Source organism: Triturus cristatus, chromosome 10 (assembly GCF_964204655.1).
Source record: "Triturus cristatus chromosome 10, aTriCri1.1, whole genome shotgun sequence".
NCBI classification, from domain to species: domain Eukaryota; kingdom Metazoa; phylum Chordata; class Amphibia; order Caudata; family Salamandridae; genus Triturus; species Triturus cristatus.
The window spans coordinates 220312268-220384356 of record NC_140593.1 but is presented as its reverse complement, the minus strand read 5'-3'; the positions used below and the strand labels follow the sequence as shown (position 1 = coordinate 220384356).

Here is a 72089-nt window from a genome sequence, read left to right as displayed (position 1 = left end):
AAAGGGCGGATGATAGACGTAGTAAGGTTAAAGGCGGAAGTGGATGAGATAATAGGTGGAAACTTACCCGTTGAGAGAATATTAATATATGGACCAGATAAACTACTCTTCGTAGCGAAAGATGTGACTCGGAAAGCACGAGCTGCACATGAGAAATTGTCAGAACTGGCTAGGCGATATGAGGTGGATCTGTCCAAGACTAAAACATTGCAAGGAAGTCATAGGTTGCAGTACAGTGACCAGGAACTGGAGGAGAAAAGGGTTGCTGGATTGAGGGCTCACAGCAGAGATCTAATCACAGCCATGCGTACATGGATGATGCTTGATAAATGGGAAGAAAAATGGTCCAAGAAGAAAAGCTCTAGGAGAACGATGGCAGGGACCCCACCTCCGGGTGGAGGGGTGAAGGGAATAGGAAACTTCCCTTTAAGGGAAGTGCAGAATGGAGGATACGTGCATATACCCTGGAGCAGGGGTGATTTGGCGGCGTTTACCAATGATTTTCCCCGGCTTAGGGAGAAGCCCGCAGAGTGGTATAAGCAGGTTGACCGCTTTGTAAAGATCTCAAAGGTATTGTGGATTGATCTGAATACCTTATTCGATATTGTAGTTCCGGGAGATTTGTGGGCAGCATGCAAGATTGCCGTTGATTGGCCGACTTACGAGCCTGAAATTAATGCGATCACGAATGGTCCGGCAATGATAGTGATGAGGAAGTACGAGCAAGTGATTGCGTGGTTGAAGTCGAAGGTCTCACCATAAGACATCGATTGGGTGAAGATAGACAGGACAGTGCAGGAACCTAAGGAGACAGTACATGAATTCTACGAGAGACTCTTGCAGGCTTTCAAGCAGTACAGCGGCCTAGATGCGTTGGACACGAAAGATATGGGACAGTTTGTTTCAAAGTTTGTGTTGGGATTGAGGCCAGAGGTTAGTCTCATGATACAGCAGCATTTGATTTGTTGGCAGAACAAGCCGGTAGATGAGATTTTGCGGTACGCCCGATATTGCACAGATGAGATTGAATCAAAACACAGGAAGTTGAAAGATAACTTGATGCTTGTTCAGATGCAAACCGCTCAGGGACAGCCTAATGGGGGAGCGTTGGTAAGGAGGCAAGGAAATTATCAGGCGGGAAATCAGAATGTTCAGGGCCAGGGAAGGCCAAGACCAGTAGACCCTAGAACCGGCATGGATGTGGCGACATTGAAAAAGACTACAGCATGTCATCAGTGTCACCAGGTCGGACATTGGAGACGCGAGTGCCCCCTGAACCCATGGAATCAGATACAGCCGGAAGGAGAGATAGTTCAGGTCCCTGGGGCGGAGGCGGTACCGACGTTGACTAGACCTAGAATGATAAAGGCGGGGACTAGTGTTCCGCAGGTGCAGGTTCCCCAGCCACCCAGAATACAGAATGTACAGCAGGGAGCTCGAACTTATTTGCAAATGCCAATGTTTGAAGTGAGTGAGGGAAACGATACAAGCCTGTTGGCACGATCATGTTCAAAGAGAGATAAGGATTGCATCCTTAGAGCCATCCTAGAGGTAGGTCAGAAAGGACCCTTTGTGGAGGCAGACCTTGACGGTCACCCTACAACCTTTTTGGTTGATACGGGGGCTACTAGATCAACTATAAGGTCGGCAGTGGTTCCAGGTCTAGCTCTTTCTGGACAAAGTATCCAGGTCGTTGGTGTGGCAAATAAGAAACTGACTAGTCCACTGACGGAGCCAATTCCAATCAGGATAGGAAATTTCAGTGATCGTCACCAGTTCGTGGTGTGCGATTCTAGTCCGGTTTGCCTGTTAGGGAGAGATCTATTGTGCAAGCTCAACTGCACGATCTACTGTACCCCGAAAGGAGTGGAGGTAGAGACGAGAGACGATGACGCGACTTTTAAGGTTGCAAATCAGCGTGAGTGTGTGGAAATGTACCCAGCATTGACTGTGGAGGAGCTTCCACTTGATCTGAGGGACTCAGTGTCTATCGACGTATGGGACCTTAGTGGTGAGGAGATTGGGTTAGTCAAGGGAGTAGACCCAGTGAAAATCCAGGTTAAACCAAACGTAGAGTTTCCGAGGACACCCCAGTATAAGTTATCTCCTGAAACTATTGCAGGGATTAAACCTATGATTGAGTCTATGATCAGGCAGGGAATACTAATGGAGATTATGGGTAGCCCATGTAATTCACCTATCATGGGACTACAGAAACCAAGTGGGAAATTTAGGATTGTGCAAGATTTGCGAAAAATAAACGAAATAGTTGTTCCATGTTGTCCCGTGGTACCGAATCCATCTGTGATCCTATTTCAGATCCCATGCGAGGCTGAATGGTTCACAGTGATGGACTTGTGTCAAGCTTTTTTCTCGATTCCTCTACATGAGGAAAGCCGATTTCTTTTTGCATTTCGGCTGGAAAATCGTGTGTTAACGTGGTGTCGTATCCCGCAGGGGTATACAGAGAGCCCATCTATCTTTAATCAGATCTTGAAGAAAAATCTCGAAGGTCTTGTGTCGCCACAAAACTCTGTTTTAGTGCAATACATTGATGATCTGGTTGTTGCGTCGGAGACGGAAGACGCCTGCAGAATTTATACCGTTGCTCTGTTGAATTACCTAGGAGAGAATGGTCACAAGGTGTCTCCAAACAAGCTGCAATACTGTTTGAGCGAGGTACAGTATTTGGGGCACCGAATTGAGAAAGGCAAGAGAAAGGTGTCTCCGGATCGCATTGATGCGATTTTGAGAATGCCGGTTCCCTCGACTCCGAGGGAAGTCAGAATGTTTCTGGGAATGGTGGGCTATTGCCACCAGTGGATCCCAAACTTTTCCTTTGAAGCGAAGCCCTTACAGCGGCTGACGCGAAAGGATGTGAATGATCCGGTACCATGGGATGAAGACTGCTTAAGGTCATTTTTGAGGCTGAGAGAAGCTTTATGCAGTGCACCAGCTTTGGGAATGCCAGATTATAACAAGGCATTCGCTTTATTCTGTTGCGAAAAGGAAGGTTGCGCATTAGCAGTGTTGACTTAGAGTCTCGGAGGTGTCCGTAGACCAGTTGCCTATTTTTCAGCTACTTTAGATCCAGTAGCTTCTGCGTTGCCCGGATGTCTCAGATCCGTTGCTGCAACAAGGTGTCAGTATCGAAAGATGTGAGAGCATTGTGATGGGTCATCCGCTTACTGTTCATGTGCCACATTCTGTTGAATTGTTGATGACTAGGACTAAAACACAGCACCTCACAAATAATAGGTTGACTCGTTATAAGCAAGTCATCCTTGCTGCAGACAATGTGACGCTGAAGAGGTGTTCTGTTTTAAATCCTGCTACACTGTTGCCTATTCCAAATGTAGATGTAGATGAAGATTGTGAGGACCATGATTGTCTCGATGTAACTGAACTATGCACCAAACCGAGACCTGACATTGTCGATGAACCGCTTCCAGTTTCAGATTAGATTTTCTTTGTCGACGGTTCATGTTTAAGAGACAGTGTTGGTCGACTGAGAGCAGCGTTTGCTGTGTGTACCATCACAGGGGTAGTTGAAGCCGCTTGTCTAGAAGGAGTATACTCCGCACAGGTGGCTGAGCTTATTGCCTTGACCCGTGCCTGTTTGGCCACTGATAAGATCCGTGTAACGATTTACACGGATAGCCAATATGGGTTTGGTGTAGTTCATGATTTCGGACAGCTATGGTCCCAGAGAGGGTTTATGACATCTTCTGGTTCACCCATCAGAAATGGGTATTATGTACGACAATTGTTGGAAGCATTGCAAGGCCCAGATGAAATTGCTGTTGTTAAATGTTCTGCACACACAAAGGGGAATGATTTTGTGTCATTGGGTAATAATTATGCAGATGAAGTTGCTCGATTTTGTGCAGAACAGGGATGTAATTTTACTGAGAACCATGTTGTGGAAAATGAAGAGAAAACAGATTACGATGTGATGTTAGCTATGGCAGACTCATGGGAGGAACTGAAACAGTTGCAGGATGGAGTCTCTGATCAGGAGCGGGACAGCTGGATAAGGGCTGAATGTGAGAAGGGAGATGTGGATGTATGGGTTTCGAATGATGGACGAGCTGTGTTACCGGAATGCTTGCTGAATCCCATGGCGAGATTGATTCATGGTGCTGTACATCTTGGCAGAGATGCAATGATGCGAGTGTTTCGTCAGACGTGGTACAATCCGAAGTTTCGAACGGTGGCTGAAGCTGTGTGCCAGAGGTGTGTCACATGTCAGCAGATGAATGTAGGAAAGAGGACTGCTGTGACATTGAGTCACATAGGCAGGTCAGGTGGACCTTTTAATAGAATGCAGCTGGATTTTATTGAAATGCCGAAGTGTATTGGGTTGAGGTACACATTAGTCATAGTATGTGTGTTTTCCAGGTGGGTGGAGGCTTACCCGACACGTAGGTGTGACACACTCACCGTAGCTAAGTTACTATTGAGAGAACTAATCCCGAGGTACGGTTTCCCGACCTCTTTTGAATCAGATAGAGGAACGCATTTCCACAGTGAAATCATGAAGCTGCTTTGTGCTGCCTTGAATGTAGATCAAAGATTGCACTGTAGTTACCGACCAGAGGCTTCTGGGATTGTGGAGCAAGTTAATGGGACTTTGAAAGCCCGAATGGCAAAAGTGTGCTCGTCGACATCTTTGAAGTGGCCAGATGCATTACCTTTGGTTCTCATGAGTCTCCGTAGTGTCCCTGATAGGAGGACTGGATTGTCACCCCACGAAATCTTTATGGGGAGGGCGATGCGCTTGCCAGCAATACCTGCTACTGCTTTGATTAATATCGCTGATGATATGATTCTGGACTATTGTAAAGGCCTGGCTGACGTGGTCCGTTCTGTGTCTCAGCAGGTGCAGACAGCAATGGTTCCAGCTGTAAGTGACCTGTGCCACGACTTGTGCCCTGGGGACTGGGTATTGGTGCGCAAACACGTGAGGAAGAGTTGCCTGGATGCTCGCTGGCGTGGACCGTATCAGGTCATATTAATTACAAATACAGCAGTGAAGTGTGGAGGACTTCCGAACTGGATACATGCCTCCCATACCCGTAGAGTTCCAGCACCCTTGGAAGAAACAGCCCCTCTCGAGAACGAAAACCCAGCTGAGGTGGCAGAGCCATCCGAGAGGGCAAGTCAAGCTGTAGGGGTTGCTGACGCAGCTGGTTGTGCACTAAACCAAGACAAAAGGGAGTGTGAGAGTAACATCGAAACAAACTCTGCAGAAGAAGAAAGAGCTGCAGTGGGCATTACCGAGTCAAATCCTGCTGAAGAAGAAAGCGGTGCACAGGGTACCAGTAGGGAGAGTGGAGGTGCCACAGAAGCAGAAAGGGTTTGGCCCGTGAGTCAGAGACGGGTAAACTCGAGATCGGCACCAAGAACAGACCTTGCCCCAGTTTCCGAAGAATCAGAAGCAGAGCAAGGTGACGAAGACCAACCCCAAGGTGCTCTGAGGCGATCGAAAAGAACAAGAGTGCTGTGCCAAAAGTACGCCTCACCAGAGTGGGCATATTCAGTGACTGATGACAGGTTTACTGACCACGGGACGGCTGAGATCGATCACATTGGTCAGCAATTCTCCGTTTCCGAGAGTGAAAGTGTTGTTGAAGATCCCAGGATTGGAGATCGAAGGAATATTGACCATCAATATTCCGAATCTGCCACTTCTGAGCATCATCCGTGGTCTGATTCTGGAAACGCTGGACTTCCCAACTTTTGCAGTTATACCAGCTCCCCAAGAACTGACAACCCTTAAACTTGAAATTTTGCAGGGGGTCCTACAGCTGTTGGGACCCACAGTTATTCTGGACTGATTGAAAATTTGGTGTATATAAAGTTTGAAAAGAAGATAACCTAGGCCCGAGTGGAAGAAGAATAAATTTAGGGATTTTCCGTTGGAGAGCGAAGAAGAGCTAGGGAGGCCTTCCTGATCTAAAGATAAGAAATTGAACTTTGCTAGAGGTTTCCCCGGTTGAAGAGAGCAGCTGAACTGAACATTGCTGGATGAGAAAGAGACTTGTGTCAACAGAGACTGTGCTGAACATTGAGAACAGTTCAAAGATGGCGGAACCTGGAAATACACACCGTAGAGCCAAAATAGTGATAGGCACACTGTTAGGGATAGTGATAGCTGTTATATTTGCAGTAGTAGTAACTTCATACATGGTGGCCCATAGACAGGAGGGGGAGGTTCAGGGAACACCCACACCTACCACTCTAGGACAGGGAGGGGTCACTATTAGAGATCAGAGAGCTCAGACGCTTGAGGAGAGTCGTATGTTTCATATAGATTTGTCTCGAGCTGATTTCAAACTTAATGCTTATGCGAATTTGTTGTATGAGTATGTTGATGCGATGGATGCGAAGGATTGTTATGTGTGCATGCAGTTGCCTGCTTCAGTAGACGAAGGTATTAGGTATCATCATCTCCCATTGACATATGGGATCTCTTGTAGCCTATTGCTTAGTTTGTTTTATGATAGGAGACAGTTTGAGTATTTCTTTTCAAATTATGATAAAGTACTTCCTGAAGTTCCGGCATACAAGCATTTGAATAAGTATGATTATTACAAGTCAGAAGATAGGCTTCGGAAGTATTTCATACCGACTGTGAAGCTAGATACAGCTTATGCTCATAGACATAATTTGACATGTTGGTTGTCCGAAACGGAAAAGAAGTTCATAGGTCAGATAGAGGATAGGTACAGAAAACTGACTCAGACACGAGATACAGGAGACAGTCCAGTGGATTGGACGGACGAGGAGAGATTGCACAAATCAAAGGGAAGTTATGGACCGATTGCATTAGATGAAGTACAGAAGGGGAAGCTGTGTGTTGCCCGTCCTCAAACGCCTAAGGAGAAGGTTCCAGTGGGACAGAGTATGTGTGATCATACTTTTACCATGGAGGACTCTGCTAAGAACTTCTTGCAAGGTCCGGTACAGGTGATTCCGACTGTGTATTATGTATGTGGGAAGAATGCTTATGTGAGATTGCCTGCGAATTGGTATGGTTCGTGTTACTTGGCTAACATTTTTCCAAAGATTTATCATGCTGAGGATTTGAAGTTGCTAGAGACGGGACGTCATTCTAAAGTGCGTAGAGCTGTAAGTGCAGGAGCAGTGATTGGTGACATATTCGGAGCGACTATACCGAGTTTGGGTGTGGTCCTGAGTGATGTGAAAATAAGAAGGTTGGAGACTGTGGTGGATGAATTGTCAATGAATTCGGCGAGGTCATTGTTGTTGGTGAATGGAGAAATGTTATCGATACGGAATATGGTTTTGCAGAATCGACTTGCGTTAGATGTATTATTGGCAAAAGAGGGCGGAGTCTGTAAATTGCTGAAGGTCCAGGAATGTTGCACGTATATTCCAGACAATAGCAAGGACCTGGAGAAATACATAGACAACATTACCACAATTCATAAGGAATTAGTAGATCTGACAGAAGAGAGTGTGTGGGAAAAGATTGGTCAAGGATCTGGTCGCGTGGGAACTTGGTTTGCGAACTTGGGAATGGGATTTCTTGGATCTGTGTTGAAGCCTATAATAATTGCTGTGGTTTGTGTAATCTGTTTGTGGGGATTCGTAAGAGCATGGAAATGGTACAGAGGGAATAGGGCCGAAAGAGCTCTCAGAGCGAATGAGCAGAGAATGGCGAGATTTCAGGACCGTCAATATCAGGATCTTAAAAGGATGGAACGGATTCGACAGAGTAGAATGGTGACAACTGCCGTTTAGATCAGCTTCTGATTCCAGGAAAAGTGAGAAATGATGGTGTGATGACAGTTGTTATCAAAGGGGGGAACTGATGTAGCGCCTAAAGGTTTGAAATTTGTAGGGGTGCATCATAGTCACTGTTAGTTGACACCCGCATATAATCAATGCATATTTAGATGTGTTGTGCGCAATGTATTAAGCAATGTATCAGCTATATCGCAACCTAGAAGTGTTAGAGATGTGAAGACATATTGTGAATGTATTCAGTAAAATGCATGATGATTAGTTTCCGTTCAATGCAATGTATCAGGTTAAACGTGTGACATGATTAAAAATTACTCATGTAGGTCGCTTATTCATGTAGGTGAAAGTAAAAGTACTAATGCTTAGAATGTGATTTAATAGTGTGTTTAACCGCCTAGAGGCCTGAATGCACATATATCGTCGAGGAGCAAGGCCTGGCATTTTCTTATGTTAGCTGAATGCGGTAGGCCGCAACGATTTATTCCGTTAGAGGTTTTGGGCTGCAGTAAATTGTAAAGTTAAAAGATGCAAAGTATTTCTCCATCCCATGATCTCACCGCAGGTGCAAGGACAGTTGGTTCGTTAGTAGAAAAGGTCTTTGTCTAAGATTTGAATTATGGGGGAAGCCAGACATGGGAGTACTTTGGAATGTGCCAATCGCAACTCCTAGCGCGGACGGTGTCTGGGACTCAAGGCCAAGCTAATGGACGATGGAAGATGGACAGCTCAGGATGGAAAATCACTGGAAGAAGACCTGGTCGAGGAGGTGTGCCAGAGGGCGTGTTCTATGATTTGGGGTTTTGTATTAGGAACAGCGCCCCGTGGGTTGAGCAGAACAGAATAGACCAGAGGAGAGAGAAGAGGTGGGCGAGGAGCTAGAAGGAACTTTTAGATCGAACTCTCACTAAGTGAAGACTTCTTAGGGAGTTTCACTTCTGACACCTTTTCACGATTTCTTGGGTCTTAAGGGAATGCTAAGTAGGGATGTCATCTAGCATAGAGTAGGGACAGAGATGCTTTGGTTTAATGATTCCTAATATCGACATTGGCTTGGTAGTTATCTACCTCATGCTTTTAGAATTTGTACTATTGTTTATATTTAGTCGAATGCGGATTCTTCGTAGAGTAGCATTTGTGTCAGTGCCTATTTACCTGTTGTGCCTTGTACTAAGGTGCCTATATCTGCAGATGTTTTTGTTGATAATAAAATCCCGAGGGCAATAGAGATTGAGTTTCGAGTCCTTAATTATGTCAAATTGCGGAAGGTATTCTCTGATAATTGTGTTAGCTCCCTCCACACAATTGGGCAAGTAAAAAGGTTCAATCGGCCAGAGTGGGTTCTTGGAGACTAATGGAAACAAGAAAATTGGGCCCCAGCAGTACAATCAGCTAAATGTGTAGTGATACTATTCGGAACAATAACTAAGTAATATTGACACTGTCTGCATTTAGGAAAGAAAGTATTCTTATACATGTATAAATGAATAAATTGTAAAACGTAGCATGAGCACATGAAATGTCATTGTGAGGTTCTTCATTATTTACCTATCGTACCACATATGATAAACACGTAGAAATTCAATATGAAAGAACTGCACTAGGTAAAAAGTTAAACTTAACTGGACTTGTCTGTTTGCCAGAATCTTGTTCCAATTGTGACTTTTCTTCTATAGCTGCACAGGGTTGAGGTCTAGGTCTTTCTTTGGAGGAATGTGGGTCTGTTTTATTTACATAGAATACATACAAATGAAATATATATAGAATTATACATGGGTGACAGTGAATATTAGGTATGCTATTCACTGAGAGGTTCTGACTAAATGGACATCATAGGCTGCATTTTGTATGTGGTGCATTTTCCTGGTTAGCGCTGGGCACATCTTTCAAAAGGTGCACCTAGCATTAACTTGGAAAATGCGGCACACTATAGTGAATGTGCTGCCGCCAGAGAAGCCACAAACTCTAGCTGCCCCCAGAGCAGAGCATTCTGGTGAAAACAGAGAGGCTGCTTTGAAGCTGCTCCGGGTTTTCACAGTGCAGGCGGCAACTGCACTTTTAAAGGGGATTAGAGATCCCCTTGCACGCGAGTGCAGTGAGTGACTGCATCCGTCTGCAAGGGGATGTCTGGGGGGTCCATGGGACCCCCTTTTCCCCCTCCAGAGGGCTGAAATCGGGGTGCGCATTGACAGTGTGCCACCTTTTAGGTGAAGCACTGTCAGTGTGCCTCTTGAGAGCTTCTTTGCCTCTGTGCCCCCATCTATACTACGGCGCAGGTGCAGAGGCAAAGTGATTGCCTCATTTGCAAGGGGCCACACCCCCATTCAAATGAGGGAATGCCCTCTTGAGGAAGCGCTGGCGCTGTACGCGCGCCAGTGCTTTCAGTATTACAGAAGGGGGCACACAAGCGTCTGCGGTCCCTTCTGTAATACCATAGTGGCCCATGGCGTGCACAAAGCGGGCGCAAACGCCCTTTGCTTCCCAGGGGCACTTCTATAATATGGCCACATATAGGCAATGGGAGTTAAGTTCAAGTTTTCTATGATGTCACTCAGAACCTTGAGGTGAAAAAACATTGATGAAATTGACTTTTTACCCATCTATAATGTTATGTTAAGAATTGCCCCCAAAACAATCTGCCACTGCTTTCAATATTTATGCAGAGGAGCAATGGTGGAGCCATACATAACGTAGCTTCTGCCCATGGCCCAAATGTAAATAAATATATTGCCTCCTGCCAGCCACCTCCACCACGCTCTGTGCTTTCACTTCCCTGTCCTCCCCTCCCATTGGGAAGCTTTTCTGCTCCCTGCTTTCCTGCGCTGCTCTGGATTCTTTTGTGATATAGCAACAGTGTAACAAGTTTTGTTACTTGCTGTTTCTAAGCACAGTGGTTAATTACTTGATGTATAATCTAGTCATTCATGCTAATGTCTCTGTTTGAGAGCTATATATCAGATATAGAATTACTGATGGGTAATGAACAACAAGGATGTTTTTCACTGCGGTGGTCTGAATGACATCATATAGACACAGAGTAAAACTTGTTCTGTCTATGATGTCAGTCCGAAACTTGATGTGTACAAAATCCACATTATTCTCTTTTCACTCATGTATAATATTTTTATATGTATGGCCCCCAAATCATCTGCCCCTGCTTTCAACTGATCCATGGATGTCGAACAGTGATGGGGAACCATGGATGACATAGCTTTTCCTCCCTGTCCGAAATGTAAAACAAAATATTTTGCCTCCAGCCAACCTACCACCTTCTGTACCAACCTACCCTCTCCCCAATCAAAACTGTGCCTTCTGCCCTCCATCATTGTAGAGAACTAGTGATGACCTGACAGTCTCTGTGGATGCGTCTCCACCTTTTATTTACTGTGTCATCTAAATGTTTCACTAAGCATAAAATATGCCTGCGTATTAAAGAACTTACATTTGCTAATTTTTTCATACTTTTCCCTGAGAGGGGATAGGTTTTAACTGTTAAGAAACTCTTTCCTTATTGCCAATGAAATGTGGACTTTTTCTCCTGCTATTCTGGCCCTGAAAATCCAGTTCCTGCAAACTTTTGAGGTCTTGCCTAGTGTACATCGCTTGCACTGTCTGTTGCAAGATGTAGTATAAACTTACGGTTGGCTTAGAAGCCCACCCGTTGCTTACCATTGGTTGGCTTCATTGTCATCATTAGGGATCTGGGTTTTCAATACTCTCGTGCTTGTCACTCCCCTGGAGCATGGATACATTACTGTGTGCTTACACTGCTCACTTTCTCAGGTGCTACTTTTTTATTTTTAATTAATCACTCCACAAAAGTGCATGTTTTTACCAGTTATCTCTCTAATCTGCTCCTTTTCTTCTCTATGCGCTGCTTTGTCTCGTCCACGTGGCTCTCTCACATGCCCCTCCATGATGCGCTTGCCCTTCTGTGTTTCCCGCTCATCTTGCTTTCTTGCTTTTGTGCCTCTCCCCGTCCCAGCACCATATTGCTCTCTCTCTCTCTCTCTCTCTTGCTCATTTGCTTTTCTCCCCCACCCAGCGTACTCCACCTTGCCATTTTGATACCCCGTACACCCTCTGTGCTGTTTCCAGTCTTCATCTCGCTTCAGTCCCTGCTGACCCCTGTGTTGTTTCTATGCCCCCCACCTTGTTGGTTTCCCCCACCCGTTTTTCACCCGGTGTTAGTTCTGTGCTTGTCACCCATATTGCTTCCGCAACTGCTTTTCAGCATATTTTTTTCTTTTTATTTGGTGATCCACATTGGCTCAGAAAATGAAATATAAAAAAGCAATCCTGTTATTTTGTAGGGGCTTGTATACATTGTGCGTGCCTATGAAATGAGACTGTAGGCTTTTTTTTCTTGATTAGACATGCTGCACAGCATTGGGGATGCTGTACAGTATGGGTAAAAGGTATTTGTCAAGTCAATATGTCCTATGGTGAGACTTATTGGCTTTGCCATGGTTTGCTTTTTGAGAGTAAAATTACAAGTGCTTGTATTGTTATATTTACCATTCAAATGGGAGGCATGAGGCAGAAAACTATGCATAGCCATTTTCACTTTATGCACCAAAAGATAAATATTGCCAGTGGTGATGGTAGAGCTGCGCACGGAATAGTATATATTGTCAAGTGGCGGCAGACCACCCTCATTCACTTTCGACCATTTGTGGCAGCAGGAATGGTTTTCTATTACTATAGCAGTGCTAAAGAGGTTCTGACTTTTCATAGCTTGCAGGTTGCAGGGTGAAAACGGATAAAGCAAAGTTACTACTTCTTTCGCAACTTCACACAACACCACCTAAAATTCAATATATCCTGATTCTGTGAATCTGGATGTGGAATTCAAATTGCAAATGCCTTTTTAACTTTTATACTTAGGTTAACAAAAAATGTTTATGTACACACCTCTTTTATAAGTATGAACGCCAACAAATATTTAGACTGTCATAGTTCCTTCATAACTTCATCACTTTCAGATTTGTCGTGTCAAAGATTGAACTGCCACACTTCAGTATGAGTGACTGCCAATCGTTGGTACTCCCTTTTGTCACATATCGAGCTCTCACATTGTGAAGTTTCATTCCCACTCCTCAACTCTTCCAGCTGCCTTTGTGCAGTGTTTTTTAGTAAATATCCTTTAAGTCACTTGTCGAATTCACCAAGAGAGGTTTGTCAAGTTAAAATACTGGATGTAATAATCCCTCCTTAGTTAGTGTTTGCATCCGTCATATGAGAAATTCCACACAATGTTGTCCATTTACTCAAACACTCTTCATGAATAACATTCTGACAGCTAATTATTATCCTTTGTCAGTGATGGTGTATGCCAAGAAATTGTGGGTGAGACAGATGGTCAATGAGATCAGATAGGTCGAGTTCCGCCCACTCCTAGAGAATTTACCTTCTGCAGTCTTGTGAATGAAGAGCTAATGACCCTTCTTTTCTGTTCCAAGACAATAGCTAAGCAGGGGTGTAGCACAGGCCCCTGCAGCCACTGCAGCACAAGGGTTCCCCAACCCTATAAGGGTTCACCAACCCTCTAAGGCCCCACCCAACCTTTCAGAGGGCACCCATTCAACCCAATCCAATGAATATCTGTGAGATATGGGAGGCTCAGGGGCGCCTAATCATAATCTGCTGGGGGAGCGTAATTAGATGTTACACCACTGTAAATAAGAATATCTAATTCAGCCCACTCATTATTAAGTTGAGCTTATTTGCAAGGGTGCAGGCCATTGGATACCTTTTCCCTGAAAGGAGAGAGGGAATCCATTTCCTGCCTCCAAAAAGGTACCCATTCGGCAGTTATAGCAAAGTGGGAAGTTGCCGTCCTCCCACACAATATGCTTGACAGCATCCCAGATCCTTCCACCGCCCAGGCCCACATTTGCTGTAAAGTTTGGGCTCTGGAGAGAGGTGAGAGGCTCGTATGTGGGCAGGAAAGTGTTGATTTGAAAGGAGCCGGCCAAAAGTTAAACAAAAGTTCAACTTCAATAACGTTTGCCTATGAAATGAGTGTTATTTTGAAGAAAATGGTAATCAAGATGCCATCACTTCGTTAAAGGAACAAATGCTGGATGGAATGCTGAACAATGCAAACATTCACCCCCAGTCACAAGGATCTGGGTTTAATCCATTGCTCTTTTGCTCACCACGCCATCCGAGTGTGGACCCAGCCATATGCAAATCAGTCGTGACCCTGTGCCTCATGGGAACAGTCCAGCCCGAACTGCCAGGCCAGGTCCTCCCTGGACCGGTAACAAGGATCCTGGGACCGGTTTTAGGGCATCACCCCTCATCAGCCAGGCTAGCTTGAGTCCAGTGGCATGGCGAGTACGGGACCGACGTCTGAGCATACACATCCCAATCGGGGTGACAAGAGTTGGCTGGGTCTAAACTGGAATGGCATGGGGTGCAAAAAAAAGATGGATTTAGGCTCAGATCTCTGTACTGGGGTGAATGTTTGACATTGGTCAGCATTCTGTCCATCAATTGTTCTTTTTGCATTTGTCACCTCGAGTGGGCCGGGTATGCCCAGAAGTGGGTCCCGGGGTCTCCATGCCACTGGACTCAAGCTAGCCTGGCTGATGAGGGTTGAGGCCCCGAATCTTGTACCAGGATGCCTATTGCCGGTCCAAGGAAGACCTGGCCCGGCAGTTCGGGCTGGGCTGTTTTCTTGGGGAACAGTATCAAGACTGATTTGCATATGGCTGGGTCCAAACTGGAATGGCATGAGGAGCAAAAAACCTATGAATTTAGGCCCAGATCTCTGTTCTGGGGTGAACGTCTGACATTGTTCAGTTTTCTGTCCATCAATTGTTCTTTTTGCATTCATCACTTAGTTGGCAAAAGTGTTCCATTTGTATATCTGACATTTACCTCACTATTCACAACATTGAGGGCAAATAAAAAGTGCAGCACGCTTATGTAAAAAAAGGTAATGCCCTAAGCAACAGTGTTTAACCGTTCACAGTTTATAGCATTTAAAAAATATTTCTAGAAATATTGAAGTACAGACTTTTAAACTGACTGTTTTTTATGCACCACAATATTCTAAGAAACTCTTGAAAAATTAGTAACGCATACAATGGCTTACTGTGAGTGTCCCTGTAATCTCGATTTGAGCGCAAACGCGAGTTTGCTCCCGAATTCGTATTGTAAATAGTGGGCACATTTCAGAACTTTTCCTGCCACAAATTTCTCGAGTTTTTAACTAGCAGATGTTGTTTATGAAATAATGCACTACTGATGGATTTACAGGTCTGAACAGGGGAAAACGTGAGATTACAAAATTAAGACCCTCATTACGAGTGGCCCATGTAACCATTCTAAGGTATCCAGGCCCAGAAATATCAGGCCCAAAAACTCCAGATCCGATGATTGTGGGCTCAGTGGTGCCAGGCTTCCAATGCTGTAAGGTAGCAGCTGCGGCCAGCAGCATTGCCCGTCCCTCTTCCAGGCACAAGATTGACTTTGACCCCTTTCCACTCCAGCACTCACACTGTCACCTTCTTCCTGCTCAGTGTCAACATTTTTGTTGTTGTTGCAAAAATGTCGACAAATTGCCCAGTATATCACCCTGTAACTCCTGGTCCGTGCAGTTATTCCCCATTTCATGGAGAAAAAAACTTGTAGTGGCCAGACTTTAGTAATAATAACAATTTCCTATTTGTAAAGCAGGAACATATCACCCCTTTGAGGGTTTCAAGGCGCTGGGGGCCTTAGGGAAGATTAAGTGAGCTATTACCCAGAGTCACAAGATGCTGATGTGAGGTGCCGGTGATCGAACCGAGAGCCCCGTAAGACTGAGTCAGCTGCTCTGACCGCTGAGCCACACCTCTCCATTTTGGGGTGTGGAGATAAAGGCTTATAATTTTAATTCTGGCATCTCAGTATATCTGCAGTAAAGTCTGCCCACCTGGTAATCAGGGCCTAGTCCCACTCTGAGCAGCAGAACTAGGTGTAATGCCACCCTGGTGAAAAACCAGCCTCTACACATCGTTTTCTCCCTGTGTAGTGTTACTGCACAAAAATACCAGAGACACAGGAATGATGCCCTTATTCAGAGACAGCACCTTGGAATGTAAAAACCACCAACACATTCCACACTACACCTTAGCAGTCATTTGAATAGCCATGCATACCAAATGGGCACGGTGCAATGCACATAAAGGAATAATGCACCTTTCTGACAGGGACTCACTGCACGAATCTCCTCCCAGCAGACTCGTGATTTCTGCTTTGTGTTCCAGGTGCAAGGCATGGTTCTGCCTGCAGGTATTCTATCTGTAACTCAATGCCTGTCATAGATTGTCTAGTGATTAACACGCATCTGTGCTCTGGGGGTTGCTCGCTGCACTCTAGTGGACAAGCCCCTGCATGGAGCTTTCCTTAACCCAATGTTTGATTTTTTTTTTTTTTTTTACTCAGTGTGTTTGCTGAGTTTAAAAAAAACTGCTGCTTTCACTAGCCATGTGTAGAAGTACGGATCTTTTCCGTACTGCAATTTACAACAATATAAAACAGAATATGTGAAAAAGGTCCCAGCATAAATAACAATGTTTTCCGTGCCCGCACACACACCACAAGTCAGCTCCAACTGAGAGCAAACACAGGCAGGGAAGCAGCGCCCTGCAGCGCCGAGCTCTGTAACACATTCCTGTGCGCCACAGTGACAGCTCGAACAGCAGTCTGGGACCTTAACAAGAGGAGCCCTTCCCACCTTGAAAACCCAGGAAAGCAGCAAGCAGAGGATTGCACCACGTGCAGCTACGCTCTAATGACGTACCCAACTAGCGCTAATGATGGCATTAAACATATATTTGTATTTTGCCAGGCAGGTGTCCACTTCTGCCAAATTTGGGTCACGCCGCAGCTTCCATTGGAACATATTTTATGCTTTCAATTTAATGAAAGCCTGAGCCTCGCATGCCAGGATTTGAAAATTTGAATGTCAGATTTCACTTTTCTTTTTTTAACTTTTCTGCATCAGTTATTGCATCATCACATTGAGCAAGCATTGGCAAACCCATCTAGGGGGGCCTATTAGGATGGCGGGCGGACCTGGGTCAGCCCGCCATCCTAGCGGGAATGGGACCGCCCGCCTGCCATGTGGCAGTCACGCACCCCTGATTATGATGCGACCGCCACCGCGGCGGTCGATTCTGGCATTTTAACATTGCAGCGGGTGCTGCTTGCGGGTGCTGCTTGCTGCAGCACCCGCCGCAATGGTAAAATGCCATGTTGTGCATTTCCGTGCACAACGTGGCAGGCACCACGCGGTGCCTGCCACCTTGTGCATGGTCATGCAAGGGGGTACCATGGGTACCCCCAAGTGCACTCCCAACTCCCACCCCCCCAGGGGCCCGCAACGGGCCCCCAAAGCAAATCCCTGCCAGCCTTTCCATGGCTGCATCACCGCCATGGATAGGCCTTGAACATCATAATATGGATGGCGGTGCCTTCTAGGCACCGCCACCACATATGAGCCCCCAGCTCCGCCGGGTCGGCAATCGTAACGATTGCTGACCAGTGGAAAAGCGGCGGATGGAGTTTCCGCCCGCCGTGATACTCACCGTCATCGTAATATGGCAGTGGGTAATTCACGTTAGGATGGCGTGACGGTCACCACCGCCGGCATGGCGGTGGCGATCGTTACGCCATCGTAATCAGCCCCTAGGTCTCGCGTTTCAATGGCAATTAATAGGATGAAAACACATTTTCTTTAATCCTTAGAGAAGCGTAACCAGCCGACACGTGTTTCGTCGGGGAAAGATGAACCCACGACTCTTCAGGGCTGGGAATGATACAAATGTAAGATTTCAACACAAAAAAGAGTAAAATAATATCCAGAGGGAACAACCCTCAATATTATCAATACACAATCCAAAGACACCTACGTGGAACGCCAACACCAGATGGTCAATGAGAAAAAAAATAAAATGTTTTTTGTGAATCGATCACTCCATGCTAGTGAATACATACAAAGTGAATTAAAGAGATTAACAATATAAAAGTGAAAAGGGCATAGACTGTATACACCTCAGTAAAAAGAGAAATACAGTGTGAGAACATACCAGCCTCGTACAATGTCAAAAGCATCATAGATATAGAGGTGCTATTTCCACTCAAAGTAAAGAAAATGAATAAAAGAAGACATTTTAAAGAAGAAAAAGGAAAAGAGTATAGGGAGAAATGTAGGGAGCATGTGAAAAATGAAAGTAAGAAATAAATGTAGTTTTTGAAATACCTGACAGAAATCGCATGAACGTAGTGAATGCTACATAGAAAGTGAAAAAATGTAAAAAAAAGAGGAGAATTGTAAGAAAAATTTTCCTAAAAAAATCTAAAACGGAATAAATTAGAGAATATGAAAGATCATACCACTCTTACCCCGCAGTCGGTGATAATTCCAACCCGGCTGGGTGTACGAATCACAAGTGGAAAAGGAAAATTAAGTCAGTCAAGGTTAACGAGTTGAAGGGTAATCTAAAAGGCAAAAAGGAAAAGTAATCAAAAAACCAGGGAATAATAAATATGTCAGGACATTGAAAACCAAATTGTTAAGAAAGAACCACCAATCGTGATCCTAATAAGAGGCCATAACAAAGACTCTCTCATTAAGTGCCCCAGCATCTAGTGATAGCGATATTGAAACTAACTCAAATGTCAGACGCAATTAATCTTCTTTTTTACGAGAGGTCAGGACCATTCGGAGAGGAAAGAGAACTATGGGTGCACGGGCAACACACGACGTAAAACCCACAGAGGAAACAGAGGAAGGCAAAGAGGATTACAGAAAGAAACTGCGGTCCGGCAACGAGCGGAACTAGCAGAAGACATTGGATTGAATGTACAAGTGGTTAATCTCTCCTCCAAAGTACTTACCCAAGACATGAATTCTCTGTTAAGCAAGGGCCTTAGTTTCAATCCACAAGAATCAGGTGACATCTGCAGACTAAAGATCGATCTATTTAAGTTCATTAGAGGTCTTAAACTTAAAAAATTTTTTTGCTGACAATCCAAATGCTAATAAAAAAGTTACAAATACTTCCTGTGATGATGTGTTTGGTGTTCTTACAATTCAGGATATACAGGCCACTAAACTTCTTCTGTCCCTAACTGATATTGAAGGATCACCTTATACAATGGTACAACTACTTGAGGAACTAAATATAGACACTGATGTGACTCCATCTAGTGGTCTCAAAATAAGTCCAAGTGGAGCCCTACCCTTTCAGGTGGTAATGTTATTGATACTTTTTATAAACGGGTTTTGGAAGATCTGAATACGCATGAATCCAAAAGAAACAGAACCAGGATTAAATTTCATGATAACCTCACACAGGGTGCACGCCTGGCACTTAAAACACTGGCCAGTGATAGCGATATACTTATCAGAGAAGCGGATAAAGGTGGGACTGTTGTAGTTATGAATCATGCTGATTACAATAATGAGATTTTGTCTCAATTAAATGACAATACATGTTATCATCCCATAACACATAACCCCATGGGGCCCCTCACTATACTTATCAATAAGCACCTTTCAGAGTGGCACACCAAGGGCCTTCTTAATGATGATGAAGTCGCGTACTTGAAAGTTTTCAGACCCACTTTTCCTGTGTTGTACACATTACCTAAAATACACAAGCATCTTCTTTTCCCCCCGGGTAGACCTATGGTATCTGGTATGGGTGGCCCCACAGAGAAATTATCAGAATATGTAGATCTTTTTTTGGGCCCTTTAGTGCGGAACCTTGTATCTTACATTCAGGACACTAAACACATTCTGAGCATACTCTCTGACTTACATTGGCAACCTGGCATGATCCTTGCTACTTTGGATGTGGTGTCGCTATACACCAGCATTGAACCTGATCTAGGTCTTAAAGCAGTCACCAAATTTCTTGACAACAGACCAGCCACACTATGGCTACATAATGAGATGTTGATTACTATGATGCACCTTATTCTACATAATAACTACTTTCTGTTCAAGAATAAGTGGTACAAACAAGTCAAAGGAGTGGCAATGGGGGTCGAAATTTTCACCTTCATTTGCAAATTTGTTTATGGGCTGTCTGGAAAACGAATGGATTTGGGGTACGAATGGAGCGCCATGGATTGATTCCATCATCTTCTGGGGTCGCTACATAGACGATTGCCTTTTAATATGGTCCAGTAACGAGACGGAATTGGTCCGTTTTTGTTCTTACCTGAATTCCAACAACTTGGGTATGCAATTCACTATGGAATATAGTACCACTAGTATTACGTTTCTTGACGTGGAATTGTATATTAGAGATGAGAAACTGAACAGTCGTCTGTTTCGGAAGAGTACTTCCTGCAATTCTATTCTACATGCCAACAGCAATCATCCAATACACCAAGTTAGAGCTATCCCTTATGGTGAATTCCTAAGAGCTAGAAGGAATTGCAGCAAAGAACTAGAATTTGCTAACTGTATTGGAGACATGAAACAGAGATTTCAGAGGAGAGGCTATTCACCCCAAATTCTTAAAAAAGCAGAAAATAGGATTTCTAGGGTGAATCGGGTAGACACTTTACTTCCTTGAAAAAATAAAACAGCTATTATCAAGCAAAGTATACGCATAGTTACAGACTTTAATGACCTTAGTCATACCATCAGAAAAAACCTCAATAAGCATTGGGGCACCATTGGTCTCATACTTTGCACTTTAGTTACTGACATGTTTATCTTTCATAAATCTTTTTGGACCATATTTGTCCCCATCTTTTTATATATAGAATTCGTGCTTTATGCCGGCGAGAGTCTTTGTTATGGCCTCTTATTAGGATCACGATTGGTGGTTCTTTCTTAACAATTTGTTTTTCAATGTCCTGACATATTTATTATTCCCTGGTTTTTTGATTACTTTTCCTTTTTGCCTTTTAGATTACCCTTCAACTCGTTAACCTTGACTGACTTAATTATCCTTTTCCACTTGTGATTCGTACACCCAGCCGGGTTGGAATTATCACCGGCTGCGGGGTAAGAGTGGTATGATCTCTCATATTCTCTAATTTATTCCGTCTTAGATGTTTTTAGGATAATTTTTCTTACAATTCTTCTCTTTTTTTACATTTTTTCACTTTCTATGTAGCATTCACTACGTTCATGCGATTTCTGTCAGGTATTTAAAAAACTACATTTATTTCTTACTTTCATTTTTCACATGCTCCCTACATTTCTCCCTATACTCTTTTCCTTTTTCTTCTTTAAAATGTCTTCTTTTATTCATTTTCTTTACTTTGAGTGGAAATAGCACCTCTATATCTATGATGCTTTTGACATTGTACGAGGCTGGTATGTTCTCACACTGTATTTCTCTTTTTACTGAGGTGTATACAGTCTATGCCCTTTTCACTTTTATATTGTTAATCTCTTTAATTCACTTTGTATGTATTCACTAGCATGGAGTGATCGATTCACAAAAAATATATATATTTTTTTTCTCATTGACCATCTGGTGTAGGCGTTCCACGTAGGTGTCTTTGGATTGTGTATTAACAATATTGAGGGTTGTTCCCTCTGGATATTATTTTACTCTTTTTTGTGTTGAAATCTTACATTTGTATCATTCCCAGCCCTGAAGAGTCGTGGGTTCATCGGTTCCCCGACGAAACACGTGTCGGCTGGTTAGGCTTCTCTAAGGATTAAAGAAAATTTGTTTTCATCCTATTAATTGTGAATTTCTCATTGTTCTTACTCTTGTCTCCAATGACTTTTAGCTATATGTGTGCAAAGGATTACTTGTTAATTGTTTTGTTGTAGGGCTTCTTCCTACACACATTAAGGGGTTTTAAGGGTTTCCCCTTCCTGTTTAGCACCATAATTATTCGGACATTCATTCACTCTACACGCAAATTTGCTGAGCGCCAATTTCTTCCTATATTTCAATACCCCCTTTTTTCTAGTATTTTGTTATCTCGCGTTTCAATGCCGTTTCCCGACCTTTTGGTTTTCCTAATGTGTTTTTCGTCAATGCAAAAAGAAAAAAAACGTTTTTTTTTTGCCAACGAGGAATAGCACTGGCAATTTTTTTTAAAAAAGCTGCAGCATCGTATTGATGTACATATGTGCATGCATCACCATGCATGTTCATGTATGTGTCAGGACATGAAGGCAATTAAAAAAATATAATTTACTATTACAGCATGGCGGATATCAATATTGAAGTGGTAAATATATGAGAAAACTCATCAATGATAAAGGGGCAACCTACACCAAGAGGGAGGGACAGGGGAGCAACAGAAAAGTAGGTGTTGGGTGCAAATCAACCCTGCAGCAGGAGAAACATGGAGCGGGACGGCAGGGGAGCAACAAAGGAGCTTGGTAGAGGGTACAAAAAATACCAGGTGGGGAGAGCAGTGGACAAGCTTGAGGTAGGAGGTGAACAACACGAAGAGCAAAGGGCCATTCGTGATGTCAGAGGAAAGCTGCACATGGAAATGAGAGCAATACAACACATACACAACAATGGAGTACTGAACAAAAAAGATAAAAACAGTTCCTGGTATAGAGCCTTAGAAGGATGCAATCATCCAGTCCAAAGGATAGTAAACAAAACGAGCAAAGGGATCAACTAAAGAAGAGGGCGTAGTGGCATCTAATAAGATGCAAGGAAACGAGATTGACAAGAAAAACAACTAATGGTAAGCAAAGGGCTGACCGAAAGCCCTCCAAATATTCAACAACAGGCAGGTTCAAGCTGGCTGTAGAGGAGAACTCATAAAGGGCACAAACAACTCTTAGTACCAGGCTCACCGGGCCTCAGTAATTCATGGATCTCTCAAAGTGGCATTCACGTAATATTCATACTTATCACTCACACACACCCCCATCCACAGAAGAAGAACAGGATGTCTATCATTCTCCTACCAAGCCGCCAAATCCTGGAATGACCTCCCCAACACATCAGGGCCGCCGCCTCGCTTCTTGAACTCCGCAATAAGCCGAAGACCCGGCTTTTCAGTTAGTCTTCTTGCAGGACCATCAAGACTGCCGGTACTCGGGTCAAGCCTTGCCGCACTCCTACACTCACCTACTCAGTGCCTGGATACCCACACGGATGACGAGCAGCGCTCTATATATCAACCCCACTTATATACATACAAACTAGTAACCACAGAGTCAGAAAATACATCTGTATTTAATAATTAAAAATTGTATGCGCCTAATAACATGGCAGTGCTGCACAAGCTTTCTAACTGGAAACCCATTGCACATATCATGTTAATGACAAATTGTACAACCTATGCCTCAAACAGAATTATCTGCTAGTGTTCCAAAAACGTTTTATCATCAAGAAATAAACAAACTGAAGTACGTGCCCTGCTAGACGCCTGATTTACATGAAAACTGTAACACAGAATCTCAAAAGAAATGTGCCACTCATGCCTATAGCAGCATGAGCACCTGGTTCAGTGGTAGGCACATGGTGGGCAGCCCTGGAGACACCACACATTCTAGTATTCATTCCACAAAGGTGAAATGATAACTACACCAACATTGGTGGCTTTTGCTATACAGTAGCAATTTCACCACTATATTTGTTGGACTTAGCATTGTGGAAGGCTGCTTTGGGATGGGTGGTGGCTGGACAAAGAACTGAGCACAGTGTAACTAGCATGCTGGGAAACACTCTCCAATATGTTAGGGGAGAAATTTTGTGGGCTATGAATATATATTCTCAAGGTGGTGGTATAGTTTCAGGTTTTTGTATAAAGTGTCATGCATTGTACAATCCTTTACAGGCAATCAACGCATTTTCCACCAAAGCTTCCCCCCAGAGCAGTGCTTAATTTGTGCCGGTGCTTTCCGATGCTTAGCACCGGCGCTTATTTATCAGGGCCGGGTCTCCGCTCCTGCTGCACCCAGTATTATTCACATATATGTATAATATATAAGTATAACTCACATATATAAATATTATATAACTCACTGTCTCGGCGCAGAGTGTTTTGATCGCTCCCGAGTCCGGCTCTGCTCCTGAGTCCCCGTGAAGAAGAGTGTGTTGCTGCTGCTGAAAGAGCTTGAGCCATTGATTCGGCCAAGAACAGAAGATTCAAATATGATGACAATCATGGCATTGGCAGCCTCGGCCCTTAATTGCCGGTGGGCGGGACATTGAGATTGGGGCATTGGGCTGGATTTGGTTGTTCAGGGATAGTGGCTGTGCGGCAACGTGCGCAGATTTTATTCACATTGCCACGCCCCAGCACACCCGCATTCATCATCATTGAAACAGTGCTTAATTTGTAAAATATGAAGTGCAGGTGCTCAAATGTTTGTCGGAGGCAACGCCTTCTTTTCTCCAGCTCCACCCACTTCCTCCACTTTCTCGAAATGTGCGGGCGCCCGCGCATGCGCATTTGTGAGGAAGAAGTTAGCGAGGAAGCAGGAAGATGGAGCCCCGGGATGCCGCAGCTCAGGTAAGTAATTTTCTTTACTTTTAAGGTTGTAAGTAATTTTAAAATGAGGGCGGGCGGGAGGCGGGTGGCGGGCAACTCTGCTCCGCCGTGGCGTGTGCATATTCTGCCTGCTACGCCTACTTTGCGAAGCGCGAAGTAGGCAGCACTACGCACACTCCGCGGGCGGAGCGGAGCACCTCGCCCACCGTTAAATATGACGAAGGCTGCACAAGCTTTCTAACTGGAAACCCATTGCACATATCATGTTAATGACAAATTGTACAACCTATGCCTCAAACAGAATTATCTGCTAGTGTTCCAAAAACGTTTTATCATCAAGAAATAAACAAACTGAAGTACGTGCCCTGCTAGACGCCTGATTTACATGAAAACTGTAACACAGAATCTCAAAAGAAATGTGCCACTCATGCCTATAGCAGCATGAGCACCTGGTTCAGTGGTAGGCACATGGTGGGCAGCCCTGGAGACACCACACATTCTAGTATTCATTCCACAAAGGTGAAATGATAACTACACCAACATTGGTGGCTTTTGCTATACAGTAGCAATTTCACCACTATATTTGTTGGACTTAGCATTGTGGAAGGCTGCTTTGGGATGGGTGGTGGCTGGACAAAGAACTGAGCACAGTGTAACTAGCATGCTGGGAAACACTCTCCAATATGTTAGGGGAGAAATTTTGTGGGCTATGAATATATATTCTCAAGGTGGTGGTATAGTTTCAGGTTTTTGTATAAAGTGTCATGCATTGTACAATCCTTTACAGGCAATCAACGCATTTTCCACCAAAGCTTCCCCCCAGAGCAGTGCTTAATTTGTGCCGGTGCTTTCCGATGCTTAGCACCGGCGCTTATTTATCAGGGCCGGGTCTCCGCTCCTGCTGCACCCAGTATTATTCACATATATGTATAATATATAAGTATAACTCACATATATAAATATTATATAACTCACTGTCTCGGCGCAGAGTGTTTTGATCGCTCCCGAGTCCGGCTCTGCTCCTGAGTCCCCGTGAAGAAGAGTGTGTTGCTGCTGCTGAAAGAGCTTGAGCCATTGATTCGGCCAAGAACAGAAGATTCAAATATGATGACAATCATGGCATTGGCAGCCTCGGCCCTTAATTGCCGGTGGGCGGGACATTGAGATTGGGGCATTGGGCTGGATTTGGTTGTTCAGGGATAGTGGCTGTGCGGCAACGTGCGCAGATTTTATTCACATTGCCACGCCCCAGCACACCCGCATTCATCATCATTGAAACAGTGCTTAATTTGTAAAATATGAAGTGCAGGTGCTCAAATGTTTGTCGGAGGCAACGCCTTCTTTTCTCCAGCTCCACCCACTTCCTCCACTTTCTCGAAATGTGCGGGCGCCCGCGCATGCGCATTTGTGAGGAAGAAGTTAGCGAGGAAGCAGGAAGATGGAGCCCCGGGATGCCGCAGCTCAGGTAAGTAATTTTCTTTACTTTTAAGGTTGTAAGTAATTTTAAAATGAGGGCGGGCGGGAGGCGGGTGGCGGGCAACTCTGCTCCGCCATGGCGTGTGCATATTCTGCCTGCTACGCCTACTTTGCGAAGCGCGAAGTAGGCAGCACTACGCACACTCCGCGGGCGGAGCGGAGCACCTCGCCCACCGTTAAATATGACGAAGGCTCCCTAGCTGAAATTCAGATCGCGTATTACATCTGACTTTTAGCAGTGCCAGTTGAGGATGTTGGTGGAGCTAATAGAGTAAGTGGGTGGAGCCAGTGGAGGAAGTGGGTGGAGCTGGAGAAAAGAAGGCGTGGCCTCTGACAAACATTTGAGCACCTGCACTTCATATTTTACAAATTAAGCACTGCCCCAGCGAGTCTTTCTGAGAATAGAATCAGTGACTTTTTGTGTTTTTGTTAAGAAGTCCACTGACTCATCTCTCTTATAAAAAGCAAGCAGATTTCAGTGCACGGTGGCATGAACTATCTGATTTGTTTCTTGTTCGAAAATAAAAGGGATATTTTCACTTGATGTCTTTCAACATTTCAGAGAACTTTGAGTATCATTAAATATAAATAAAAAAGCAAAACGCATTCCCTGCATGTTCCTGATATCTGCTTGTGTTGTCTGTCTGACTCATGCGTTTGCTAGGTGGGTGGGTACAAACCCTTCCAATAGACATGGAAGCGAGGCTACTAGTGGAAACAGAAGAAACTCTTCCGCCGACATTTTATTTCTCCAGTTCATCACATACTTTTAAACCAGAATGAAATCTGTTTTCCGTTAGGCGACGGTTGAGGGAGAACGCTTTTTTTAAGAATGCTAAACCAATCCAAGGTTTGCCTGCGTGCTCTGCCAAGACTATGACATAAAAGGAATGCAGCTGGGAATCATTAAGGAAACCTTTTTTTGGTGCACAGTGATTAAAGTAGGATGAAAACTGCACGTTATTTCTTACTGCTCAGACTCGCTCCGTGGGTGCATTTCAGCTTTATTTGCTGTTCTGTTGCCATGTTATCATGCGAGTGGGCACACCCCTCCTCCACCATTTAAAGATCCGACCAGCTTATATTATCTATACCTTCCTGGAAAGGGAACACCTCGAGTGATTAAGAATACAAGACACCACTGCCATAGCTTGCTATTTAAAATGTTTTTAATGTTGCAAGTACTGAAGTGACTCTCAAAAGACACATTTTTCCTGTTCTTTTGTCAGATTTCTTTTTTTAACATATGTGGCCAATACCTGATTATTTGCTGCTGCCTGCAGCAGAAGTGGAGGAAAATGCCAGGGGCAGTGCATGCCTTGGAATGCTATGCTTCCAGCTCACTCAGCAGTGCGTGCTGCAACCCACTATTTGGCACCACCACACGTTTGCTGAATTGGCCGGTATGATATCCCTAGTTTCCAGTCAATACGGAATTACAAGTCGCGTGAAAATTTCCACATCTTTGGTCGCCATCCCTCGTTTCCAGAAAAATACCTAGTGAATGCATCTGGAACAGTGTCCACAATGAGGGTTCAACGTCTTGAAATCAGTGTGCAAATACCGATTTATGCACTCATCCTTCATTATGAGACGGCCTCCACTTGTAATCTTGAGGTACTTCCACACCCGGTAGTTTACCCTCTCAGAGGTATCAGTAATTACAGAGTGCAGGATTTCCCACCCGATTTTCTCCAAACTTGCCATGAGCATCTTAGCTAACGCCTTTGGCTCATATGGTCTGGTACTTACCCATGTCCCCTACTTTAACTACTGACCCTGTGGTTATGGATGACATTTCCCTCCCCTTCAGTGTAACACTTGTGAGACCACACAGATAGTTTTACTTCTTGGATTAGGGGGGAGTAACGCCCCCCCGGCCGTATTTATTAACATTTAACAAAACAAATTAAAAACATTATATACAGAAACTTTACGCAGAAAGTACAGATACATTTTGATAGTCACATATTTCACGGCGAACCTTAACACAGTCTAATACACAAGACACTCCTGCAGTAAATCTATCAATACATGTTATTTACTTTCTGCGTGTCCCATCTAGAGCCTACGGCAAAGTCAATGACTGGCAGCTCCCCCGGTCCCCGTGTACTAATAAGGTTGCGCGGGGGTTACAACTTATCGGATGGATACTTTCCCCCGGGCCCCCCCTACGCCCTGTGCCTTACACTCCATTACGTGGGGGCTGCAGACTTCTGCATAGTGGCGCCTTAATGCGCATGCGCTTGGGTGGCCCCAGGCCCACTGGGAAGGATGACTCCCCTGGCCCCCGCACCCCGACAGCCTACCTACCGGCTGACACTACCCCCTGGAGTTATATGGTGCTGACCGTTGAGGACCGAAGACTATGCTTACCAATCATGACCTTACCGCCTGACCAGAGACACTCTAAATACGACAATATCTAATTGAAAGAGAAATTCGAAGTTGTGCTTTATTTATACATTAATACTGAAACGCTGATACCATTGCTTTTGTTCCCTGCCAATACTTTGGAAAAGATGGGGCAAAATAATCAGACACAATACCCAAACCGGAAAACCAAACCTTCAAACAATACCTGCCTTAGGGGATGGTGGGTAGGCAAAAGAAAGAAAGGTTACGGGCCCGCAGCCGGCCCGGGGACCCTATCTGTGGGGAGCAAGAACAAGAGACTGTTCTGCTCCCCACCACCTCTTTTTAAAGAGGGCGCCCAGACCGACCGGCTGAGACCGGTCAGCCTAGACGCAAGCGGGACGTTTCTGCGCCGGAAGCACTGGAGTTCTTTCCGGCGCACAAACAACCTATCACTCTATTGGTTGTGGCGGGGGAGGAATGCTGCGTCACTTGCTGACGCAGCCTCCCCCCCCCCTTCTGGGTGGCCGGTGACTGGTGCGACCGCTATAATGGCGGCACGTCCTAGTCAGCCCGAGCCTTCTCCATATGGTCTGGTACTTACCCATGTCCCCTACTTTAACTACTGACCCTGTGGTTATGGATGACATTTCCCTCCCCTTCAGTGTAACACTTGTGAGACCACACAGATAGTTTTACTTTTTGGATTAGGGGGGAGTAACCCCCCCGGCCGTATTTATTAACATTTAACAAAACAAATTAAAAACATTATATACAGAAACTTTACGCAGAAAGTACAGATACATTTTGATAGTCAGATATTCCACGGCTAACCTTAACACAGTCTAATACACAAGACACTCCTGCCGTAAATCTATCAATACTATCAATACATGTTATTTACTTTCTGTGTGTCCCATCTAGAGCCTACGGTAAAGTCAATGACTGTCAGTTCCCTTGGTCCCCGTGTATTAATAAGGTTGTGCAGGGGGTTACAGCTTATCGGATGGATACTTTCCCCCAGGCCCCCCCACGCCCTGTGCCTTACACTCCATTACGTGGGGGCTGCAGACTTCTGCATAGTGGCGCCTTAATGCGCATGCGCATGCGGGGTTGGCCCCAGGCCCACTGGGAAGGATGACTCCTCTGGCCCCCGCGCCCTGACAGCCTACCTACCTTCTGTCACTATCCCCTAGAGTTATATGGTGCTGACCGTTGAGGACCGAAGAATATGCTTACCAATCATGACCTTACCGCCACAGGCCAGCGTAGTTGCCCGACTACCTGGTCTCCCCCTCACCCCCTAGGAAGGTCATGCACTGCGCCTTACGCTCTACACCCAAGCTAGGATGTCCTCTATGAAAGCCTGATTCCCTTTATGTGAGAGGTGCACCCCGTCCTGAAGAAAAAATTGTTCCCCCTTGATGTATCTGTGTTCTATGGACCCTAGTCTAGGGGGCCTAAATAGTTTATCAAATTTGTTGTTGATCCGCTTTACCGCGTAATTCAACGCTCTCACTGACTCCCCCCCCCTCCAGTGCGACCTGGGAATCATGTGTGACTATGCTATTATCGACTGGGGACACTGCCTTGCTAGCCACCCAACTTCTGTTTGGAGATCCTCGACCAGCACTCTCCTGCCTAAACGGGCCAAGTCGTTACCCCCCCCAAGTGCAGGATCCAGATTGCCGGTGGTCCCGTACTTGCTTTCAAAACTCGGATCACCAACTCCCTGAATTGACCTACGCGCAAACCACCCTGACCGAAAAAGGATAAGTTTATCCCTAGCTGAGTGGCCCTAGTCTTGGTAGCTCCTGAAAAGAAATTCTTCAAACGTCGAACATATGAGGCCCTATCATCCACACGTGTTGATCCTCCTGGTGTGAAGAGTGAACTTTCGCCACCATGTTTGCTGTTTGTCCGTAACTTGGCACCCGCCGTACTACTGCTTGCTCTTGCATTCTGTGAGTGCGAAAGAGTCCAGACTCCTCTCCTGAGTCACAGGATGAAGAAACTGCAACTGACGATGAAACAAAAAGAGGGGGGGTAAGAGCCTTGCCATACTGGCATAAAAAACACAAAATTCCACGAATCGGCGTCTAGCGCCTGTCAGCTAGCGACACTGAGACACCCCTTTCCCTGAGTAACAGGGAGAAAAAGGGGGAAAACCCCCTTGTGCACCTAACAGTTGGACAGTCGCACCGTATTAGAGCATGTGCACCCGCACATATCTCTTGAAACAATTAGAGGACCACCTACCGATCCTTTTGAGACGCTCATCCCCAGCCCTCTTGCTGCTGCCTCGGTGGCTGCTCTTATCCTAAACGAATGAGTCCCGAAATAGGGAGGGTCGAGCCCGGCACTCTTCAACGCTAGGAGCATGACTTTCCTGAACTGAAATACCGTGAGTGGTGTCCCTTCCACATGTATCAGGAGAGGCCCTCCCTGAGTGCGTGCCCGTTGGGCCATAAAAACCTCAAGCCTGTAAACCGGGCAGCATTGTGTGTTCCCTGCTCTGTGTAATACTATGCTCTCACCCTTACCTTCTTGATCGGCTTTTGATTTCCGGATGGAAATCAGCACTGAATCCTTCTTGATGCTAACGTGTCCCATTTGCAGGCCCCCCAGCCAATCTTCCTTATTCCTGGTGACTAGCTCGCCTACCCTAAAAGCACCGTAAAATGCAATGCAGAATGCAGCTTGAAACAAAATGACTTCGTTTGAGGAAGTGCAAACCCGTTGCAGAGACCCCAATAACTTCTCTAGTGTTTCGAAACCTATGGGTCGTCTGACATCCGCCTGCCCTCCCTGCATGCGTTGCTACCCTTTCAGCGCCTGGCGTACTATGAAATTCTTTGTGGGGTCCCCCTTTCCTTTCATTTTTGCAAAAAATGATATGGCTGAGATATGCCTTCTCGCCCCTGCAACCGTGCGCCCCTGCTCCTTCATGTACACCAGGTATTCAACTACTGATTCATGGTCCTGCCATTTTTGCTCCCACTGTTCCCCCAAGAACAAGCAAAAAGACCCAAATGCCCCTTCGTAGGCACTCCTGGTTCTGGATGCTAGGTTCGCTGCCACGAAGTTCGATACTCGGGGGCACCAAGCTGCCAGAGATGTTCTGGGAAAGGTGATGGGTGCACTGCTGCCTCTGGAATATGCGACCTGAAAGCCTGCATTTTAAAACGAGACAGTGCGTCAGCCGCGTGGTTCAGAATACCTGGCACATGTTTAGCTTTAAAAAGGACATTCAATTTCATGCACTGCAACACAATCTCCTTCAACAACCGCAGTATCATGCTACACTTGGCTGTTTGGCTATTCACGCAGTCTACTACTACCATGTTGTCGGACCAGAATATCACAGACTGATTCTTTAAAACCTCTGCCCACACAATCAGTGCCACTAGAATTGGAAAAAAGCTCTAAGAAACTTATGTTAGTGGTGATTCCAGATTCCCTCCACCAGTCTGGCCAACGCTGAGAAACCCATTTGCGCCCCAGGATGGCCCCGAAACCCTCGCTTCCTGCAGCGTCAGTCATGAGGCCCAACTCCGGGCTGGAGTTAGGTGGGCTGGGCCACACCACTTTCCCATTAAAATCGCGCAAAAATGTCTTCCAAATCAACATGTCCTGCCTCACTTCGCCGGACAGCCTGGTGTGGTGATGCTTTTCCCTGAGGCCTGACATGGCATGCGCTATAGAGCGAGAGAAAGGGCGCGCCATTGGGATTATGCGTAGTGCAAAATTCAATTGCCCCACCACCTGCTGTAGTGTTGTAAATTGGCAGCGATTGGATTAGCATTAGCGGAATCCATCTGGTATTTAGAGGCTATCTTGTCCATGTTGTAGAATCCATTTTGTATTCCTGGCAGCCATTTTGTTTGCCATGTGCTCACCATGTGCTTTGTCCTCCCTTAGTGTTAACTGCTCTTGTAATCCGCCTAGCAACAAACTATATTTAGTATCTCCTACTTCCGCACATGCCCAGTTGAGTTTGCAGCTGCTAGTATCATGTAACTGTCAGGATATGTTTACCAGTGTTAGCAAACTGTCAACTCCTCCCACTTGTCGACTGTGCAGTTTCTGTATGACCATATCTGTGCATAACTCCTCTCAAGTATATTTGTACCGTCCTCTTTTAGCCCCTGAGTGGGTATAAAAGGACCATGGCCCTGCTGTTCAGTGTGCTACTTCATTCAATACCGAAGGGTGCTGTCTGAATGTAGTTCCACCTCATGAGGTCTATTAAACTCTGCATTTTCTATTTCAGTTTCTGTGCCAACTTCTTTCCAATAGTCTGAGGACTCTGTGCAGAGAAGGGCGAACCCCTTGCACTGGTAGGCCTAGCTGAGGCCTATTTTCTACAATTGGCGGCCCAACTTGGGGCTCATCGGTGACTCGGATGCCCAAAGGATTGGTCGCGACGAAGGATTGGAATTTCGCTGTGGACGCGATCGCTGCCCAATGAGACCTGAGTCTTGGCAACCACGGCGTTTTTCCTTTCTTTCTGATCTGACCATCCAGGTGGCGCCGGTCCTCGACTGAGATCTCTTCTATTGATTCGCCGTGCAGTGACCATTTGGTCGATTTTAGAACTTGGCAGGATGAATCTGGACACCAAGTGATTGGTAAGTGTCCTTCTGCGGCGCTTGCTGTTGGTTTTGATGCCTGTGATTGGTAAGGTAGTTTAGTAACGCTTACTGTGGCTTTGAGTATGGTATATTTGTGTTGGCCAACTTGGTTTGTTTTGACATATGTGACTTGCAATTCACATAGGCAGGTAATGAGGAGAATTTTCTCTAACTGAATTGATTTGAACGGCACATCGTACTAAAGGTACCTTAAGTGCTACTTTGATTATAATATTGCATATTCTGCACTATTTTTGGCATACCTGTCTCTAGCACACTTCAAAGGATGTGTTGCTTTTGGAATGGTACCTTGAGACTTAATGAAGCACAACCGGCCCCCCCGGAGGGGACGCCTAATAGGGATATGTACATTAAGTATGGTCTTTCTTCTATAATGTACAGCACATTATGGAATAAATATACGCGTAAGGATCCTGAGTTGCGTTGGCCTATGTATGGGTCATTTGATTTACGAAAGATTGAGTATGTGGAGCAATGTATGTTTAAACGAAAGACTAGGCACGATATGTTTGATTGTGTATGAATGTGGGAGAAAGAAGTGCGTGAACGAATGAAACGTGAGCAAGCCTTGATTGGGAAAGAACAGCGGAAAACCGTTTATGTGAAAGCATTAGAGTTAAAGAACAAAGAAATGAAAGAGTTGAAGGAGAGAGAAGATAGGGAGCACGCTTTACAGGTAACTGGCCAATACCCTGTTCGGAGGCCCCTTTATCCTATACTTAATAAACCACAAGATGATTCCTTATTATTAGATCGTCCTCCACCTCCGTATACTGTTCCTTCTGCCCCCCATGAGTTAGATGAGGAATCTAGTTTGGAGGAAGATAAGACGCGAGAAACTCGTTCTATGTTAACTGCTGCACGCTCGTCTCAGCTCCGATCTGCTGCTCGTAAAGCAGCTCATGGAACTGCCACCGCCCCTGAAATTCTTGATAGTATGAGAGGGTGGTATGAAAGGGAGCATCTGTATTTTACTGAGGTGTTTGCCGGTGAGGTCCTTGAGTTGTTTAGGAAATATTCTGAGGAGTTAGAGCCTAAGGATATAACAGATGATTATAAGCAAATGCGTGATGGTCTTTTTGTTTTCTCCCAGGTGGCTGATACAATCAGGCGTTTGGTTAAACTTCGTGTTGATGCAGTCCGCTTGCGAGAGGAGAAAAAGACTGCAGACGGGGCTGTGCAGACCTCTCAGACCGGCATGGCACAAGCTTCTACCTCCGGAACAGATAAGATTATGATAGTCCATGCGAAACCTATGCGGGAGGCCGCGCCCTTGTATGTTCCTCCTAAAGGACAGGGTACAAGCGATGATAAGGCCTCTCTTGATGCAAAGGGTTATTTTATTTATAATTGGGTTTACACTCCTTGGAATAGGACGGATGTTATGGCACTTAAAACTGCATTGCGTGATCCGCGGAAAAATCCAGCCGCTTTTTATGAGGAAGTTGAAGGTGCTATTAGTTCTTGCACTATGACTTTGCCTGATATTGATTTATTTTTTGGATTAATATTACCACCTGATATGTGGAGAACTGTTCGTAAAATTGATGATCAGGCAGCTTTTGGGGCATTATGGAAAGACTTAGAACGAATGGATGCCGAAAGGGAACCCGCACAGAAGCCATGTCAATTAATTTTAGATCTCCCTGCAGCTATACTAGTTAAGTTGAAAACGATTATTCCCCCTAAAAAGATAGATTGGACTGTTTTAGCGTCCTGTAAGCAAAAGGCAGATGAATCGGTCTCTGATTTCTTTACACGCTTTGAAGAAGCATTCAATGATTTTAGTGGCCAGTCTTTGACAGATGACACAGGCAGACATCTGTTTGTCGATAAATATGTCGCAAACCTGTTGCCAGGAATAGCTAGTCGCCTAAAGGCCAGTGAGAGTTCCTGGACCACGTCTTCCCCGGTCTCCCTTTTGACTATGGCTCAGTATTATGAGCGCCAGGAATTAGAGGCAAAGGGTAATGAGGACAAAAGGACTAAAGAATTGAAAACAAAGATTATGTTGGCTCAGGCTTATGGTCCGTCTTTCAGAGGTAGCGATAGGGGTGGACGTGGGTCTTATGGTTCATCTTTCACTTCTTATACTCGTTCGAATTTGTCTGCTGACCAGTGTGCATACTGTAAGAAATTTGGCCACTGGGCTTCGGATTGCCCAGCACTACGTGCTCCGCAGTATACACGTGGTCGGGGACAAATGAGAACTCGACCAGGATATTCAGGGCCTAGAGGAAACTCAGGTGATCGTGCTAGGTTTGATACTAATATACGTGCGCAGGATGGGTTTAACACTTTTGATAGAAGGAACCAATATCAAATGTCTGATTATGTGCCATCTGATTCTCAAGATTCTGCTCATGCATAGGATTGCCTAAGATGGGGTAAGGAATCAGTTGAAGTTCCAGTAGATCAGAGGGGTCCCTATGTTACAGCGAATGTCTTGGGCTCCACTGATCAGTTTCTGGTTGATACAGGAGCTACTCGTAGTGCCTTGTCTAAACAATTGGTCCCAAGGGCTCCCCTGTCTGGCTTAACCATTACATCGATAGGTTTCGATGGAACCCCTTCCCTTAGCCCATTGTCGCAACCACTTGCATTGCATGTGGATAAATTTACTGCTCCATGTCCATTTTTGCTTTCCCCGAATACACCGGACAATATTGTGGGTCTTGATATGCTTAAGTATTTCAGGGCTACGATACGCTGTTCTCCAGAAGGTGTCCGTGTTATCTTGAATGACAACCATCCTGTGGCGGAGAGAGCTTGTCTTGTTAAAGAGGATATTGCATTAGCTTCACTCCCTAGTACTTTGTGGGCTACTTCAGATACTGATGTAGGGCAAATGGTTATTCCACCAGTACATATTAGTGTCAAGGAGGGCGCTGTGTTGCCACGTTTGCCTCAATACAAAATTTCACAGGAAGGTGCAGAAGCACTCACATGTATTGTCCGTGATCTTATTGCAGTGGGGGTTGTTGAGGAAGTTCCCTACAATATTTGTAACAGTCCGATTCTTCCTATTCTGAAAAAAGATACTGACACTAAGGTCTACAGATTCATTATTGATTTGCGAGAAGTTAACAAGATTGTAGTACCACAATACCCCGTGGTTTCTGATATAACAACACTTCTTACTTTGGTCCCCCCAACTGCGACTACATTTTCTGTGATAGATTTGAAGAATGCTTTCTTTTCGATCCCTATTCATCCTGATAGCCGATATTTGTTCGGTTTCACTTTGAATAATCGATCGTATAGATTCTGTAGAGTTCCTCAAGGCTATACTGAGAGTCCTAGTATTTACAGTCAAGCATTGAAAAGACAACTTGATTCTTTTGTTTTGTCTGAAGGAGTGGCTCTCATACAATATGTCGATGACATCTTGTTGGCAGCTGACACCCCTGAACAGTGTGAAAAATGTACTTTGTCCTTGCTGTCCTTTCTTGCTTCCCATCATCACAAAGTATCACGAAAGAAATTGCAATATTGTAGACCGAAGGTAACCTACTTAGGTCACCTTCTGTCTAAGGAGGGACGTGCACTTACACCAGATCGCATTCAAGCCATTTTAGACACACCAGTGCCCCGTACTCAGAAAGATGTCCGTGCATTCATTGGCCTTACTTCTTTTTGTAGGCAATGGATATTAGGATTTTCACATATTGTTAAACCCTTGTTGGCACTTTTAACCAAAGACACCCCAATGCCCCTTCCATGGACAGATGAGTGTGAGACTGCTTTCCGACAGTTACAACAAGCTCTTTGTTCAGCACCAGTGTTAGGAACTCCAGATTATACGAAGTCTTTTTCATTATATGTACACGAGAAAGATGGATGCGCATTGTCAGTTTTAGTGCAGACACACGGCGACAAACAGCGTCCCTGTGCATATTTTTCAGCAGTTCTTGATCCTGTTGCTCGTGCGTTACCTGGGTGTTTCCGTTCAGTTGCAGCAACAGCTGTGTCAATACGTCAGAGTGAAGGGATAGTTTTGTCACATAAGCTGTTGGTGCTAGTACCCCATGCGGTTGATGCCCTTTTAAATCAGACGAAGACGCAACATTTAACTAGCGCTCGTCTGACAGGATATGAATTGACATTGTTGGCCCCTCACATTACACTAAAGAGATGTGCGACATTAAACCCAGCCACTTTGTTGCCATACCCGGTGACTCAGGCTCAGTCACAGGAGTCTCATGATTGTATATTCCTTACTGAGGAACAGACAAAGGGTCGTGTTGATTTACAAGACATGCCCCTTTTAAGTGTCGATGGGGAGCTATGGGTTGATGGGTCCTGTTTGAAGTTACCAGATGGTACAACGTCAGCTGCATATGCAATTACAACACTTCAGATGGTAGTTGAGACAGCTCGTATCCCACAGAAGTCAGCTCAGGCAGCTGAGCTAATAGCATTGACACGAGCGTGTGAACTCAGTACTGACTTATCTGTGAACATTTATACAGACAGTCGCTATGCCTTCGAGTGGCTCATGATTTTGGGCTACTCTGGAAGGAGAGGGGTTTTCTTACATCCCATGGGGTGCAGATAATGCATGGAGAATTAGTGCATAATCTCTTGACTGCTTTAACATACCCGAAGAGAATAGCGATTGTTAAATGTAGCGCACATAAGAAAATAGTTGATAAGATAGGGCGAGGCAATGCTTTTGCAGACCAAACAGCCCGTGAAACTGCCATGCAGCGAAGCACCACGTCCATGTATGTAGTAAAGTCACAAGCTGAACGCTGGCATGATACCAGGCAGGAAGTGCTAGATATGCAGAGATCTGCTTCTGCAGAAGAAATTGAGCAATGGTCCAAGGAAGGAACATTGGATGATGAGGGCTGTTGGAGGAATAAAGAGATGAGTAAGTGGAGATTGCCGACAGCTTATTTACAACCTATGATTCATATGGCACATGGGCCGGCACATGTTGGAGCCTCCTCGATAACGAAATTGCTTACGCAAGTTTGGGAGCATCCAGAAATTGCCGGCACAGCTAAAAAGATGGTACAGTCCTGTCTGATTTGTCTTCAGCATAACCCTGGGAAAGGGACACAAACTCCAACAGGAGGGTTTGCTACGCCAACTGCCCCTTTTGAAGTCTTGCAAATGGATTACATCCAGCTCGAGCGCTGTAATAACTTAAAGTATGTCCTAGTAGTGGTATGCGCCTTCAGTAAGTGGATTGAGGCATACCCTACGAAGGACAATACAGCTCTCACCACTGCAAAGGTGCTTTTGAAGGAATTTTTTCCTAGATTTGGTGTTTGTAAATTTTTATGGAGTGATAACGGTCCCCATTTCATTGGGCAAGTTGTCGAATATGTCTTGAAGGGGTTAGGAATAAAACAAAAGTTCCACGCCGCCTTTCATCCACAATCAGCAGGGTTAGTGGAGAGGTATAACGCCACACTTAAATTAAAATTGGCGAAAATACTAGCCTCCACATCCCTGAAATGGCCAGACGCGTTACCTTTGGCACTGTTGTCCATTAGATCAGTGCCACATTCGCGGTCTGGCCTTACTCCCTATGAGGTGGTGTTTGGCAGGCCTATGAACATTTGGGGAATTCCTAAGCCACGTCCCCTACACGACGTACCGTGTGTATTGATGAGTGACTATTTAGCACAATTGACTGACAGTTTGGTCTCTATTCATCAACAGGTTCGAGAAGCTCTTCCGGACAGGTCTGCAGGTGAAGGCCATGGACTCCGGCCTGGAGATCAGGTGATGATCAAATCGTTCCAGAGGTCGAGCAGCTTGGAACCGAGGTGGCGCGGCCCGGAGCAGGTGCTCCTATCGACGAGAACTGCGGTTCGAGTGACGAATAGGAGGAATTGGGTGCACTCCACCCACTGCAAGAAAGTGCCGTCTACCTTGGTGGATCCTGTTGCTTTGATCGACCATCGGGACATCTTGGATACAGAGAAAGGCCAGGCCATATCACCAGACGAACCTGAGGAAGTCTTCCCGGACCACACGATTCCTGGAGTATCCCGATACCAACTGAGACCACGGAAAGAGCCTGCATCGTCGAAAAAGACTGGTTGAGCAACCTCCCTGGGTTAGTGAAATGGAATGCCGATGTGGCAAGGGGGGGGGATCAGTTCTGTGTAGTGTAGCGACACCCGTCTTGACCCTCGGTGAAGAAATCAACGGCTGCCCAGGGATAAGAGCTCCAACGGTTGTTTTGACAAATAAGCTGATCATGTCCACAATGAGATCCACTGTTTCTAAGAGGAAGATCATTTGTACTATGGGGTTTGTTGTTGCTATGGTGGCTGTAGCACTAATAACCTGGTTCGTTGAGAAGGTGGCTCCTGCCCGAGAACTTTTGATTGCCACTACTCCGGTACCAGTTGAACACCACTACTTCACGCTTCCCTATCATGAACGGAAGCATCGACAATCCTACTTGAATAATACCTTCATTCAGATGTTGCATCATACTCACAATGCCACAAATACTACCAACTGTTGGGTGTGTGGGATGATACCTGCACATCAGAAGAAAGGAGGAACACCTTTTATTCCTCTTCCCTTTTCTCATAATGGTTCTTGTCAAGCTTGGTATGCGCTTTTGTTTGCATCCAGGAAACGTACAGTAGGCGGGCTTCTTTTTCGCCTCAATAAAGTATGCTACCAAGACAAAGATGGCTATCCTCAAGCCAACGGGACTAAATGGGAATGGGAAGAGTATCAACCGGACAATATTTCAACGCCATATATTTTCACAAATATGAGAACATTTCCTAGTAATAAACAATTTGTGATTTCTGTTACTAGAGCTAAAGCAGATTTATGTGTAAGCAGTGTTGGAAGAATTCCAGTGGGGAAAAGTGAATGTACTGTGATTCTGCCTATTGAGGGTACAAATAATAGCACTTTCATAGCCTCACCCAATACTTACTTTATCTGTGGTAGCCACGGATATTATCACCTACCTGTTGGATGGTCAGGCGTATGCTATATATCTTTTCTATTGCCCCCTGTGTTTCTGGCACCTGCATCCTACCACCGAGACTTTAAGTTATTTACTGATATCTCTAAGAACAGATATAAGAGGACAATAAGTGTTGACGAAGTAGACCAAACAGATACCACTCTACAACAGTATGTTGATTTTAATCTGGGTTTGTTCTTCTTTGTGGGAGCTGCATTAAACAGTAGGAAAATTAGACGATTGACTAGAGTTGTGGAAGCTGTTACCAATCAGACAGCCTTGGCGCTTGGAAATATTACAGAGGAGCTGCAAATTGCAAGGATTGTAGCTCTCCAGAATCGAATGGTTCTAGATGTTGTTCTGGCTGATCGAGGTGGTGCATGTCGCATCATCGGTAGCAGCTGTTGTGTATTCATACCGGATCACTCACCTTCAGTATATGACGCAATATCAAAACTGCATAAGATTGCTGCAGAAATTCATCCAGAGACTGGTACTTGGACTCTAGCTGGATGGTTCTGGACTCTCGTTTCTGCTTGGGGCTGGAAGCTATTAACTATCTTGTGTATAATTATTACTGTTTTATTTACATGCTGTGTATGCATCCAATGTGGTCCAATGCTTTGCTCCATTTGCATTTCTGCTTGTATACCTGTTAAAAGGAATATTGAAGAGATCAAGGCCCAGCAAATGTTGAATAAAGAAGTGGCCGAAATAATGTTAATAGATGTAAGAGATGCATATTTAGACTACCCTAGAGGAACAGATGTCTTCAGCTAATGCTAAAAGGGTCGTCTGTTGTAAATTGGCAGCGATTGGATTAGCATTAGCGGAATCCATCTGGTATTTAGAGGCTATCTTGTCCATGTTGTAGAATCCATTTTGTATTCCTGGCAGCCATTTTGTTTGCCATGTGCTCACCATGTGCTTTGTCCTCCCTTAGTGTTAACTGCTCTTGTAATCCGCCTAGCAACAAACTATATTTAGTATCTCCTACTTCCGCACATGCCCAGTTGAGTTTGCAGCTGCTAGTATCATGTAACTGTCAGGATATGTTTACCAGTGTTAGCAAACTGTCAACTCCTCCCACTTGTCGACTGTGCAGTTTCTGTATGACCATATCTGTGCATAACTCCTCTCAAGTATATTTGTACCGTCCTCTTTTAGCCCCTGAGTGGGTATAAAAGGACCATGGCCCTGCTGTTCAGTGTGCTACTTCATTCAATACCGAAGGGTGCTGTCTGAATGTAGTTCCACCTCATGAGGTCTATTAAACTCTGCATTTTCTATTTCAGTTTCTGTGCCAACTTCTTTCCAATAGTCTGAGGACTCTGTGCAGAGAAGGGCGAACCCCTTGCACTGGTAGGCCTAGCTGAGGCCTATTTTCTACAGTAGCTGGTGCAATGTAACCTTCTCTTTCCTGAGGCAGTGCTGCAGAGCCGACCCGAAATCCTTGACTTTTTCAGCGGGCAACCTCGAGACTCCTTGGACAGAATCTAATTCAATTCCCAAGAATTCGATTGTTGTGCTTGGGCCCACTGTTTTGCCAGGCGCCAAAGGCACACCGAACTCCTGCATCAATGTACAGAATTTTGACAATGCTGACCTGCACTCCCCAGAATGTGGCGCCCCCAGAAACAGAAAATCGTCCAGGTAGTGCAGCACCCAGCGATGCCCTGACTCCCATCTGAATGCCCATTACAAAAACTAGCTAAATTTCTCAAAATTGGCGCAGGACACTGAGCAACCCATTGGCATGCATTTGTTGACATAATACTTCCCCAGGAACTGGAAACCCAGTAAGTGAAAATCTACGGGGTGCACCGGCAGCAATCTAAATGCCGGCTCAATGTCAGCCTTTGCCAGCAAAGCCCCCTGCCCCAAAGACCTAAGCATGTCTACCGCTTGGTCGAAAGATGCATATTTCACGCTACAGAGTGTGTCAGAGATGGCATCGTCCACTGAACTCCCCCTTGCTGCAGAAAGATTGTGAATCAGCCTGTATTCGCCTGGCGTTTTCTTATGTACTACCCCTAGAGGGGAACACACAAAATCCTTCATTGGGACGTCATCAAAGGGGCCGGCCACCCTACCCAGGCTCACTTCGTTAAGGATTTTTGCTGTCGCTATCCCTACATTGGACCTCACTGACAGCTCGTTCCGGCAGTGCGCCACCCCATTGTAACCCAAGGCCGGTATCCTGAAGCCTTCTACAAACCCCTCCCTGATCGTCCTGGCTGCCTTGTGGCAATTGTAAGACTCCAACCAAGGTATCATAGTGCTAATGTTAATAGGAGAAATAGCCTTCCTTAGTAGCAGGTTGCTATTCTTGCTTCTTTCCCCCTCTGCCTCTGGACTTTTTGTGACACCTGGACTCTGGGTGGGATGCATTACCACAGTAACCACAGGAATGTTTGAACCTACATGTGCCTGGTGCTCTACTGCAGGTCCGTTTGTTAAAGTCAAAACAGACGTCTTTTTTTCCATTGCTCCCTGCCTTTCCCGTGAACCACCCCGTGTTACCGGCGGGGCCTGTCTTAAAGGGATGAGACCACACTTCGTCAGGCACCTGCCCCCACCCAGTCTCAACTGTGCCCTGCACCAAATGTCTCAGATGAATAAACATGTCTGTCTGGCTCCATCTTAGGGTTGGATCCTGCGCTTTTGCCCTTCTAAATTCCTTGTCATACTCTTTCCACCCATCCCCACCTTGTGTAGCATGGGCAACTGTGATCCTATTCTGATAACACGCCATTTCAGATCCAACCTCTGGGAAACGCTCTAACATGACAGCCATGAATATAGTGAAACCCTGTATCCAATTGGCCAAGTTCTCCTCAACTCTGTATTTCAGGACTATATTGGACCATTCCTTGTAGTGTGTCCATTCTTTGTTCCTTTTCGCCTCTTCCCTGTCTGCCTCATCAATCAAGAGTGAAAACATGCTAACGTACTCCCCTCTCCAGATCCTTTCCTTAGTCTCCTTTGACAAATGCCGCCCCAACTGCTCCCTCCCGGAGCGCAGGTCCCCCAAACCTAGTGGAGGTAGTGTTGCCCTCGTACCTGCTGGTGCTGCTGCATCAGCCGTCTTGCCCGCGTCTGTGTTCTTCGCGTCGCCGCTTATCTCCCGGACACCTTCGCCACCGGGGGCTGGTGCTGCGGGAACGGGCGCTGCCCCCCCTGCCGGTACTGCCGGCACCTCGCCACCGGGGATCGGTGCTGGGGCAATGGGTGCTGCGCCCCCTCCCGGTACTGCCGGCACCTCGCCTGGCCTCCCCTTTCCTAGTTCAGCCATCAATTTCTTTGCCCTTTCAATGGCATCCCCCCCGCCCGTTGTCGCCCCTGCAGCGTGAGACCAGTTCCCTACCGTCTCCAGCCAGGGAAGGACTACCGCTAAATTGGCAGCTATGTCAGGTTCAGGTGGATTTGCTCCGCCTGCCCCCTCCATCGGGGGGATAGTGGGTTCAAAAATGGGTCCTGCTGGCACAGCATCCCCTGGGCCCCCATCGCCCACGGGGCCCGGCGTGTCCACCGGTGGGACTGGGTCACCTGCGCCCCCTTCACCCTGGGGGCTTGTCGCGGGTGCAGGCTCACGTCTTGGTGGGACTGCTGCCCCTTTCCCACCTGGCTTGCGCCTGTACCTCTTTGGCGGTGGCGGGGAGTAGTGTCTTGGTGGTACAATAGGCCGCCTACCCCTCCCCTCTGGGATCTCAGGACCTTCCACCTTATCCTGCAACCTGTTGAGAGTCTGCCCCATGACCTGGACTTGCTGCATTAAAGCCTCCAGCAGGACGTCCGTGCGCGATTGTTTCTCATGCCGCCGGACCGGAGGGGCCATTGCTAACAGGTGCAAAAAACGTAAATGGGACCTGCCTGCTCGCGTAACCGTAACCCCCCGATAGGTGACTGTGTCACCCCTTACCTGTGGAAGCAGCAGCCACCAGCCAACCTTTGCACCCTCGCAACCAGAGGCACGACTTACTGGCTAATCCAGTAAGCTCAGGTGAGCCGCCCGCTCAAACCCTCTGTGGCTCCCAGAATCAATGAGATGTTGGCTAGCCGGTGCCGCCCAAACGTGTCCCCTCAAATCACCACCAGCGAATTCGTTGGACCTTGGTACCATCTTGTCCTTCACGTAATGCTGGAGCTGTGGAAACACACATAAACCAGTTGCGCTGCGCGAAGTCCTAGCTAGTTCGCAGACAAACCCTACAGCCCACCTTACACACTGAGTAACAGTGTCTTGGAACTGAAAGGACTAAGTGCCTACTGCACCCCCTTTTCACACTGGGAAAACCCGGGGACTGAGAATGACAGTGCCTCAAAATCAACCGTGCGAAATCAAGGAAATGACCCGCTGCACATAGGGTGCTTAACGTGTGTATAAGAAAAAAATGTAGTGGGCTGGCCCCACGTGTGCAGGATGTACAAGTAGACGCAGTAGACGTGGCCAGGTAGGAACAGATGAAGTTTATTGAGATCTTGGTGTAGAGGTAGTAAATCCAGAACAGACTCCACAATAGGCCCCAACATAGGCCCCAGCATTAACCCCACCAGGAGCAGCCTCCTAGCTGCTCAGCCCATCTTCCCAACTGTCTCAGTCCCACACAGCATCTAAGCATTCCACCCACACTAACATTCTACGCGGAACACTGACACTGGCTGAGCAGCTAGGTACAGAATGAAGGGAACATAATAACATGACCTGAGGATACTACACATCCTCTTCCTTTACACTGAAAATTAATAAAACCTAAAATAAACCCAAACTACTAATAAGCAAACAAATAAATACAGAAATGTACACAAGATATGAATAGTCCATAAACCCAGGAATGCATGTAGACATACATCACGAGAGGGAAAACAGACACACTAAGGAGAAAGGAAAGATGCAAGCATAGATCAACACACTAACACCATCCCCTTCCCTTAATACTGAACAAAGAAATTTTTTAGAAGTGAAATAAGAGCTCACATACGACAAATGAATATGATACCCAGAGTAGAATCCTACGGATATAAATGTCTATGGGTAGAACAACACCCAAGGAAGTACTTCTCACATGAGAAAACTGTGACGACAACTCAAAACGCCACCCCTCATGTAAGGGACACTATGGGACTAAAACCCACGTGTTTGGGACTAACACCCAAATGTAAATAATACGTCATATGGGACTAAAACCCACTGACTGTGCAGCACGTAAAACCAACATGCAGCACCGTGTGGCATCAAAAGATGGCTACACACACACAAAACAGCAAATACGTAAATGAAAAGACTTAATCCCAACACAAACGTAAAAGGTGGGACTAAAACCCCCTTTAAACTTAGTAAATAGGACTGAGACCCATTACTAATGACATAGGTGGGACTCTCACCCCCTATAAATAGGTAGGACTCTTACCCCCTATAACAGAGTAAATGGGACTGACACCCAAACTCAAATTGACAAAGGTGGGACTAAAACCCCCTGTTAAAAATGGGGCTAAAACCCATTCCCATATAAATTACTGTGAACGTGGGGTGATGGGACTAAAAACCCACTCCCATCCCCAAGGCAGGGATAAATATCTAAAAGGAAATGGGACTAAAACCCACTCCTATCCCTTAGGCAGGCAGGGATAAAACATTTTATATAAGGGTCATGGGACTAAAAACCCATCCCTATCCCTTATGCAGGGATACGTAAATAAGAGACATGGGACTAGTACCCACTCCCATGCCAACAAAACAAGATGTACATAGCGATAAAACAACGTTGGCATACAGCAAATACTTGACACTGAAGAAAGAAATCACACTAATCTGTGAACATAAAACATTTTTGTGATGAATTAATTTTCTTGTGAATTAAAACTTTTCTGCGTTAAATCCATTCACTTGTGAAATAAACGTTTGCATGCTAATTCTTTAAACTTGCCCTATAACTCATATTACTAAAGTCAATGGTGTGCCTGTCACCGCGACAGGCGTTCCAAAACAACAATTTGATTCATTCAAAAACGCAGTTTTGAAACTTCCAATTATTGATGACCTTTCTTTTTTTTTTACACCGCTGCTACCACCAAAACACAGTACCTTTAAATACGAAAACCACATTACTCTGCTTGTTCATATTTCGTTGAACTGTTCCTTTTTAACTTCCATTGCCGATGCGTTACGCCGTTGTGCAAATTCCCCTCAGGCTCTCTGACTTGTGCACAAACGTTGCCGATTTTTTTTTTAATTTACTTTATTTCTGCACACAAAACGTGGTTGGCAGATTATGTACCAAACGTGGTTGGCAAAGAAATCTCCTGGTCCCGGAAAAGCGACTGTAACCTACAGCTACACAAGATGGTGGCACGTTCAGAAACGTATACCGAGTGGCTCACGGCGCGTTCAAGCACCCAAACGTCCTTTTGCAGCATAGAATACCAACGTCATGAACTCACCCTCTGCTCCACGCGACATAGTTGATCCGGTAAGAGGCGCGAGCCTTATTTTAAATTTGAAATGCCGCGTAACTGTTTGTCTTAAGGCCAAAGACAACGTACACATGCCACAAATGTAAATTGAAATTCTCTCACCCAGTAGTTTAAAAAAATCAGGCAGGCAGCCGTCCGAGACGAGTTTCAAAAATCAGGCAGACAGCAGTGAAAACAGCGTAAACATGGCAAAAAACGTAAATTCAAAGTCTCTCACCCATCTTCACAAATTCGGCAGGCAGCAATCCAAAGCGAAAACTTTCTTCCTTTTCAAAAGCAGCCCTCTAACCTTAGCAACACGAACAGGCACAAATTTAACTCCTCAAATCTTGGATCTTGAGCGTACGTGCACATGTACATAAAACGTCACTCCGCAGTGAAAGCAAAAACTAAGGCAGCAACAGGTTAATTCCTTCATGAAGCACTGCAAAAGATGTCCATTTTTAAACAGCCTTAGTAACACATACCCAGGAGATGAAAAAGACAGCATCAGTATACCTTTCTTCTTTAGGCACTGTATATATATATTTCCTGTGGCACTTTCAACATTAGTTGTGATTGTAGACATTTGTTGGACCGTTTCTTCTTCAAGATGATAACAGGCTTGTGACCGTATTTACTTGTATTGTAGATGATAAGATGAAACCACAGCATGCCTGGGCTGGGCTGTCCGGTGTGATGGACACTGGTGGGGCAGACAGGCATGCTTGACATATTTCTTTCTCTTTAAACTGGTTTCTTTTCTCTTCTTTAAATTTCTTGACGCTTGTTTCTTTTTTTTTTATTTTTCTTGACCTTAGTTCTTTTCTACACGTTCTCTTTGTCCACTCTTCATTTTTGCTTGACTTCATGTTGCTTTAAGCGTGAGATTTTCTCCAGATCGTCGCCATAAATGTAGTGGGCTGGCCCCACGTGTGCAGGATGTACAAGAAGACGCAGTAGACGTGGCCAGGTAGGAACAGATGAAGTTTATTGAGATCTTGGTGTAGAGGTAGTAAATCCAGAACAGACTCCACAATAGGCCCCAACATAGGCCCCAGCATTAACCCCACCAGGAGCAGCCTCCTAGCTGCTCAGCCCATCTTCCCAACTGTCTCAGTCCCACACAGCATCTAAGCATTCCACCCACACTAACATTCTACGCGGAACACTGACACTGGCTGAGCAGCTAGGTACAGAATGAAGGGAACATAATAACATGACCTGAGGATACTACAGAAAAATTCCTCAGAAATAGCCACTTGACTCTTTTAATATCCCCCCAACCTTTCAGAGGAAATACTATTGCCTACACCTTTGAGTTAGCACACAGTAACAGTCCAAGATCAGATAATAGCCACCTGACTCTTTTAATAACCCTCAAACTTACAGAGGAAATACCTTTGCCTATACCCTTGAATGAGTACACAGTAGCAGTGCACAATCACAGAATCACCACTTGACTCTTATGTCCCACAACCTTACAGCGGAAATACCATTCCCACACTATAGACTGAGCCCTCAGTAACTGTGATTGCACACCTTTCCAGCGTCCCTTCCGCCCGTCCTTAAACTGACAAGAATCACTGAGAATTGAAACTGTAGCGAGCGAGTGCACGAGTCTCAGATTTTAACCATTAGGCCTCCATGGCTGTATTGTCCCTGCTTTTGCTGCCCACTTAAGTGATATACCTGAACAGAATCAATGGGAATTGAACCTGCAACCTTGAGAGTAAGAGTCTCAAACCTTAACCATTAGGCCACATTTACTCTGATTCCCTTAACTGGCAGGCCCAGTCAAAACGCTACGGTGCCTCGCAGCACCGCCCCACGAACCCCCTCCCGTGAAACCGCCACGGTTACCGCCACTTCCGGAGCACAAACAAGCAACAGCTGACGACAGGGCCTCCCGCTCGATGCCGATAGCTCCTGCTCGATGCCGATACCGCTGCAAAAAACCCGGAGCTCCGCTTTCGAAGGTCCGCGCAATGAAGGGACTCGAACGTCTACGCTTGAGATCAGTTACGGCGCGCGGGTCCCAACAGACGCCTTTCCCAATCATCGCGATGTTCGTGATGCCGCTACGATCTTCCTCCTTCCGCGCACACCAAAACCTGCAAAACAAAAAGAAAGAAAGGTTACGGGCCCGCAGCCGGCCCGGGGACCCTATCTGTGGGGAGCAAGAACAAGAGACTGTTCTGCTCCCCACCACCTCTTTTTAAAGAGGGCGCCCTGGCCGACCGGCTGAGACCGGTCAGCCTGGACGCAAGTGGGACGTTTCTGCGCCGGAAGCACTGGAGTGCTTCCGGCGCACAAACAACCTATCACCCTATTGGTTGTGGCGGGGGAGGAGTGCCGCGTCACTTGCTGACGCAGCCTCCCCCCCTTCTGGGTGGCCGGTGACTGGTGCGACCGCCATAATGGCGGCGCATCCTAGTCAGCCCGCGCCTTCTCCATTTACTGCCACTCCCATCTCTCTTTAGGAGCAAACCAGAGAGATACAAGTGATTGCGTGGTAATTACAAAATCGGACAGAAAGGCGGAAATTCAATGTAATGCCACGATTTATAATGAATCAAAAACACCTTGTAACAGCGACCTTTACTTTAAGACAAGGTTCTCCAAATTCGGTCATGGAGGGCCGGATCCATGCTAGATTTTTAGCATATCCCCATTTAGATAAATGTAGTTATCTTAAAAAGCTGGCATGGATCCTGTCCCCCCAGGACTGACTTTGGAGAACCCTGCTTTAAGAGAATAAGTTAATTAGTAAAAAAAAAAAACTCTTTATGGTACATGCAAGAACAAAAAAACAAATATTAGGCTTGGGGCATCATTCATTGGTGGACAATGACTGAACATCTGGAAAAAATCCCATCTGCTTTGCTCTTTGTGGCAGCTCTCTAACATATTCTTGTCAAATCATATCTCATCCAGGATGCTAAAGCAGTGTTTAATTGGAGCCAGTGGTTTCCGGTACTCAGCACCTGCACTTAATTGTCAGCACGGGTCTAGTGACAGTCCACCACATGGTGGCACTGTCTGTTTAATCATGAGATGAGCACAACAACCGTGTTTATTCACGTCTTTGGTCACGCTGGGACGCCCCATCGCTGGGGCAGCTATGCGCTATACAAATCCGACAAGTAAATGAAAATAAATAATTATTAAGTCAAATCACACTGAAAATGAATAATACCTGCCTCTCATGCCATTATTATAGCTTTGAGTGGTCTGAAATTGTTTGACTTGTCACACTTGGAGGAGTGCGATGGTTAGGCGTTATGTTGGTACTGTCATTGGCAGCGCTGGCAGCGGCACTGAATGTTGCAGGCTATAGTGGAATTCCAAGAAGGGCCCTGGCACTTAACTTTTTACAAATGAAGCAAGTCAGTCACTTTAGCATTAGAAGGACTTTACTTCCTCCTCACATACAACATTGAAGATGTCACCATAGACTGGGAAGTGATGCTTTAATGCCCATACCAAACCAGATACTAGGCTAAAAATTATCCAGTAGACTACCTGATTAAAACAGTTGATCACCCATCTTCTTACATTCATGAGCTGTAAGGAAGCCATTTGTCGAGGCGATGATCCTTAATAGTTTCATCATCTTTGCAGCACTATTTTTGCATTTCTTGAGATCTAAGGTATGTATACTGGCTTCTGTCCTCATGTCCACAGAGGTAAACGCTTCCACTATAGACACAGGTCATTAGTAGCAAAATGAGGCCTATCTCTGATAATGTCCAAAGTTGTTTTTGGACACACTTCTACAGGCCTGATCTACTGTTTAACTTGTGTGAATAAAAACAAGTAACTTATAAGTTAAACCATATTTACACAAGTTCAAGAGTCCATATAAGTGACTAAAATCACTTATCACTGTGTAACTTATATGTACATAACTTACCTACTCCTAAGTTTCCCTCAGGGATACGTGTAAAGATCTTCCCAACTCAGAGATTGTAGTAAATGATCTTTATTTGAAGTACACAGGATAAATACCTCCAGCTTGCTCTTCCAGCTTTGCAATGCTATCCTCCCCTTCAAACATCAACATTCCAACCTAGCAACAAGCATTACATTCTATTCATGCAATGAACTCTACACATCTTCCCCCTTACACATATTACAAAATATAATAATAATAAATGAATAACAGTTTATACATCAAGAATTGAAATTAACCAAGCACATTCTGATCAGGAGCACAACATTTGGAAACATTTCCTGTACTCCAAGCAGAACCATCCATCAAAATCAGAATGTTCTTCTTCACTGCCTTAACCTTCACAGGCTGTGAAAATGTGCTCTCCCCTTTGGTAACAATTCCCCTACGTTTTACAGCCACCCAATCTCCAACCTTTATGTCATGATCTTTCACACCTTTCCGGCTATTATAATACCGCTCTGCAGTTTTCTGTTGTTTCGCAACATCCTCCTTGATTGCACTACGATCAACCCATACACACTCCCTATTCTTAAGCCACCCTGGAATTTCCTTCACATCCGGTTCTCTCCCTTCAAGGGAAATAAAAGGAGAAACACCTGTCACCGAGTGCGGTGTAACTCTATATGACCACACTAATTTCTTCAGTTCTTCCGACCACGACAAGCCATTAGAAATAGAGAGTTGAATGTTCTCCATTATCAACCTATTGATCCTTTCCACTAGACCATTGGCTTGGGGCCTGAACAGTGCAACCCTCTCATGATCGTTCCCCATTTTGGAAAGGAATTCTTTCATCTTGTTGGAGACTAGCTCAACTCCATTGTCAGATACAAGCGTTTTTGGCACACCTTCCTTTATGAACACTCTTTCCATAAAACCAATTACCTTCTCAGTTTCAATGCAGTCCGTACTCTCAACAACAAACCACTTAGAGTGGTAATCTACTAGAACCATTAAGAATTTACTCCTAGAGCCAAGCTTCAAAATGGGACCCAGAAAATCTATTGCCACTCTTTCCCACGGACGACTAGGAAATTCAGGACACGTAAGTGGCGGTTGCCTTACCACCTTCGTCTTGTCACTTCTAGCACACGCATAACAATCTTTGACAAGTTCTTCAACCTCATTATCCATGCCCGGCCACCAAAAGGACTGCTTGACACGTCTTTTGGTCATATTCCTACCTAAGTGACCTTCATGAGCTATACTGACGATCTTGCGTCTAAGACTGACTGGTGGTACTAATTTGTTTCTCCTCCACAACTTCCCTTCGCTTACACTCAGTTCTGCCCCTACATTCCAATAACTCTTGAAACAATTGTCTTGGCTGTAACTCTCCTTCCATCCTGCCGACACGCATACCATCACTTCTTGTAACACCTTATCATCTAACATTGCACCTTCCCATTGTACTTTATCAAATGCTTGCTCTTCATTACACTTAATCACGTTTACACCGTCCTCCACATCTCCATCAATGGCGTCCACCGGCATCCTGGATAGGTAATCAGCCACAACATTCTTTAAACCTTTCATGTACTCCATTTCAAAATTATATTCGATCACAGATAGAATCCACCTAGAAATCCTTGGAGTGACATTTCCTTCCAATCCCCTGCCACCTTTAAATAAATGCACTAAGGGTTTGTGATCTGTACGGACCTTAAAAGGTAACCCCCAAACAAAATAACGAAAATGCTTTATGCCCCAGCAACATACCAAGGCCTCCTTTTCAATAACTGAATAAGATAATTCTGCCCCTTGAAGTCTCCTCTATGCAAACCCAATAATCCTTTCTTCACCACTATACACTTGGGTTAAAACTGCTCCAATGCCAACCACACTAGCATCCGTGGTGACAAATGTCTTAGCATTTACGTTGAAGTGTCCCAAAGTAGGAGCATGAAGTATACAGTACTTTATACGGTTGAAACCTCTATCACACGCCTCACTCCACTCAAATACCACGTCATTCTTCATTAATTCCCTTAAGGGTTCTACTATTTCTGTGAACCCACTTACAAATTTGGAGCAATATTCCGCTAGTCCTAGAAAGGACTTCAATTGTTCTTTATTGGTTGGGATGGGGGCATCATTATTGGCGGACACAATGCTTTTTTTAGGTTTGATTCCCGCCTCAGATATGTCATGACCCAAATACGTCACACTACTTTTCCTTAACTGACACTTTTCCCTCTTTATAGTCAACCCATGCTTCTCCATACATTCCAAAACCTCTTCCATTACTGCATCATGATGTTCACCACTTCTCCCTATAACCAACACATCATCTTGAAAGAACAAAACATTCTCAACTCCTGCAAATACTTGTTTCATAACTCTTTGGAACACCGCTGAAGCAGACGCTAGGCCGAATGGCATCCTGCAATAGCGGAAAGCACCTAGTGGGGTCACAAATGAGGTGAGGTGTCTAGATTCCTCACAGAGGTCAATTTGGTGATAAGCTGATGACATATCAATAACACTGAAAAGCACTCCACCACCCATAGCAGTCAACATCTCAGAGATGTTAGGTAGTGGCTGCCTATCTACCCATATGTTTCTATTCAAGTCGCGTAAGTCCACACATAAACAAATTTTATTCCCTTCCTTAGGGGCGACTACAATGGGTGCCAACCATTCCGAAACCTTAATGGGCTCAATAATTCTTTGACTTAACAATTTGTTTAACTCGTCTTGAAGAGGACCTCTCATTAAATGGGGAACGTTCCTCACTTTGTGAACAACTGGCACCGCCAGTTTAGAATAATTTTGTGAGAAAAGTTTACCAGTTTCCCTAATTTGTCTGAAACAACATTAGAGAATTTTTCCATCACACTTGTTTCATAATCTCCAATATCATGAACAACAGTAGATTTGACCGGTTGATCAGCATTTGGATTAAGCATTATTCCGAGATCCTTTTGGTGACGCCACCCCAGTAAATCAGATCCCTGTTTCGTCAAGTATACTCGACCATAAACTTGTTCGCTTGCAAAGCCTATTACCATCCACTTAAGACCAAGTATATCTATAGTCTTACCACTATAACCTACTGCCTTTATATCAGGAACATCCCAATCATCCATCTCACTTGCTTCTTTCCATACTTTGAAATACATATCCTTGGACAACAGTGTGTACAGACTCCCAGAATCAATTAACATTTTCACACTATTCCCGTCCAGACTGATCATTGAATGGGGTTTTTCTAACTTATCAGTGCTTTCCATAGCAACATCATTACTATTGACTAGATTACAGCTCACTTCACTGGGAATAGGTAAACCATCCACACAGAGCATTAACTCATGAATACTCTCACACGTGTCATCTATTTCATGTACATACTGGGTTTTGGAGTTGCACACTTTGGCAAGGTGTCCCCTTCTACCACATGCTCTGCAAATAGCATTTCTAGCCATGCACATAGGACTTGAGGCAATGTGGCCAGGAGCACCACACCTATAACATTTAAAATTGCGCATGGTTGTTGTGGGTGTTATATTCCCTGACCGCGTGGTGTTTGCTGGTGTACTACTTCCGGTACGAGGACTTTCTGTTGGTTTAATAATTGGTTTGGACTGAGTTTTCCCTAAATATTTCACTGTTTTAGTTTCACCAACATAAGCTTGGATCTCTGATCCCTTAGAATTTAAATCTTTTGATCCTGAATCACTTGACGGTACTTGTTTTGGTATTATTGAGCTACTACATTTGTCCATTTCTCTTATCCACAAGTCCGAATGTTCAAGTCCCTTAGCTATTTGTATTGCTTCTTCTAACTTACAATCTTTAATAAGTAGCTTCTCACGCACCCTTTTATTATTAATGCACCTAACAATTTGGTCACGTATGAGTGAGTCACTTAACCCCTCAAAACAACAAGTTAGAGAAATCCCCCTTAACGCAGCTACATAACTTGCGACATCTTCATCTGGCCTTTGTACACGACAAAAAAATGTATGCCTCTCTAACACAACGTTGATTTTTGTAATAAACCTCACTTCTAACATTTGCATGCTCATCGCATAAACGTTATTAGGTTGCCCATCACCCATCCCTAGGGAGATTTCGGGAAGATTTTCGTATAAACGCCGTCCCTCAACACCTAAATGATGGAGTAAAATGGCCTGTCTGCGTATGGGTCCGTATTTATCAGCTCCAGTTGCTAATATGTATGTTAAGAATAACTTCTTCCATTCCTTCCAAGGAATGGGAGGATCACCAGGTGTTGGAAGAAATGAAGGAGGCGCTGCTAACCCCTGATCTGCCATAGCAATACTAGTAAAGAATTAAAATACTAATTTATAAGCAATTACAACAATTATTGGAAAGATGACCAGATGACCTGAAAGAAAAAACGGTTATTACAAGAAATGGAAAGATGACCAGATGACCTGAAAGAAAAATGGTTAGTACAGGTATGTATATGTTATTGAATTATTGTTCCAGCTGTAAAGATGGTTGCCATGTGTAATGCTTTCTTCCTTTGCAATTTATCGAATATGAACACTCTGTGGCAGTAGTCATGCAAGCGCTATGAAAATAAAAGATATATTTTCCTTGTTAAAATCCTTACTTCCTTTGTAGTCAATTGGATCTGAGCACTTCTTCGTGGCAGTAGACGTGCATGCGCTCGTGAAGTACCCTTGAAATTGTATCCCAACTCAAAATGGCGGCCGTGCGTGCAATCCGTCGTTTTTTCACAGTCGATTGGGCATGAACATTCCCTGCATGCAGTACGCGTGCATACTCCTTTGTTGCAGTACGCGCGCATGCGCTATGTCTACAGTTCCGAAGGAGGATGACGGGCGCGCGTTGCAGCTCGAGGAGACTTCACGATGAAGTAAGTTAAAAGATGCTTGCAGTTAAAAGATGCTTCCAGTAACGTTCACTTGCCCATAAGAACCATGTTTACCATAACGCTGTCTAGGAAATGGCAAAATCAGACTCTCGATGTCACGAACACCCAATGGACTCCCATTGCGATGAACACCAAATGCACAAACACATTCAAAGTCGCTGCGTGAAACGCGCACGTTGAACAGTCAAATCCAATATGCCATGCAATTTGGAAACGTGGAAGACAAACATGTACGTTGAATCAGTAAATTAAATGTAGATTGCCCAATGCGAGTTAACCCCTTCAGTGCCCGCCCCTTTCCCCGCCCTGTGCCGGCCGTTGTATTAGCGGGCGGGGTTTATGACGAGCTGGTCTCGTCATGGGCACAGCGCGACCGCGGCCCATGACGAGACCAGCTCGTCACGGGCATTGAAGAGGTTAAGGAAGACTTGTAGTATTACGAAGTAGACTTTTAGTAAATATTTGGGGATATTCCTTAGTGAAAGGATGTTGGAAGAGCAGAAAGAAACGAAATTGAAGAAGGCATGGGATGCTAGTAAGGTATACAGTACATACCAGAAGTGAATATCTTAATTATTTATCCCAGGAAACGCCAATTCTTCTTCCTTGAGTAGTGGGTTATTTTTGAAAAAATAAACTTCAGTGGTTATCCAGGGGTGGAGGTATCCGCAGTCTGCCCCCTGCGCAGTTCTAGTCCGTCGTCGCCAATGTAAAGATCTTCCCAACTCAGAGATTGTAGTAAATGATCTTTATTTGAAGTACACAGGATAAATACCTCCAGCTTGCTCTTCCAGCTTTGCAATGCTAACCTCCCCTTCAAACATCAACATTCCAACCTAGCAACAAGCATTACATTCTATTCATGCAATGAACTCTACAATACGGTTTGCCATTATTCTGTAATGGAGATGATTTTTGAGAGTCAAACAGATTCAAAGTGGCACAAAAGTTCTAATGATCTAACTATGCCGCTTTCAACTAAATTACTATGTTTGTGATTTCATGATGGGTACATCTGTCTGTATGAGAAATACATGGTCCATGTAATGTACAGAAAATGAAGCTAAATAGTTTTTTTTTTATATGCAAGCTTACTGTTTTTATATGACACTGCACCCTAATACCATATAAAACAACAAATTGGCATTGCCTTCCCGCTATTTCAATGCTTGTTTTGCTATGTTTTTTTGTAGAACATTATTGTTGGAGGGATAAGGGAGGCTGTCAGGCCCTTGCCAATAAAATATGGCTGAAAGAAAACTTTATTTTTGTCTTAAAAAACACATATTGTCGAGGTAGTCACTGGCACTGAATGGAACTACTTTGTGTGCTGATGATGTGCTCTTTGTGATAAGTAGAATGCTGTCATTCACAGTAAAGTTATCCAATGACTGAAGTGGACTGTCTTTCTGCACATGCTTTATGACGGAGTGGGAAAATAAAGACAAGCATTGGCCAAGCCAGTAGGTCTGGCCTCAAAGATGTCTTTTATATGGCAACATAGAATGTATTATAATTTAATAAAAGAGTGGTAATGCTAATATGTTTTTTGATGTCATGTACAATGGTGCGTGCACCAGTATAATCTTTTGTGTGTAATGGCGCTTGAACTATTTTGGCAAATATATTTTATTCAATACATACCCCATACATATTGAAAAGGTCTTCAAGTCATCTTTCTTCCACTATTGGGTTGAAACAATGCTAAGCACAAGTCAGATCCTCCTGTAGGAGACTTTATCCTCCCATTTTCTATTAGCAGATTAGGAGGCAAGAGTCTCCTGGATAAATCAAAGATGTAAAAGGTCAATACTCCTCGAGGTTACTGGAAACCGATCGAGAACAAGGAAAGCTGCATCTTTACTACCCAGCCCAAATACATCTAGGTCCTGCCTGCTTTAGAAGTAAATGGAAGGACCCATTACAAAGTTGGTGGAAAGGTTTTTGCACTGTACTGCATGCAGTCATCTCAGAGAAGAAAACAAGTGTGCTTGTAGGCTGCAGTTGTTACGGTGTCCTCTCACGTAGAATGCAGAGCGCAGAACGAAAAACGCCGAACCCCACCTTCTCGCTCCAGGCTCAGCAGTTGCACGTCTTGTCCGCTCCAGCCGCCGGGGCTCAAACTCAACCCTAGCTGTTGCGGTCTCAGCTGCCTCCACCAGTGGGAGGCCTTGTTTGGCGGCAGTGGCAAGGTGGTAACGGGCCACGCAGTGGAGTGCCCAGTGGGGTGACGTGGTGCAGTGCAGTAAGGGACAGCACATGCCTCGGGTGCCCACCCTCCCACACCCCTGCTGTTAGCTGAACCGCCAAACCAACCACCTGCCTACTCCTTCCATCAAACCTAGGGGTGTTTCTGCTGCCCCAGCAGTGCACCCGGTGGTGGAGGCGGGGGACAATGGGAGCCTGGTGGCATATGGCCTGTGAATTGGAGCTCTCTTGCCCTCAACTCGCCAAGTCAGCCACAGAGAGGAGCCATAGAGAGAAGCAGCAAAAGCACAGGAAAGTGGGTAAGGCTAGCACCAGCGTTGTGGTCCATCCCCTCGGGGCGGAAGCAGTCGGCACTAGGCCGGTGCAGCTTGCTCCATGATGGGACCACCTCATCCCGCAAGCACCTCAACAAAACATTCATTCAGAAACCCTCAAACTCTTAATATCACCAGCTGTTTTGTCCCCTCCCATGGCCCTGCGCAGTAAAACCCCCATCTAGAAGTACACTGGACTATTCGTGCTGGCACTGGTGAATACAGGCAAAACATAAATACCTCTGGGATAGGCATTTCCTGCCCTTGCCGAACCACCCAATTCCTTATTGCGTGCTCGTGCCTCCTGTCGGAATTTGGCAATTTATGTACTTTCATTGACTTGTTTTGCGTTATGCTAGGTTAGCATTTAGAAGGCTATGATTAGTAGCAGCCGCCATGCCTAAATGTACCCCACTGAGTTATCCTTATAATATACGCTTAAGTTAGCATTTGCAGCTCCATTTTGTAGTTCGTAGGCCATGTTATGTGGTGACTGATTCAAGCTCCAATGATCAGTATTTCTTGCCTCTGCGGAAGACTGTGTTCAGCTATTTTTTCTCTTGTGTTCAAGGTTGGATTCCGACTCACTAATGAATAGGCCATTCTGACTCTGCATGCATATCCCTCTTCATAGCCCTGCTCCCATGTTGGGAGGAGCCGAGCCTAGCAAGGCAACCTTGATATAGTGATAGTGTGTACCCATCTCGCAGGTGGTAGCCCTTCCCTCTGTGCCTTCTTTTTTCATGTACGGCTCAAGCCAGTAACTTTCCACTGGGGGCGCGGTCAGAAGAATGATGATGCGTTACCAAGTGTTGGGGAGTCAGTCCCCTCGACAGCCATCTCTGGGTGCTGGTCAGATTGGACTCCGCTGCAGTGCATTTTAGTAATAAATGATTGTTGGTATTCTCTACTGTCTGACCGATGCTTCACTTGGTTGGAAGTCTATGAGGTGGTCGTAAGTGACCCGGGTGGCCCTAATCGGGTCACTTCCTTCAGTTGGTGCCTGAACAGGGACTCCTCCATCGGTTGTCCCATCCTTGCCCGTAATCGGTGTAAGGAGGATGGGGCTACGTCTGGTCGGATCAGGGTACCCTGCACAATAGCGCTTTGCACTCGCAGCTGCCCCGCCTGTCTGATCAGGCGGCTCCTCGTCTAGTGGTCACCCTGCCTGAGGTCATGAGAAGGCGAAACCCTTGGATTTGACCATTTGGTCCGAAGAGTCGGCAGTGGAGAATAATTTTATTTGACCTGTGTGCACCAGGTGAGTTTGTTTTGTCCTGTGATAAATATGACACCATTTTGAGTCCTTGTTTGTTCAAACTTGGTGAGTCTGCGGACCCTTGAAATACAGAGTGTTTGCGAACGCTCTGCCAGGCCACTTGGAAATTTGGTCGACTCTTGAAAAGGCCTGGGGCGAGAGCCTATCTTCTTGTCTTGGTACAGTCTTGGGACAGTCTGGTGTAGTCTGCGGACTGCCTGGTACGGTTTTCGGACCATCTTGATTTGTGTTGTTTGGTACGGTATTTGTCCAGTGTGGACAGTGAATGTGTCATATTAAGATGCCTTGTTTGAGTAAATTATGGTGTTTTGGATGCCGGTGGTGTTCTACCGAGGCCCGATTGGAGGAGAGGCAGCCTGCGCCTCCAGAAGATACCCCAAATTGCCGTGTGTACATCAAGCATGGTATTGGCCTTATTATGTTTAGCACGCTCTGGCATAAGTATACGAGGGACAATGCAGACTTGCAGTTGCCACTTACGGGTACATTCGATGAACGAAAATAGAGTTTCCTGCAGGATAAATTGTTTGCTAAAAGAAGACAGTCAATGTTTGACAATCTCCAGATGTGGCAGAAGGAAGCAAAGCAGCGACGTATGAGGGCAGAGAATGAGGCCTGAAGGGGCAAGGTGCAGACAGTGATGCAGAAAGACGTGGCTTATGATAGAGAGAGAACAGAGAAGGGTATAGAATGTACAGATAGGAAGTTTTGCTTACAGAGTGATAAATGTTATGTCGCTCAGGAAGAAGGTGATGTTTTTGTGGGAGAGCTATTAGATATCCAACACCCACCTCCTCATGCCCCACAGAGGGTGTACCCCGTTGTTCCGACGTCTCAGCCTCCAGACCCTACACTTGCTATGGCTGGTCTTCCTGTCTCTGGCTCGACTGCTCCGGCCTCGGCCCGCCTGCTTCCTCTCTGTCTCTGTCAGCTGCAGATGCGGGGGCCGCTAGTTCTCCTGTTCGGACCAATGGACCTGCACCTATTATCTCCCCTTCTCTCACCCTTTCTTCGCAATCGTTGCTAACATTGATACCTGTTTCATCATCTGCTCTGCCCCCTCAAATGTTTCGTCTCCGGTACTGCTGAGTGCTGGGACGCCTGTGCGTGGAGAGGTTGAGGGGAATTGGGCAGCAGCACGAGAACAATTGGGGAGGGTATTGATGAGATCTGATGTGGGAAATGAGGAGAAAAGAATGGTGGCTGACCAGGCTGCGCAGTGGGCCCAGAATCCGATTTACAGCGTGGAAGATGTGTGGAGTGTGATCAAAGATTATGAGCTGTTTGTGCAGCAGCATGCTCTTGAGCACATGTCGGCTACACTAATGGGATTGTGGGAACAGTGTTTCAATGGTGTTGCACCACAGATCATATATGATACCTGGGATCGTGTGTATGCGACTGATTTGGCCTCCAATTATGTTTTTAGTAATGATGTGACATTGGTTGGTTACCGTAGTAGATTACATCAGAAGACCCCAATGATGGTTACGCAGTTTCCTATGAGGAAGGTACATCCCATTTACCATCCCGAGATTCCGGAGCAGCGTAATGCAGCGAACGTTGTTATTCAACAAAGGATAGAGGCTAATTTCCAGGAACAGTGGGTCTACACTCCTTGGAAGAGGAGTGAGGTACTATCCCTTAAAAGTCAGTTGCCAGACCCTAGGAAGAATCCAACTGTGTACTATAAGGAATTGACGGTAGCGGCTTCCTCTACGGTGATGACACTAGCTGATATTGAGCTGTTTTCCGGATTATTGGTACCGGTAGATATATGGAGGCAGGTGCATACACAGGGCCATGCAGTGGAGTTAGGAGGGACATGGAACGCGATAAAGGTGTGGGATAAGGACCGCAAGCCTTGTGAGAAGCTGAGGGCAGAAATATTAGCTTTACCGTGTAGCATCATTACTTATATGCATTCCCTTATTCCACCTAGTTAGAAGATTAGGACAAGTTAGCAGCATGTTGTCAGAAGAAGGATGAAAGTGTGTCTGATTTCTTCACCAGGTTTGAAGGTGTGTTTTTGGATTTAGCGGCCAAGATTTGTCAGTGGAGGGTGGTGTCCGATTGTTTGTTAACAAATTTGTTATGAACCTGCTTCCTGAGATCACGACTCGGCTGCAGGCTTCGGAGAGTACTTGGACGACTACCTCCCCATCAGTGATATTGAGTATGGCACAGTATTATGAGCACAGAGAGAATGAGGAGAAGGAGAAAGCGGAGAAAAAGAATAAGGACTTAAAGACGAAGGTGTTAATGCAGCAAGTGACTAGGGAAAATGGAAGGGGGAGAGGGGGCTCAGGGTCGGCCCTGCAGTTGCTTCGGACCAACAGGAACAGCACCGGAGGTGCACCTGTTGGACCGAACCAATGTGCGTATTGTAAAAAGGAGGGGTATTGGCGTAGTGAGGGTCCGGAGCTGTTACACAAAGTTGCGGCTCCATGAGGTCGAGGTTTTGAGAACGTGGTCGTGATGGAGGTGGCCGTGACGAGATGCAGAAAGAGGATTCGTCGTTTGGTCGTCAGAATAAGAACTATTTTGATGATACTTGAGGAGGACAGTATTCTCATGATGATTATGATATGGATGAGGTGACAGGAATGTCCTACAGCTAGGATTGCCAGGGACAGGGTGAGGGACCAGTTTTGGTGCCTGTAGATCAGTGTGGACCTTATGTCACCGCGGACCTACATGGCACGACCAAGACATTCCTGATTGATACGGGTGCTATGAATAGCTCTATTTCTCGTTCGCTGGTCCCAGGGGAAGCTCTGTCTGGCCTAAATAATGTTTTGGTAGGATTCTCAGGTGTGCCGGCTGTGAGCCCCATTTCCAAGCCTCTTGCTTTGACTATTGGCCCTTTCACGGTTTATTCACCATTTTTACTGACAACAAATTGTAGGGAGAATTTGAAGGGATTAGATTTGTTGAAGAAGCTACATGCGACCATATTCAATTCACCAGATGGCGTTTACATGACCATTGGCCCGAAGGTGGTTAGTATGAAACAGTGTTTTACTAAAGATACCCCCCTCCCTACAGAGTTCAAGGATGTGCCAAGTACTCTATGTGCTACAGGAGATACGGACGTGGCGTTGTTACAGATCCCACCTATTTCTATCAAGATCAAAGATAATGCTGTATTACTGTTTGTTCCCCAGTATAAGATACCACAGGCGAGGGAGAAAGCTCTTTTGCAAATAATTAAGGACTTAATAAGGAAAGGGGTGGTTGAGGAAAGAGTAGCAAATATTTGCAATAGCCCTATTCTTCCCATTCTTAAGAAGGCACCCTCCGACGCCTCTGATGCTCACCCTGATGTTTACCGTTTTTTATTGATCTGAGCGCGATAAACAAAATTATGATTCCTCAATATCCTGTGGTTCCTGACATTACTACATTGTTAATGATGATCCCTCCCTCAGAGAAATTCTTATCCGTGAGATCTGAGAAGAAGCCCATCCCTCCAACTTCAGGCTCGCAGGCTCAAAACACCAGACAACCCCAGGATTTGATCAACCAGCACTTAACTCCTCAATTATGGATCACCCTTCACCTAAAGTTTCTTCACTCCAGAAAATAGTATTGTCGCAGGCCTGGCCACATGGCTCTAATCTCCAGCATCAACTCTGGCGACGGAACAAAAATCGAACTGAAACCGCCCTTTCCCTCAAGACAGTTTCATTCTAGGAAATTCACACAACGACATGGAGGATATCTGGCTACATTCAACCTCAATAATGAACAATTCTGAACTCATGCAAGCCCTGTGGGTAAAGACCATTAACCTGTCCATCGATCATTAACCCCTTCGCCGCGGCCCCATGCTCGTGACGGAACCACTCCGTCATGAGCCACGGGCACGCTGTGCTCATGACGGAGTGGTTCCGTCACGACTCTGCCCACTTGCATTGTTCGCCCGCGTGGGCGGAGCGGCCGCCAACGGCCGCAGCACGATGGACCAACTCCGTCATGAGCACACGGCGCCCGTGGCTCATGACGGAGTGGTTCCGTCATGAGCAGGGAAGGGGTTAACAAGGTGCATGTTTATTAGTCAAAAATCCAAGCAAAATACCTGGCCTACCATCAGCTACTCCAGTCAACATTTCTGAGGTACAAAGTGAATTGGCCCCATTATTAATTGAAATCTTGAGCCATTTAACATCTCCATAAAAAATCGACCAAATCAGCCCCCTACCAACGACCAAGGTCGATTCTGCAGGCCTCATGCAGGACCATCCTGGAATGCCAAAATGGTGGAAAAACAGCACCCGTAGGCCGGAGATATGAGGGGCTACCTAAAGAGCAAGGTCTAGGAACAAGGAACACTACATTCACTCATAAGCGACAAGGGGCAACAAAGAAGTAGGAAGAAGGCCGGAGGAGCATTGTGATTACCTCAAAGCAGAGAACATTACGCATCTACATTCCTCCCTATTGAGCATTCTACAAACCTCAATAATGGCCCTGAACATGCAATCCGATAAACTGGACCTACAGATTGACCTTGTGGACGTAATGGCAACACATATAGCCAGCATTAACACCAAGTTAGAAATCCTAACTCACTGGATCATCACAACACCATCGGCCAACAACTCAAGGTAGTTGCAATTGTGCGTTAATTGCAGCCAAACTAAGCTTATTACCATAAATTCTATCTGAGATTCTAAAAGAAATTAGAAATCATGAGACGGGTGCATCATCCACTACATTAGCTCACTAGAGAACCACTGGCAAGCATCAGCAATCCTCAAACAACCAACAAAGCATTGCAGAAAACAGTTGTTAGGCCTGGCATCTTTTGGCGTGTTTCCCCTGTCTTTTTGCTTTCTGACTTCTTGGTTTTGACTCTGTTTTTACTGGTTTAGTGTCTCTGCACAATTTCTCACTGCTATTCAGTGTTAAAGTGCAAATGCTCCTATTGTAAATTGTATTATGGATTGGTGTTTCCATGATTGGCCTATTTGATTTACCAGTAAGACCCTAGTAAAGTGCACTAAGAGTGCTAGGGCCAGTAAATGTCAATCAAGTGCTGCTAGTGGACCTGGTGCACAGATTGCGCCACCCACACGAGCAGCCTCACAAAAGGGTTCTCAGACCTACCACGGCAGTATCTGTGTGCAGTTTTTACTGCCATGTTGACTATGGCAAGTGCACTTGCCAAGCCCATACCTTCCATTTTCTTACATGTGAGTTACCCCTAAGGTAGGCCCAAGGTACCCCTATGAACAGGGTGCAGTGTATGTGAAAGGTATGACATGTCCTGGTGTATGTGACATGTCCTGATGGTGAACTGCAGTGTAATTCGTTTTTCACTGTTGAGTGGCCCCGTAGGATAGAATGGGGAATACTCTGTAACATTTTTAAGAGTATATCCTCCCATTGGAACATGATGAAGAAATGGAGTTTAGTATGGCTGAACTCAAAATGTAGAAATGCGTCTTTTAGTAAAGACGATTTTTATATTCTGTGTTTGAAAATACCAGGAACTCTTCACCATCATACAAGAATTCACCAGACCTCACAGTGAAACCTCCAACATCCCTCCCTCCCAGGACCTATGCAACAAACTCAGGCCCTCCTTTTTACCACAAGATCAGGACTTTCGACAACAACTTCGATGACGAAGACCAATGCACCGACCCAAAACCATCCACCAGCAACGCCACCGAGCCGGCCCTCCTCACTTGGCCCCTGTCACCACAGAAGACACCGTAAAGACTATGAAGTGCATCCACTCCAGGGCACCCACTGACCCCTGCCTGCTGCACATCTTCCACGTGCTGCCTTCGTCATCACACCAGAACCACAACGGACAATCAACTGCGTTCCTCGATGACTGGAAATGCGCCAAAGTCAAACCCCTCCTCAAGAAGAGCTCCGCAGACCCATCGGACGTCAAGAACTACAGGCCCATCTCTATCCACCCCTTCGCTGCCAAAGTCATTGAGTTAATCGTCATCACCCATCTAACGCACTTCATAGAAATCAATAACATCCTCAACTCATCTCAATACAGTTTCCGCAGCAACCACAGCACCGAGACCGCCCTCCTAGCCACCACGGACGACATCCACACCCTCCTCGATCAAGGCCACACTGCAGCCCACATTCTACTACACCATCTCCCACCTCACACTAGCCGCCAGACTCCACGATGCCGGCATACACGGAACAGCCTTAGACTGGATCTGCTCTTTCCTCTCCGGCAGCACACAAAGAATTAGACTCTCGCCCTTCCTCTCCGATCCCACAGAGATCAGATGCGGAGTACCCCAAGGATCCTCCCTCAGCCCCACTCTCTTCAATATCTACATGGCCCCCCTTGCAACCATCATCAGAAAACATGGACTCAGCATAGCATCCTACCCCGATGACACCCAGCTCATCCTCTCCTTCACCATTGGAACTCAACATCACCAGGCACAGTTTGCAGGACAGAATGAAGGACACTGCAAACTGGATGAGCAGCAGCTGCCTGAAGCTCAACTTGAAAAAAATGGACAACACCAGTGGCCCCCTGCCCTCGGAAATCCTCCCAGCCCCACGGACCATGCCCGCAACCTCGGCATCATACTCGACTCCTCAGTCACCATAAACTAACAGATCAATGCTTTGTCCTCCATATGCTTCAACACCCTCCGCAAGACCTTCAAATGGATCCCCCCCGAATCCAGGAAGACCGTCACCCACGCACTCATCACCAGCAGACAGGACTACAGAAACGTTCTCTACACCGGAATCAACAAATCTCTCCTTCACAAACTTCAGACCGTCCAGAACGCTGCAGCCAGACTCGTCCTCAGCATCCCACGACACAACCACATCACCCAGCACCTCCTCGACCTCCACTGGCTCCCCCTCAAAAAGAGAGTTACCTTCAAGCTGCTCACACACACCTACACAGCCCTCCACAACACTGGACCCCAATACCTCAATGAAAGAATCTCCTTCTATGCCCCCAAGAGAAACCTCCGCTCTGTCGACCTAGCCCTTGCCCAAATCCCCCGCATCCACAGAGCCAGAATGAAGGGAAGATCCTTCTCCTACATCACAGCCAAGACCTGGAACAAACTCCCCCTCAGTATTAGATAAAGCCTACACTTCAAGCCTTCAGAAAAGACCTCAAGACCTGGCTCTACAGCTGACCTTGGAGCTGCCCGAACCTCATCCCCCCAGCACTTTGAGACCCTTACAGGTGAGAAGTGTGCTCTATAAATTCCTGATTGATTGATTGACTTTTAGAAAGTATGTATTTTCTAGCTTAGTCATCCTGTGTGCCTCCTCTGGGTTGTGGATTGTCTGTCTGGCTTTTGAGTGACAGGGGCTGGGGATGTGCATTCTCTTCAGACAGCCACTGGGGGGCTTGAGGTGTGTCCTGCCTTTCCTGGATGAGTCAGGGCTGGGCTGAATGGACCTGGGCTGCATTTAGAGTATTGGGATGAGATTTCCGAAGGGGCCTGGTCTGCCTTGGAGAATTCTATCTCCACCTCCTGCCGGAAAGGTGGGCCAGAGAGGACCAAACTGGTTTGGACTAAGCACAGACACTCTCTGCCCCAGAGAACAAAGAGAAATGCAGTATAAATATTGGGGCCCAGACCCCAGAACTTTAGAACTCACTTGGATCAAGGAACCTGCCAAGAGCTGGAAAAGCTGCCAGGAGGAGTACAGCCCCTTTGTTGTGTTGTTGCTTTGTTGGGTTGGCCTGCAGTTGCTGCTTCTGCCTTGGGCAGTGAAAGGACTGGACTGAACTTTCTTAACTTGTGCTGAATATCTTCAAGGTCTTGAAACCAAACTTGCCTCCTGTTCACGAAGTCTCAGAGACAGCAAAGACTTCACTAACCTCTGGGTACTGCCTCTGGAACACTGGGTTTCAGTTGCCACACAGGGGGAAAGCAGCGGGCTCCATCACCAACTCTGTCCCTGGCTCCGTGTCCTGAAGGCACGGCAGAGGGCACCTCTGCATCTTGCAACACAACCCTGTTCTCACCGGCGACGATGACCGCCGCAGCCGCCACTGAGCCACTGCTTGTACCTTGACCTGTGGGCACCGCACTCTGCACCGCCTGGCTTCACTTCGGTGCCCTGTTCTCACCGACGATGTCACTGCCCCTGTCCATGAAACCCATGACCGCTCGTAAAATGCATCCCACACCGCCGTCTGGCAGATGCCAGCTCCCATCAACTGGCACTGTCACCTGCACCGTGACCTGTCAGAGCCCCAACGAGCACCTCCTCACTCGGCATCGCAGCCCTGCTCTTACCGATGCCACTGGATGACCGTCATTGAGCTGCTGTCTGCATCCTGACTTGAGGGCACTGCATGCCACACCTCTACGCTTCACTTCACAACCACAGCGGTTGCTACGACCGGCCCGCACCAACACAATCGGCTGCTACGAAAAGGTACTGTGTACGAGTCTGCCAAGACCGTGACCTACGTGACGGGATGGAACTGTTGGATTCTGTTGTTATCAGCACCGCAGTAGCACTGGACAGAGCTTCCGACTTCAAGGAGCTGCATTTTAAAGTTATTCTTCCCAATTGCATATTTTTAAGTACTGTATGTTGGATTTTTATCGTTTTGGTCCTGCTTTGAATATATAAAGTATTGGATATTTTTCTCAACTGGTGTGGTGTCCTTTTGTAGTGTTTTCACTGTATTACTGTTGGCTATGTGCAAATGCTTTACACACTGCCTATGAGATAAGCCTGACTGCTTGTGCCAAGCTACCAAGGGGGTGAGCAGGGGTTATTTCAGTAGTGTATCTCCCTTATCCTGACTAGAAGGAAGGGTCCCTACTTGGACAAAGGTGCAAACCATTGCCAACTAGAGACGCCCATTTCTAACAACAGTATATTGGACACTCTTTCCAGTTTACTTACGAGGCAGGGTGTATCAGCCTTACCCCTATCAGCTCCACACCAGACTCTGTCAATGGGGAGTGAGGCTAATGGCTCAAATAGTCAGGCTACAATCAAAAGACAAAAGAAACGTGCTAGAAAAGCGAGAAAGAATCGCCTTTGCTTAACGCAGAACGGTGCACTGCAATAAACTATATCCCATATTTTTGGCCAACGAAAATCAACAAGAAAATATGGGGCATATCAGCAACAAACGGCGATAATTATCGCTAAGCACTTAGCGCTAGGATAATTATCGCCGGCTAATGTGGATTTTTATCGCTGAGATAGCGTGCTATTAGCAACGCTTATCTCAAAAGCGATAAAAATCCTAGCGCTAACTGCCTAACGTGAGATCATGGCTGGAAACCCAGCGATAATCTCACGAAGTGTGGCCTTAGCTTGTTGATAGGGCCTCACAAACTTAGCCATGATATCCACCTTCCATAGGATATCATAGCTAAGTCAGTCCAGAAGCAGGCGTAAGGAAAGTAACGATAACTGGGGTTATCGCTACTTTTCTTGCCGCTATGCCTCATAGCGTGGGGCATGATGATAGGAGAAATGTCGCTTAGCGACATTTCTCCTGTCATGTTGGGTCAGGAACGCCCACTTTGCATCTCATTAGAGATGCAAAGCTGGGCGTTAAGATTTAGTGCGCTAATGCAAGGTTTCACGCGTTAGCGCGACCTTGCTAATTAGGCGATAAAATTATCGCCACTTTTTGGCCGAAAACGGACGCAAAAGCGGCGATAATTTTCTATCGCCGCCTTGCTGATATGCCTCTACTTCCTCAGCGAATCGAGTAAATTACTTCAACTCAGAAAAGACAGAGGAACGGGGAAAAAAATCCCACTCAGTCACAACGGCAGCTACCCTTGCAAGGGCAGGTGTCCCATTGGTGGCCCAGTCCACTAAAAACAACTCACCAGGACAGGATGCTCTAGCCATTCCAACAGCGACCAACAAAAAACCTTGGTTTCTAAGCTGCCAGCCAAATCAGGAATCGCACTAGTGCACTTGGATATCCAGGATTCAACAAAAAACACTTATATCCATCCAGTCTTACCCATAGCGATACAAGAATTAGACTTAGCAAAAAATAACACTGGCGCAACCATATACAGTCCCGAAGGGGTTAAACCTGTGAGCAAAAAATGTGGCCCACACCTAAGCATCACAGTGGCCCCTCAGCGCGAGGCCAGCACCCCCTTGAACTGCATGTACGGGCAGCAAAATTCACCCGGATGGGGTAATATCGTTTATCCGTTCATCAGCGGCAGATGGTGACTTGAAACTGCCCAGTCCGAACAACAATTGAAACAGTGGCATGCAAATCAATAGATTGTCCCCAAAACCAAATCCCAATTGACAGAGAATGAAACTTTCAGTACAGAGGGGCACATTTTCAATTCAGATCTATCCCTTAGCCGGTTAGACTACAGTCCCCAGAGGGTCATGGATAGGGTCTCCCACTAGATCATCTTTACCCTATGTTATGTATCTTAAGGCCAGCAAGATACACTGAACAGAGGGAATATCATGGGGGGAGGGGGGGCGCAGTTTATGTTTCTATGGAGCTGAACATTGACTCAGAGCAACTATCAATTTCAACATCGGAACTCCAGGCTATCTAATTTAGCCTCTGTCACGACTATTAGCAACATCCAATAGTACTATTTCATATCTATGCACATCCCACCCACCCAAAAGTCCAATCTTTTCAAGAAAATAATACACAAAATAATGGAAATTAGATTCACAAATCCTACCTGGGAAATCGTAGTGACAGCTGACTTCAACACCAACATAGGGGCCGATTCCAATCCTGGAAAAAGGCTGTACGAATCGTTGTACGGAGCGTTTTCTCCGTACGACTCGTACCCGGTAAACTTTCCGTACAACCTAGAAAGTACGATTCGTACAGAAAGCCTATTTCCATACGAATCGTACATAAGACCGTACGGTTAAAAAAAAACGTGACATCCGGACATATTTAAGCAGCGGTTTCCGGCCCAACAAGTACGATTCGTCCCTACGATTCGTCCTTACGGCACTCAGTACGGCTCTTTTCTTACGGGAGGCAAAAACAGCCGTAAAAGCAGAGTCCTACAAACGGAGCCCCGGTACGCGATCTACACGCCATGAACCCCATCGTACGTGTCATCCTGGTCCTCTTAGCCTATGACCTGGTGAACCGAAACTGACGCACACGCCGCAGGTGAGAACAACACCCAGGGGCCAGGGTGGGGGTGAGGGACAGGAAACATACCCCATACCCAACACCAAACCTATAATATGGAGCCCATACATTACCACCAGGGTCTGGTCACTTGGGGGGCGTGTCCAGCAACCCCTGCGTAGCGCAACAACGGAAGTGGACGTGTACGGTGCGTTGCACACGTACCCGTACGGCACCAGTACAATAGTGATACGGGGCGTACACACGCAATGAATGCGGGGGTACAGTGCGTTTCACACATACAGGTACGGCACCAGTACAATAGTGATACGGGGCGTACACACGCAATGAATGCGGGGGTACGGTGCGTTTCACACGTACAGGTATGGCACCAGTACAATAGTGATATGGGGCGTACACACGCAATGAATGCGGGGGTACGGTGCATTTAACACGTACCCCTACGGCACCAGTACAATAGTGATATGGGGCATACACACGCATTGAATGCGGGGGTACGGTGCGTTTCACACGTACCCCTACGGCACCAGTACAATAGTGATATGGGGCGTACACATGCAATGAATGCGGGGGTACGGTGCGTTTCACACGTACAGGTACGGCACCAGTACAATAGTGATACGGGGCGTACACACGCAATGAATGCGGGGGTACGGTGCGTTTCACCCGTACGGCACCAGTACAATAGTGATACGAGGCGTACACACGCCATGAATGTGGGGTTACGGTCTGGCCCTGCATGTTACCTTCATATTGGTGTGTGTGTAGGTCCAGGCCAGCAGTGTACTGCTCCAAGGGGGTGGGTGGGTGCAGAGGATTCCCAGCAGTGGCCAGCCATATGGGGGTGGCTGCAGATCAATACCAGCAGTGTCCAGACATGTAGAGGTGGCTGTAGAGGACTCCCAGCAGTGGTCAGCCATATAGGGGTGGCTGTAGATTAATACCTGCAGTGTCCAGCCATATGGGGGTGGCTGCAGATGAATACCAGCAGTGGACAAACATATAGGGGTGGGTGCAGATGAATACCAGCAGTGTCCAGACATATGGGGGTGGGTACAGAGGACTCCCAGCAGTGTCCAGACATATGGGGGTGGGTGCAGAGGACTCCCAGCAGTGGACAGAGACATGGGGGTGGGTGCATATGACTACCAGCAGTGGCCTGCAATATGAGGGGTGGGTGCAGAGGACTTCCAGCAGTGGACAGAGACATGGGGCTGGGTGCAGAGGACTCCCAGAAGTGGACAGAGACATGGGGGTAGGTGCAGAGGACTCCCGGCAGTGGACAGAGACATGGGGGTGGACAGAGACATGGGGGTGGGTGCAGAGGACTCCCAGCAGTGGAAAGAGACATGGGGGTGGGTGCAGAGGACTCCCAGCAGTGGAAAGAGACATGGGGGTGGGTGCAGAGGACTCCCAGCAGTGGACAGAGATATAGGGGGTTTACATCATTATCAGATTACCACACCTACATGGTGGTATGGACGCATCCCTAACTTTGGACTATGATGATAGTGCTATAACAACACATCACTGACAGCAGTGTCCCACTCCCAGGAGGATGGATGTCTTTCACCCACTGCATGACACACCACATGTGGGTGTGAGGACAAATAACACATGCATACCCACCCATGGCGGATGCAGCACAATACACACCCTGATATCATGCCACAAGACTGTATAGTCATGTAACTGCCTACAAAACTAAGATAGCCAAAGGTAACACACACTGTCACGCACATCCCAGGAGTGATAGGAATGTCCAGGTGCTGGTCCAGCCACCAAGATGTTGTCTCTCATGGAAGGAATAGGGTGGAATACCCCTAGATACAATGCCCACAATTGTGAGTCAGGTGCCCAAATACCCTGCATACCAAGTACCATTAGTGTGGTAGGCCGTGATTACACACATTCATAGTGCTGAAAAGGGTGAATTTGTCCATGAAGGCATTTCTACATACTCAAAACACAAGTACAGTGACTAGCAAGGATGGCACAGACGATTCAGCAGGAGACATCGGTGAGCAGGCATGGCCATTGTTGAAGGGATCCGTCACCAACAAAGGAAATGTTGACACAGGTCAGCACAACAATTGTGCAACTGTTTGCATGGAAGATGTCAGGTGCCACAGAGGAAGCAACACTCCTTGGGACAATGTCTCAAAACAAAATGAACACACACTACCAATGATTCTTTGCAGAGACATTGTGATGGCACACAGATACCATGGTCCACC

General features: G+C 45.8%; 1 protein-coding gene across 1 annotated transcript; it reads left to right on the top strand.

The window, feature by feature from the left end:
- Positions 1-31842: 31842 nt before the first annotated feature.
- On the top strand, positions 31843-40946 carry LOC146789233 (uncharacterized). The gene is made up of 2 exons (XM_085630838.1): positions 31843-32678; positions 38379-40946. Exon 2 carries the CDS (start codon positions 38788-38790, stop codon positions 40435-40437), a length of 1650 nt encoding a protein of 549 aa, XP_085486964.1. The 5' UTR covers positions 31843-32678; positions 38379-38787; the 3' UTR covers positions 40438-40946.
- The last annotated feature ends 31143 nt before the right edge of the window (positions 40947-72089 follow it).

What these genes read in the sequence shown, in the direction of transcription:
- LOC146789233 (XM_085630838.1), top strand. Translation starts at nt 38,788, where the DNA reads ATGGAATGCCGATGTGGCAAGGGGGGGGGATCAGTTCTGTGTAGTGTA.